The 66084-nt window shown below is 38.4% G+C and overlaps 1 protein-coding gene across 1 annotated transcript; it reads right to left on the bottom strand.

The window, feature by feature from the left end:
* Nucleotides 1-19385: 19385 nt before the first annotated feature.
* Nucleotides 19386-61608, bottom strand: znf618 (zinc finger protein 618). The gene is made up of 15 exons (XM_085359805.1): nt 61250-61608; nt 51318-51636; nt 47014-47091; nt 46084-46128; nt 33713-33802; nt 32623-32703; nt 31809-31898; nt 31359-31448; nt 31090-31179; nt 28259-28336; nt 25135-25179; nt 24565-24642; nt 22679-22837; nt 21055-22154; nt 19386-20712 (listed from the first exon to the last, which is right to left on the bottom strand). The coding sequence occupies exons 2-15, from the start codon at nt 51607-51609 to the stop codon at nt 20164-20166; spliced, it is 2865 nt and encodes a 954-aa protein (XP_085215931.1). The 5' UTR covers nt 51610-51636; nt 61250-61608; the 3' UTR covers nt 19386-20163.
* Between the last annotated feature and the right edge of the window lie 4476 nt (nt 61609-66084).

Genomic DNA, 66084 nt, shown 5'->3' with positions numbered 1-66084 from the left:
ACACAGGAATATTTCATTCATGTATGTGTTCCACGGTGCCTTTTCAATGGGTCCCATTTAGCCAAAGGGATGACTAATAAGTAATCAATCAAGAGGGGGGTCCGGCCGATGCCCCCGCATCCCCCTTTGGACGGTAGGAGTTACTTGCAGAAATCCACAGTTGTCCGCCAAGCTCTTGTCACACCTTTTTGTTGTTTCCTTCCCTACCCGTAAAAGAGAGTAAGTAATGGCACATAGACTATTAAATTCCAAAGGAAAGTGTCAGCAAACCGACCTCTCATATTTATTACAGAAAACAAGAGGTGAGATGTCATTAAAAAAAAAAAAAAAAAAAGGAAATCCAAAACTTCCCTTTTCCTGTGTGCCTGTATAAAAAGTTGAAATGTACTATAATATCTAGTTAGTCAGAAGAGAGACACGGGGACAGAGAGCTGCACAAGTAACCATCGCGGTCCTCATTGATTGCCTGAAGCAGATACACTTGGGGGAGTCGGAGCTCGTTGTCAGCTTTAGAGGACTTCCAAAGTCTTTTAAAGAACAGGTCATGTTTCAAATGTTCAGGGGCTGTGTGTGCGCGCGTGTGTGTTTGTGTGCTTTTTTCATAGTGGGAAGTCACACAGGTAGGCAACTCTCACTGAGGGTAATTCTCTCTATGGCACATAGTGAAAGGATGATGTTTTCGCTGTTTGGAAGGCGTATATGTATCCCTCTAGTGGTTACAGTTTAAACAATCCAGCACTTCTACGAGTCCACAGCACAGGACCTCAACCAAGCACTCTGAAGTCATAAAAAACGAGTTCAGTCTGTGTCGTTCTCCCTCCACTTCCGAAGCTGAAATAGTCCTCAGTGTAAATATTATTTACATTGCAGGAGTCAAGTCATTTATTTTGTAACAAGCCAAATAATATCTGGAACTGGTAAAGAACAAAAAGTGTCGCTACTCACTGTCATCTGGGAAAGTCCTCAGTTTTAAGTGAAGGATAATGTACTTTATGAAAGGTAATTGTCCTGTACTGTCAAAGTCATGTTTCCCATTAAGGCAATTTCCAAATGAAGTAAGCACTAGATCAGAGAAGTAACGGGAGAACAATGGCAGCTTCAATCTCATATTTACTTAACTTAATTTGATAGATTATATGTTGATTCTTTTTTTTTCTTTTATTTAAAAGCCTCAGCGTAATGCTTTTAAACAAGCAAAAAAAAAAAAAGAGTCTAAAACAGCTTGTTTATGAAACCTAGCAAACTCTATTAAACTCAGGCTATGTTTATCCTATTATATTTACCACACAAGGACTATTATTTTTTTCAAAGTAACGTGAAAAGGGAAAAGAAAATGTAAGAGATTTGCAAGTTTCAGGTTGACTCACACTTAGTAGTGTTTACCGATCATCGCTTTTGATGGATGTGAATTTGAAAACCACACACTCAAAACTTTCTAAGCCTTTAAGACCGAGGACAAAGGAGTCATGAGTTTCAAGCTGCCGAGTGAAATAAAAACAGTCCTTTGGTCAGTGTTACTGTTACTCTGAGGATAGTTTGACACACAGAAAAGAGAAGGCCTTTACCTTTAGTGGCTTTCCATACAAACGGAGAGCTGGAATGTCAGCATTTCCCTCTGTTTTCCTCCAGTTGTTTGTTGTAAATGTGTGTTTAGACAGCCAAAATTTACAACCTGCCATAAAGAGAAGACAGTGTAAACACCAAATATTTGCTTTCTTTTTCATATGGCATTGTGACTTTGTGTCGCATATTTCCTTTTGTGTCTTGACCAGGTTCTCGCTGAAAAAGGTGTTTAAAAGTTGCTGTAAGTACTGTAGAGTTTTGCATGGATCTTTTTTTTGCCATTTAATTTTATTTGTTTTTCTTTTTGTAGAAGACATCAGGCAACTTTGTGACCAAACCCTGAATGTTAACACATATTCTTTATTTGCTTGTGAGCCAACTTTTCCTTGTATGTGAGATTGTATGTCTGAAACACTTTCAGACATGAGAGCTTAGGGGAGTTGTTTTTGGAATGCAGTTTATTCAACTTGTATCCATTTAGTGAGCAAAATGCAAGTTTATAGTTATGTTCAATCTACTTTTTTCATAAAATATGGGTAGTATCAGGTGCTAATACTGCAGGAAAATTGAAATGAAAACCTACTAAGGTATATCCAATTACACGATGAAAGACTTCTCCAGTCCTGTAATTACATTCTTCACTTCTTCCCTCCACAGATCAGACTGTCACTCTCTCCTTTTCTGTCTCTTCTGCTTTACTTTTGAAGGAAAACGACTGCTGAAGAAAAGATGGCATAATGTCTCCCAGTCAGCATCCTTTCAGGTTGGTACACTATGTTCAGACTGCGAGGATTTGGAGATGGTGGGGGTGAGGAGGAGGGGGGGGGGGGGGGGGTGACCTTTATGTGTGAAACATGCTCACATAAAGGTCATTCACCATTGCTGTGTTATGCAAGGAGATTGAATTGAACTGTTTTAGTATAGTCTTGCACCAACTGTCCGAACCCTCGGGGAATGAACGAATCGTCGTGCTCAAAGTTCAAATCGTGTGCCTTCTTGCCCCATTTGTCAGTAATGGAGCATCATAATAGCTTTTCTTTTCAAAAACAGGCCGATTCCAAGTTATTCCAGGGTTTGATGGTGCAGGAAGGAAGCACAGTGCCCTGTGTTAGATAATGTCACAGTATCCTCCACCAAAATCTGAGTTAGATCATAAAGCAGCGTAACGTCAAGTTCAGAAAGTCATCAAGGTTCATGTGAGTGGACAAAAGAAAAGAAATAAAAGTGTGTTTCATATACATATAAAGTGGTCAAAATGGATAACTGATATATTTTAAGCTTAACAAAGTTGAAAAGTTGTAACTGTAACAGTCTATTTTTTTATCATTTGTTTTCTTAGTGCAGCACATCGTATAATCATGGCGTATAAGGGCGAAGACAATCCCAGCATAAAGACATAGGCCAAGAAAAGCTTTTGTAGTAAGGATAAGAGACATCAGGATTACTTGGCTTCAATATCTAAATAACCCTCCACCACTCACTTGTAACCATGAGAGATTACATGAGTGAGGTCTCGACACAAATGGACAATAAGTCAGTTTTCAATAGAAATATCTGCATGTGCGCGACAGCCATTTAAATGTTGTTTTCACTACAGTCACAAGAATACTGAAACTTTAGCCTTTGCTTCTCGTCCTCCATTGGTGATGCGACCATTGCTGTCCTCCCATCTCTTCCGCATAAAGAAAAGTGGTTGCAGTTCTGGACAATAATCCCGTATTTCCTGCTACACATAGTACGTGACCATGGAGAAATGCGAGTTCAACAGGAGGGGAAAAAAACACATTGTCCTATAATCCATTAATGCATCCGGCTTAATCTGTTACTGTGGCTGTTCTAAAGCGCAAACCTAAATGCTTTTGCCTCATTTTTGTGGATGATCTGTAGAATGCAATGATATACACTTGAGTGTCAACAGTGTTAACACATAAAAGAATAATACAGATTAGGTTTGTAGTAAATATGAGGGGGTGGGGACAATTCTGAAAGGTTGAGAGATGTGAAAAGAAAAGCTCCACTGACAACAGGATTTCATAATAGTGCCAGAACCTGGTGAGGTGGTTTCTTTTTCTAAATATAATGCTGCTACAGAATACCCATTAAAGCCTTTAAGAGTTTAATCCAGTGATACACACAAACACATAACAGGCCAGATATTCAGTCAGCGATTGCATGAAAACTGGCACGCACACATTTTCAGGTTAAAAAAGAAAAGAAAGAAACAGAAACAGTTCTGATTTGTTACTTTTAGAAAGAATATTGCAAAGACAACAGACAATGTAAATAATCACATAAATCACTTTTAATCTCTTTTAATGCTTTTGACAACTGTAAGTTATATGTACGCACGGACAGCAAGTTTAGCTGGACACCGGGAATATTATATATGGACACAAAAATTAAAGACTGAGAGCATGTTGATGGTCAAAAAAAAAAAAAAAATCAGAATATGGGCATACTCATGGGAAATGTTATTCATAGTGAGGACAGGTCAGATTACTGCTTTGTATGATACATAAAATCAATACACTGGAATACTTTGTGGATGAAGAGTGAAATGTCAATAATTGTGTGTTTAAATCACATCAGTTGAGGTCAGCAAATCAAACCGTCCCATGTCACATCACAGGTCACTATACATGACAGTGTATAGTCAAAACAATAACTCAGGCACATGATTGGGAGCTTGTTTTATATCTTTAATTTAATGATAGCTTCTGGGAGTACTTGCATCCCTCTCCTGTGACACATTACATCCTCGCTAGCCTCCCATTCTGCTCCTATGTCCTGCCTTATCGAAGTGAAAGATAATTTATTAGTCATAGCTTCCAGGTATAGAGCAACAGAAAGTGGCAGGAAGACAGGATGTGACCATAGACTGTATATAAAACAATTTAACGACGTCAGAGTGTGAAAAGCAAAGTCAGTGTAGAAAAGCCTTAAACCACCATTCTTTTAAATGGCCAGGAGAGGACGACTTGTCAGCTGCAAAAATGAGCCCAGTTACATCAAAGTTCATGAAAACATGAGTGTAACATGAGCTCTAGACACAATAATAGATATCTTAATATAGGGTGTTCATTTAGTAAACTAGGATCAAACTTAGAGTAGATGAAACGTAAAGGAAGGAATGCTTAAGGGAAAGCTACTTTGTAGCTAGTAAATTTTTAATCTATTCATATATACATAAAGAAATTTCTACATATAAATTGGATGAGTGTGTTGGCAAAGGAAAGGAATTTTAGTATTTGAAAGAATATTTTTTTCCATGGAATGGAATTTAACTCCCCAAAATGTAAATACAAACTTACTGGCTGATCTGTATTACACAGCAAATCATAATATTTTTTAGATAACTGATTTTAAAATGGTCCAAAATGGCTACAACAGCACACTCACGGTGAGGAGGTCCAGTCTAGTAACTAAAATGTAACTAGTGAATTCTGTCAATCAACATGGTCACACCCCTAGCTCAGTTATTCAGGTACATGAAATATGGTGTGAAGCGGGAAATAATCCATACAGTCTAAAAACATTTTGTACCAGGCTATAAATTTGCTTTATAATGCTCTAAAGCTGATCATTTTAACATAGGCGTCTATGGAGCCAGCCTCAAATAGCACCTAGAGGAATTGCAGTTTATGCCGCTTCCACATTACTGGCTTACCTTTTCAACTCTGGTTGTTGCCCCCTGGTCTGAATAATATGGCTTAAACTTATTGAAGATTGAACTGTGGCTTTATAGATGGATATTTTGACCCTCTTGAGACGGAAGCAATTTTTTAAAAGTTGTATAATACCTGGAAAAATTGTTTAACGGGATTTTTAAGCAAATGCAGAATTGTACTGAACACTTTTATAGCCTCCATACATAAATGTGCACTAGCAGTGTGTTCCTCATTTTCACATCCTGGATTTTAGCCACTGTTGTGAGCTGTGTGGTAAACAATAACCCATTATAGGTCCCCGATGGCAACCAAGGCTTGCCCTTGGTTTAACTCTACTGCTTGTGGGGGAAAAATTATATGTGCAGGGGTGCAGAGTACGGCACAGTCAGCACACCATCGCTTACCACTACTACTGCCCCTCCGTCTAGACTTTAGAGCACGTCCATATGGAGATGATTAAAAAGCTCATTAGCCTGCCTACTTGAAATACAGTTTCAGTGACGCTTGTCCATAAAAACACAAAGCAGACCGGTTTCTGCAGCGGTATTAACCAGGTTGAGGCATCAAGTCCCCCGGACTGACAACAATTTGGCACAAACCCCCTGTTCACCAAATGATGACTGAAACTGAATGCATTCCAAGAAAGAAATAAGGAAAGAAATTATTTCTTGGAAGACTTCTAGAACTATTTGCTTGAGGTAGTCTGAGCCATCTGGGTGAGGAAGACTGGAAAAATGTCTGGTAAGGTGAATGGGATATGGCCCATTAGAAGAAAAATGGCTTGGTCTTATTAAAAACATTTAGGGCGACCGAAGACTTGCTTTAAAGGCAAGCAGAGATTTGTGGAGAGTGCAAAAACTAAATCCGTGCAACACCCATTCCCTGTTTCTCACAAGTGAATTTGAAGCATGAGATTTAAAAGATTCGCTGGACCAAAAGTCAGATGCTCTGTGCTTTGCAAGAAAAGGGAGGTGCGTATGCATTCATGGCCACTCGTGTTGTAGCGCACGTTGTAGAAATTTGTTTTTAACACTGTACCATCAAGAAGGTGTTCCAACAGGCTTGGATCAGGCTGATCAGGAAACCTCATGTAACGACATCTTGCATTGTGAACATGTACATTTGTGTATCAGGTGAACAGAAATAAATTAAATGCTATTCTGTATCTACATTGTTGTGTAGACTGGCACTTAATAGCTGCAAGAACAGTTGTAAAAATATTGAAAAATTAGATATAACTTTTTTTTTTTTTACACAAATAATACTGTTAATATTCCACTTCAGCATTCTGAAAACACACAATAACTGTGTGCACTTGCAGATTGACTACATACAACTGTTTTGCAGTACCCTAGTGCTCTGCAATCAGAAAAGTCAACACAACTGGGATATTTGCATGAGCTGTACATGCAAGAGTGACTAAGACTGAAGCCTGTCACAAAATGGACGAGTTCTACTAAAGAATGAACAAAGTCAATATTCTTTCAAGTATCCTCTGTGAGCATTTTACAAGTTTCAAGTTTCACAGCTATGAAAGTTTTCGCTTTAGTAATAGAACCAAGCTTCATTGCTAAACATCTTTGAGGTTTTGTGCTTCATTGGCGGGGCAATATTTGCACTAACATGAACAATAAATGGAATAACTTTGTTCACAATGTTCAGAAAGCACAGAGGTGCATGGAGAGGTCCCAGTAGAGTCATGGCCTTGTGCATGTAGCACTCTGTGGTTTATCTGAATGACTGTCTTTGAAAGGACTGTGGCTGAATGGAAATAGCTTCATTGAGAGCCTGGAAGCATGTTAAATACAAAGCTTGAACATGAACAAATATTTTGTGTGTCAGTGTAAATGGGCGAACACCAGTTAATTTCACATTTACATGGAAAACAGTATACATCCTGCTCTTTGTTTGAATGGCAACTTTTCAAAGCGTTCTTGACTTGCATCAGGTGTTTTTGGTTGGTCGGTTTGTGCGGTGAAACCGAGTTAGCACGTTTTAAAGGTGTAGACATTAACAAGGAGGCAAAAGAGCAGGAAACAAAATAAGCAGGACTTTGTAAAGAACATACTTTATGGTCTTATGTGTAATTTGTAATTAGTGTGCTTTGTTGCAAACATCACTGATGTAATGCAAGTACTGGTCCACTAAGAAAGGAAACTTAATGTGTTTAACAAAATGTGCTCAGTACAATGCAAAAAGTCTGTAAGCAGAAAAACACGCTGCAGAATAAGTCAGCAGCGCATAATGCTACATCGAGATGAGCAAACAATAGGCACGTGCTGATTTGGAGTCAACAATGCAACACTGCACCTTAATGTGTCTGGGCCAAACAATGCAAAAGCCGATTATGCAAATTGGGGTTATCGAGGGCACCACAATGTAACAATGGCACCAAGTTGATTGGGCTGTGCGCGTGCACACTACCCATTCCCCATGGGTTTATTTTTTTCCCCATAGATGCCCTTCCTAAAACCCCCTACCCTGTGGTCTCTTTTGTGAGGCCTCATTAGAGACCGCTGTCAATTGGAAGGACAAGGGTCATGGCACAGGATCAGATTGATCGATACCCCCCAGCATGATCAATCAAGTTGTCTTTTGGTTTCCACCAATAGGATACCAGCTTCTACCAAAACAAAGGGGAGAGAGGGGAAAAAGAATGCCAGAAAGAATTAGGAGCATTAAGAATAGGCAGAATGTAAACAAGCCTGCCTGGCTGAACAGAATCCAGAAGCCTCCTTTTTTCCCCCTCAATTTAGAATGACATTGTCGAGGACAATGTCATTAATGAGTGGCGCTACTCATTGATGAGTGGCCTGCGTCATCGTGATGCACCTGTAATGCCCTTGGGTCTTTCTGTGTTTGCTCTAGATTTGCAACACTTTGTTGGAGATTTAGATCAGTAACTGCACAGTGATCCATTTCCTATGAAATAACAATCGCGCGCACACAGACAATGGCTGTCTTCATCTTCTTTAGTGGTCATTTTTTGAGCTAATATTAGGTTAATAGTGGTACACATTTGTCTTTAATCATTACTATGGAAAAATTCCACTTTTTTTCTACTTCCATTTAATTATAAATCACCTCATTTCACATTTCTAAATTACAAGTCGCAAGCAAGCTTTTAGCATTTGCAGAGTTAAGAAAATTGAAATGATCCATTAGCTTTGATTATCAAACAGTCTTAACAAATGGGCCAGGTTTTTTTAAGGATCCTTTCAAATTAAAATTGCCCAGTGTGTATTTTCAGTAGAGTGCTGCTTACGAGCCAAGGAATTATTCGCCCTAAGGAATAATTCCAGCCACCAAGGAGTTACAAATCATGGAAATGCGATGATGGAATATAGAAAGGAAAGGTGATTAGTGCCAAATCATCAAAAACATACTTTCTTTACCTCATTTCCCGAGCAACACTTTGCATGACATTAGCTGGCCAAGAGCCAGACATAAAGGGCGTGCCGTAATGGGCGATTCTGAGGTGAAAGATTCTTTTAAAGCTAGCAGCTATACAACACAGTCATGACATGCAGCATCAAAATGGATTTGGGTTTGCGCGAACAGACTACAGCTTAAAAACAAGAAAAACAAAAGAAGTCTTGAGTCACATGTCGTTTCTTTATATTTTACTGGGAAATGAGATTTAGGTAAGCAGATGCAGTGATTTATTGAAATGTGTTTAAACATACATGGAAATAGACTACATGGGGTAAAAACAAAGATTATACAACTCTAAAAACATTTTTTTTTTAAAATACCCCACAATTTTCAACATAGCCTGAACTCTGTTTGGGAAGCTTTCTTCAGGAATACAGTACAGCGTTCCTGATTTTTATTTTATTTCATATATATTTTCCTTCCAGACTTAATTGTATTTTTTTTAAGTGCTCTTGAGCAATATTTCTCCGGGCTCTTTGAAGGTCCTAAAGTTTTTCTTTGTCTTTTTGCCTTTTTTCCCACTCATTTTCAGTCCAGTCCTTGTACCTGACCATTTTTAGAGAAATATTTCTTTGTTCGTTTAATCACTTAATTCTGACCTATAAATCACTTAAACATAGAAAAGGCACTGAACTCAAGACATGAACCAGTGTTGTGTCCACACATAATGGAAATCTGAGAAAGCAACCAATTTAAATTGTATCTTTAGACCCTTTGGTATTGGTAGCCTGCCACAGAAAAACACAATGTTCCAATTTCTTTAGGTGAATCTACAAAAAACGCCCAAGATAACAGTTCACTGGGCTCAAAATAGTATTTTTGCACCAACAAGATGATTCCCAAAGAGCTATTTCCTGAAAACGTTGTCATATCTCACCATGGTATGTAGTGTGTCATTAAAAAAAGCGGAGAAAACTGGACAAGTCGAGGGCAAAAAGGGAAGGAGGACGGAAATACTATTCCATGTTTGGATATATTTTGATATTGCTAGGGATGATGCAATGATCGGGGACCATTCTTAATTTCGTTGTACCTGTGACAATGACAATAAAGTTTCTGATTCTGATAGATACATACTGAAGATATCAAATATATGAAGCAAGATATATGTAGCAAAAAAACTGATAAATAATTCTAAATGTGTCTTATATTTTAGATTCCTGGAAGTAGCCACTCTTTGCTTTGTGTACAGCACTGCAAACCCCTGACCTTCTCAATGAATTTCATGATGTGGTCACCTGAAATGGTTTTCACTTCACAGGTGAGCCTAGTCAGGGTTCATTTGCGGAATTTTTTTGCCTTCTTAATGGGGTTGGGACCATCAGTTGTGTTGTGCAGAAGTCAGGTTGACAGTCTCATTCGACAACTGTTAGAATTCATATTATGGCAAGGACCACTCAGTTAAATAAAGAGAAACGACAGTACGCCATTACTTCAAGAACTTTGAATGTGTCCCAAAGTGCAGTCACAAAACCCAAAAAGCATTACGAAGAAACTGGCTCACATGAGAACCGACCCAGGAAGAGTCATCTCTGCTGCTGAGGATAAAGTCATCTGAGTCACCAGCCTCAGAAATCGCAAAGTTAACAGCACCACAGATTAGAGCCCACATCAATGCCACACAGTTCCAGTAGCAGACACATCTCTACATCAACTGTTCAGAGGGGACTGCGCAAATCAGGCCTTTAGGTAAAGGTAAACGGATGGTCTCTACCCACCATGAAGCATGGAGGAGGAGGTGTGATGGTGTGGAGGTTCTTTGCTGGTGACACCGTTGGAGATTTATTCAAAACTCAAGGCACACCGAACCAGCATGGCTATCACAGCATCCTGCAGCGAGATGCCGTCCCATCTGGTTTGTGTTTCGTTGGACCAAAAATCATTTAATGAGGTGTGTCCAAACTTTTGACTGGTAGTGTAGTACACGTTTTGCCAAGAAGCTCTGCTTTTATCTCATCATTCCACTTGCTAATTTTTCACAGTGGTTATATTTGCAGTACCCTTCTTTTAGAAATATCATTCACTCTTTTTTTCTTATAGCGGACACATAAAGATTTTAGCAAGTTGTTCTGCATACAATTCCTGCTGTTACCCATGATCCTCTTGTGTTGGATTACGAACATTCAGGTCTTAAAAAGTTGTTCTCCAGGCTTTACAGGCTTCATGAATTTCTCTGATGCTTTTTATGAAGTTGCTGCAATTTCGGCACACTTCACACAAACCAGTCTTTCTTGAGAGGAGCAGGTTTTACCAATAACCACCCTGTATGCATTTATTTATAGGGATGGGTACCTCTTCAGCCCACACTTCCAGTCTCATCTCATTGATTGGAGCACCTCAAGAGGTAGTTTTTAGACCACAGAGGTTCACATAGGTTTACTTCCAGCCTAGACTGTGAAAGTTTAATCAAAGTGTTCAATGAAAGGCATAGAAAGTACAATTTATTTCTCCATTATTAGTTTAGTGAGACTGTGTCTGACTGTCATTGTGATTCAGATGACGCTCACTAGTTTCACCTCACTACTGTGACAATACTGCAAATTGCAAATGGATCTGAACACCAGACAGAATGATCTTGATCAACTCCGTTTCGATTCCCATTTCCTCCTGATTCAGCTGCTGATTACTGTTTCAGCAGTTTCATTTTTAAGACGTTTAAATGGCGCAGCAGACAGAGGAATTACAAACCGAAGGTGTGAGAATAAGACATAGTAAGCCAAGGCAGAAGAGTCCATTTTCCCCCCCGACTTCTCACATTTTGTAATAACTCTCAGACGATATAATATCTTATTTCAATATACTGCTACTTGTCAAACCTGAGGAGCTCTTGGTGAAGATATACAAGATCATTAATAACAGCATGTGAAGACCAGTGTGAGAAATCCTGAATATAAAAGTTCAGCAAAAGGGTAATGATGTCTTTACTCAAGACAAATAGGGCGGATTCACTGATCCCCAAAATATATGGTCTTCATTAAAAGGGTCTAAAATTCAGATTAGATAATTGTCTGCCTCTTGTCATTGTCTACAGCTCTCTGAGCCTGCATGGAGAGGCTGGAAGTGCTCCCCGAGATCATGAAAACCATTAATAAATAATAATGGTGAGATCAGGGAGACATCACTGGAGGGCTAAATCTATTCCTTAGAGCAAATTTAACCTTGACCTTCTTATCCCAGTGACCAAGCTTCCCTTCCTCAAGCCAAAGGTCAAGAATCATATTTTCAGCCTAATGTGTCCCTTCAAAGCAGACTCGGATCTAAAATATTGAAATGCTACCATTTCTACTGTTATAGGCAGGGAAAGGCCTTATTGTCAGACTCTTTTTGTGCTCCTTCAGAAATAATATTATCTACTCCAACAACGCACCGCAGACACATGCAAGGAACACAGACACTCCTTGATGTTTATCATGTGTGCCAGTAAAGGCATCTAGTTTTCAGTATTTATACCATATTATATCTCACATGGCTTTGGGGAGGGCACAGATGCTCTGAGAGCATCGTGAGAAACCACATCATCCTTTGGACAACTACAGGAAGACTGGGAGCTTGTATATGCCGTGCGTGCCTGTGTGCACATGTGTGCCTGCACAGGTGTGCAGAGGGAGTGAAGCAGGCAGGCGAGCGGACAGGCGCACTGGGTGCCTGTGAGGTCAGGGGCTAGGTGGAGTGTTAGCGGGAACGACACCTGACAGCAACTCGGTGGATGTGCCCTGGCAGTTCTGTACATTCATGTCACTACTGATAAAAGTCAGCACCTGCTGAGCAGGAGAAACTACAGTGGTGGTGCCACCGGGTCCTCCATACAGGACAAGGAGAGGAGGATGAGAACACTTCCTTCCGCCTGTCCTTCCCTGTCCCTCCAGCGCTCACTGAGCAGACGAGTTGCGACAGCTGTGATAGGTATTGGTTGGGCAGGGGTGAAGATGCCAACCTTGTCAGTGCCAGAGGTTGGGAGCAAAGCTACATGCACCACCTGATTCGGACTGGGAAAATGAAACCTGGATGCTTCTCTTGTTGTTGTGTAACAGCCAAGGGCAAAAGGAAGTCTACAGAACTTTCTCTGTTACTAGAAATGTTGCTGGATGGCTGCGTGTGTGTTACCGCCTAAAGTACAGTTATCAACTTAATGAGCTCGTTTTTTTTAAGGGGCTGTGAGAAGAAGTTCAAATAAAAACGGGCCCAAAAAAGTCAAAGCAGTGAAGGTGGTAAACGTAAGTGGGATATAATGATGTTAATTGTTTTCCTGGAGTCAGGGGATTTTTTTAAGGTTCTCTGGAATCCTCTCACTGTCCAAAATTGCTCACATAGAAGGTTCCAAATTGCCCATATTTAGCAATATAAATATCAGCTAAAACTTTATAATACCCACTGTAAATAACCAGGTAGGTGAATAGTTGATTACATTTTAATCTTTCTTATTTAACAGTGCAATAGTAATTATTCTGTAATGCACATGTGATGACCACAGTGAGACCGACTCTCAAATGGTCATATTTATGATGCCTAAACCTAACTGCTAGAAAAAGCAATCAAAGTAAACAAAGGGAACAGGGCACAAACCACAGTCTCTAGGTTCACAGTCTTTAGTGACACCTGCCAGCAATCAGAACTTTATAGGAGCCTGCTACATCTAATATCCAAAGAATGTTTACAGATGCACTACCCAGCATTAAGCAGCATTATGCAGTCATACAGCACTTTCATTCCACTTTGGGTGGAAAAAAGTAGTTAATTTAACAAAAAGTGCATGTCTTTGGGAGGAATTAGGGTAGGTGGAGGAAACTGCCACAGACGCGGCGAGCATTCACACACTCCAACAACAGACAGGCCTTAGCTGACCAACCAGGTGTTTTGAATCAGGAACCTTTTCGCTGTGAGGTGACAGTGCTAACCGCTGCACCACTGTGCTCTCAGTCGGTTATTTAGTGCTTGTTAACAGTGCTGGGAAAACTCACAGTTTAATGCAAAGTCAGTTAAACTTCAAGGGATACCAGTGGGCCAAGTTAGGATAATCTACACCTATGACAATCCTGCCTTAGTGCAAATCAAATCGACAACAGGTGCACAAAAGAGGTGACAAGAAGACCATCCTCAACAGGGAATGGTTTTGCCCATGGTGGCCACTGCGCTCTCCTTATCACTCCACTACTGATTTTTCTCTACTTTTGCTTTTTTGTCAGTGTCCTTGTCACTGCTGGTAGCTTGAGATGGTACATTAAGCCTATTGAGGTTTCAGAGGTAAACGAGTTTCTCCACAATGGCACATCTGTGCGTGCTGTCACAGGAATGTTTGCTGTATCTTCCAGCAGTATCACAACTATGGAAGAAAACACCAGGAGATGAGCCATTATATAGGAGAGACTACTTAAGTTTACCTAGTTCTCCATTAATTAATGGTTATTACCATTCCAGTTTTAACATGACAACCTGCAACATAGATGCAATATAACAAATGCTAACCTTAACCTTTGAAGGAAATAATGGTTGCTGCAACAGAGCAGTAAGTGAGTGGCTCAAGAGTGCGTAAGTAGAGATATTGCTTACCTCTTTAAACTTGAATGAAACAAGTAAGCAAGTTTAAAAGAAACATAACTTTTTCTCTCATTATTTCAGTATGTAGAATATATACACACCTATATAAAACCAGGCAAATGGGCATTTGGGCATCGTGCGTAGAAATGTGCAGCTCTTCTGAAATCGTAGGAAATGAAATGCAGTTTTAGCAAATGTTTGACTTTTGGTTCAAATGCATGGCCATTCCTGAGCCCTGTGTTTGTAGTTCAATTCAACTGAATGTTATAGCACCAAATCACAACAGTCAGATCGAGATGCTTTATATCGTAAAGATCCTACAATAATATGCTGTGCCCAGGGCTAAGTTTTTAATGTTTGTTCATGTTTGTAACATTAAATGCTGGTTTGCACTGTATTGTTCATTATTTAATTCAAACACTCTGCAGTTGATAAAAAGCCACATTCTGCCACCTAGTGTTCACATTCAGGGGGACAGGGGGAAAGACCCCTTTACATTCATCTGCTGCCACATTTGTCATATTCACATTACAACGTTTAAATTCACAATTTTAGAACTTGGCAGCAGTGAATAAACAAGTCGTTTTCTCTCTATATGACTTTTGTGCGTGCGTGCTGACCGCAGAGCAGCCCCCACGCACTCCTCCTTACTTCAGAAAGAGCTGATCTGCAACTTCTCTGTAACCCAGAACAAAACGGAAGCAATTGTCCAGTGGGCGGGTTGTTTTCTACATTTTTCTTCTCCAAATGACTGAAAATGAGGGGCCGGCTATAGAGCAATTGGTGCCGTAAGCAAAAACAAACTTTGCAAGTCAAAGTAGTAATAGCTTGTGGAAAAATATCACCTTCAGCAGAGGGGTGTTGAAGAGAGGAGGTTAGGTTGCAGAGAGTGTGTGTGTGTGTGTGTGTGTGTGTGTGTGTGAGTGAGTGTGAGGGGGTTGGTGAGGCACTGGAGGAAGAGTGGGGGAGGCCAACTTGGATGCATGTGCTGCAAATTAGGCAGGCAGCCCCTCATGTTGGTAGCAGCGGAGGAGGCAAGAGCGCGGGAGTTTCTGCATGGCTGCAGACTGCTGCTTGCACCTTGGGGGATGACTGACCCGGGTGCGAAAAGAGGGAAGCCAACACAGAAGGCTATGACGAACACTTGCTTGCCAGTGGCCCCCCCACCCCCTCTCTCTTTAGCCCTATACGCAGCCCCTGGGGAACCCTTGCACGCAGTTAAGCAGCCTCTGCATATCCACTCCCCATGTGAGTCTTCAGTCGCTCTTTTCTTTAAACAAGACCTCCTTTCCCCTCTACATGTGTTTGAGGCCTGCCGTCCCCTCCTCCCCTCCCTCGGCCACCGGGAAAAGACTGTGCTTCATTTCGTTCTGGATGGGAGTCTACATTTGTTCTGAAAATAAGCAGGCAGCCTCATTTTGCAGGAATATGCACAAACGTCTTCAAGGTTTCACGCCTGATAAACACAGAAGCAGAGTTCTATTTCACTGCAACACTTGAATACACACTTCCACAAGAAGTACAAACAATACTATCCAGGTAATCTCTCTCCAGTCACACTCACACGCAGATAAATAAAATTTCTGCACCACGGTTTGACACAGATTTGGAGTTTATTCACACATAACATACTACAGTGGGTAATGTATTCAAGAAACATTGAACAGCGCTGTCATATGACACAGGAAAAAACAAAAACAAAAACAACGAAAAAGACACCGAACCCTTTCTTTGCCATTATATAAAAATAGTGTTGCTACAAAAGTATAAATTAGGTTTACTAATAAGACAACTCAGATCTGACTCTACACAGGAAAATGCTGCCAAAGTGCGATAAAAAGACAAAATGAAGAGAATCAAAACATACTTTTTTTGCGTTTTAGCAGAGTATAAAAAGGAAGAAATACCTGTAAAATAGGATGAAAGCAACACTAATTTCTTAACCTGAATTGATAATACAGACTATAATCCATAGTTAAAACAGAACAGATCTCCATGTTAGCATTCTTATACCACATTTTAACAACCAAACTTTTATTATCTGAATAAGTTAAAATCCTGAAACAAAATAAAACTTACAGCTGATTTCAGTTTTCTAGTAACAGTATCTAAGTTGAGTTTTCTATTATATCAAAACCTTGCTACTGTAGAAAAAGAGGTATAATGTTATTGGTGCTCCCTACTTTATCTCTGAAATGAAGGTGCCCCCTTGTGGCATAAAAACAGCAGTTCTCTTGTATTTACATACTACATCCTCTGAAAATGGATGATGTCAACCCATTAACACCAGTCCACAATCGGCACAGCTACTCCCACCTTGAAAGGTTAGAATTCAGTCCGGGGTGTCTTAAACATCAACTGAGAGCCAATATGATTCATTTCCATCTGATGACAGACACTGGCTTATAATGTTATATATCAGAACTCTTATTAAAAGCATGCATATCTTAGATATACTCGTTTAATCAACAAAAGAACGCTATTTCTACAGAAAATTAAGTTGACATCATTACGTCAACAATGGCATTTTGTCCCAGAGCATATCCTATTGAAAATACTTATTTAAAAACTCTAAGAAAAAAATCCCTTCATCATTCAGTTGAGGATAACTTGAAACCACAAATCATTGTACAGTATTTTGACTATGTCTTTGACGAGCCTAAATTTTTGTATGAACATCTGATTCCCAATCTTTAAATTACAACACTACCTTCTGAGTACTGAGGTAAAACATTGGATTGGTAATTAAAAAATTAAATACAATTTACAGCAATTTTTCTTCTTCTTCCTCTTCTTTTTTTGATTTTTTTTTACCAAAATATATAAATATATATATTTAAAAAAACACATTAGATATATTAAGAAAACCATTATGGGGAAAAAAAGCATTTATGAAATACTAAATCAAAGCTTGGAGGTAAGGAGGGCTACAGTCTATTAAAAAACATCTTGTGTAGTTATGAACAGTTTGTAATGCAGAGCCTTTGACCTTTAATTGACATAAGGGTTTTAAAGTTTTAATGCCACTAAAACAAAGATGACAAATGTTATGACATAAGTAAAAAGGGCATTCTGGTGTAATAAAAGAATCCGATGTCCAACCATAATCTGATAACTGCTCCCTCTCTTTTCTTGCGTGTCGTTTTCTGTCATTCTTCACAAACTAAAAGGTTACAGTCACATTAACCTTATATTTAACTGTAAACTGTCCTTCACCAACCCTCGAAAAAAGGACGTGATCTTTAGGTTCAAATGCGGATGATTAGCATCGATCGCTACGAGGATGACGGGGCAGCCTTTCAGTCAATAAGCACGATATGCAGAAGCATCAGAGTAGTGACATCAGTTCCAAATACAGTGTGTCAGTGTTTCTATTGGCCGGAAAAATGAACCGATTCAAGGTCAAAAGTGACACTGAAACAGGAAAAGAATGTTTGAATGGACCTGTCGTACACAAGCAGCAGCTGAAATGAACGAGACAATACTGAGAGGGAACACATGTATGTCTGTACCTGAAGTTGCCCGAGGGCTTAAAGTTGGGCAAAGTTTGTTTTTTACTCTTAATCGTGTAATAAAGTGATATTTAGGTTGGCTGTTAGCATTTAAGGGGCAGGTGATGTAGCCCGAGGCCCTAAAACAATATAAAATCAGCCAAATGACAATTTTCAAAACGAGTCTCTGATATCTACCACTGAGTCATTTCAGTGTACGTTTATACAGTGGATACTTGTTACATGTGGATACTGTGCTACTGTAAAGATTATTACTGACCTCGTGGGAATGAAAAAGATGAAAGCATACATGCTCAGTTAATCTGACATTTTGACAACAAGCACTTTAAAAGTACAGTGGTTGTCCATGAGTCGTCTGAGCACTGGGACACTGCTTTGTTTCCCTTTCTATGCAAATAAAAGAAAAAGTAAATACAATGTCTACAAGCCATTGAAAGGATGAGTGAAAAGAAGGCCATTAAACAGTAATATAAAGGCATGATGTTGGCTCTGACTGTAGGGTTTAAGGTGATTGCATGAAAGAGACTTAAGGCCCAAAAAACAGAGATAACAAACCAGTACTCGACTAATTAGTACCAGAAGCAACAAACAAGATTTACAGTATAGCTTCCATTCATCCAAGTCATTTTAGGAGGTAAAAGCTCAAGTGTATGTATACTAGGATCCATAAAAAAATAAATAACTTGACATATGCATGCGTTGACTTTAGTAAATGCACAAGCAGAATGTGTCCTGTAAAAAATAAACCCTCAGTGTTTCTTCTCTTGTTTGTTGCGATTGGCACTAACTGTATTTGGGGTGGAACGTTTCACAAAAGTCACGGTTCAGTACATACCTCGGCATTGAGGTCACAGTTTGGTTTCTTTTCGGTACAGTGAGGAAAAGTGGCGGTGCCTTCTTGGATATGGTCATTCCTGAGAAAATCCCATTGATTTTACAAACAAATAACTGAAAGAGTTTATCCTTGATAATTAACTGTAGGAGTGTGATGAGAACAGTCGGAAAAACTATGGCCTGTGGATAAAGCTTATTGCCTTAAAACGGGAAACGTGTAGCTCACAAAAGGAAGACAGCATGTATATACGAAATTATAAATGCGAAGCGCATAAGTCCCTACTGACAAGTCTTTTCAGACTGAGCTTAAAAAAAAAATAGATTTATAGGCGCAAACAAAGATTTATGCAAGTATCAATTAGCATTTTGCCTCCAAGCGACAGCCTTTCATCTGAGGGAAATGCAAAGGTAAAATGTCTTCAGTGTAAAAACAACTTACGCAATTCTTAATCGGCTACAGAGCTGAGTGATGTAGCCGTACTGGAAACTAACAATGAGATAGTCAAAAGGGTCACATAATGCTGTCACTGCTCGATATAATGTACGGATTAATCACGTTTTTGTAACTGCCTGTTAGGATATGGTACAGCTGATTGAAATCGAACCACAAACAGATTCTAATGTGATGTTTTCCTCTGTGTAGATGTATGAAAATCACTTGTAAAGAAATGTCCACCAAAGATAACGTTTATCATTTCGTCTCTTCTGTGCAAGTCAGTGAGTTTGACTTTTATATCTAGCAGCATAAGACTTGTATCTAGAATGAAAACGTTGGATCACTTTTCTTTACCATTGGTAACATAAAAAAAGAAAAGCATCACACTTGTTTTGTCTGTGTTTTTCTGCTACTTTTTACTTTTTTAAATGAAAAAGTTGCATGCACTGCATGCGAATCATCTGCAGCTACATTTTAGGACACTGATGCAACCATCAAAGTCAACTGCAATGATTAAGCTCTCAGTTACCTGCCCGTGGCTGAATGTGCTGAAAAATAAACATTTCTATGACTTGTGATAATAAATGATAAACCTAGTACACCTATTTGTCAGAGGTGCAATGGCAGTGAAGATCCACCGCTTGATTTTTTTTGTCATACACCAATGAATATTACTTTAGAGATTGTAAATACCTGGTCAACTTTGACAGTCAATTTTCAGAGGTCTATGACAGGAGCTTCAAGCAATGAATTCTTTACCTGAAAATGTTGTCATCCAGTGAGAATAACAGCATTGTAGCCTTGTAGTAGTTTAGTTAATAGGCTGGAGTAAATCAAATCACTGGCTGTGACAAGACTAAACTCATCCTGCTTATGTGTGCATCCCAAACCGAGGGCAGAGTACCAAACAGGACAATCTTTTGAGAGTTACTGTTCCACCCCTACATTTTGGCCACAGTACTTAACAACTCCATAAAAAATATGTAATACACCGTATTGTTTTATGGGTGTTTGCAACCTTAACAATGTGACTTTATCTTTAAATATTTGTCTCGAGAAGTATTTAATGTCCATACACATTTATGTTTACAGTTAGGCTAAACCTAAAATATATAAATAATAGTCTTGAGTCATTGGTTGGAGGTGAAGGTTTGGTTGATTAGGTTAGTTAGGTTTTCTTCTAGCCCATGTTAGAGTGAAGGAAAATTAGTTTGTTCATTTCCTCAGCAGTTACCTGCTGCCTCCTCTTCATAGCCAAGCTCTGCTCACACACAGTCACGCACTCTCTGCGTATGCCCACAGCAGGCACTGCAAGTAGCCACAGTGCCAGGCGAGCGAGCCTGGGGAACTTCTCGCCCACTGTTGAGCTCCAATACTGGAAGAGATCAGGTGCACCTTGGAGGAGAGGCTCAGCCAGGTATTGAAAAATCTCTTGTCTAACTTGGCTTTGGCTGTCATCGTTACCAGACACGGTGCAAGATGAGGAGGACCCGCGTGAGGGGCCACCATTGTTTCCACTTCCCTCTACTCGGCTTATTTTAGGAGTGGGGGGGCCATCGGCGTCCCGCTCGTCACCACCTGAACCTCCACCACCAGTGATACCACCATCCCTAGTTTCAGCAGCCATTTCGCACGCACGAGAGATTATGTCTTCATGCTGGTAGGCTGGCACTGAACGCAGCTTGAGCTGTGGGTCCAGGACCATAGCAACCTGGTGAGCTCGTTCAACCTGGCAAAAAGGTAAAATGATACTGTCAGTACTTACTCATAGAAAATACTCCCTTTATCTTGTTGTTGTTAAACACTGTGTATTGTACAACCGTGGTCCCCAACCCCCGGGCCTCGGACCAGTACCGGTCCGTGAGAGTTGAGGTTGTGGCGCAAAAAAGGTTGGGGACCGCTGTTGTACAATCGAGATGCAAATATCAGGTGAAATGAATTTTATAAAATAAAAACTTGAATTGCTACACAGAACAAGCCAGTTCTAATGTAACTTATTTAAATTAAGATAAAAGAAACATTCATTTAGCAATACAGAAGTTATTAAGTGTAAGGAATACCAGTTTAATACCTTGAAGTTTTCCTTGAGTGCTTCTAGGAAATAGTGGCAGAGTTTGCTAGCTGTGCCGGTTCCAGCCTCTCCAGCTTTGGATGTGAAGAACTTCTCCAAGCGCAGGTAGACGGGCAGCACCTGCTGTAAAGTTGGTCTCCTCTGGCTGCTCAGCTCCAGAGCTGCCAGGCGCAGAGGTGCCAGCAGACAAGCCAGGGTGCCTAGCAGATGCTTGTTGAGACCTTGGAGGAGCGGGGCTGTGGCCTTACTGCGGCCATAAGCCTCACAAATCTGTTCAAAGTGGGCATGGACCTGCAGGAGAGCTTCGGCCATACGATCCCAACAAGGAGGGGTGGGGCATTGTGCAGGGTTGCCCTGTGGACCTTCCTCAGTTGTGCTTGTGGATGTGTTGGTACACTGTTCATCACGGAGAATGAGTGTGGTAGAGGAGGAGATATCTCTGCATGTGGAGAGAAGCTCAGCCAGCTCATGAAGCCCTCGAGCCTGGAGGCTTCGCTTCCCAAGAACGGCCTGAACAACCGCACCGAGTGAGCATCCTGCGCAGCGCAAACATATCCGCCCCCGGCCCCCGCCTCCCAGTGGTGACCCTCCAAATCCTGCCGCCCACACTCTGGGCTCAGAGACATACACAGTGCGGATGTCTGACATCACAAACTCAGAAAGCACGTTCTGCACCCAGTGATGAACCTGTTCTGGCCCTTCCCTCAGCTCAGCCTCCCTTACACCAAGCACGTAACGCTTTAGTCTCGAGCCCTCCACCTGGTAGGCTGTTAGAACGTAGCAAGCGTCTGGGCCAGATGTCTGGGAGTGGCAGGTGACGGCGATGCCAAGCGAAGCATTTGAGCCTAGAGCACACGTGACCTTGACTTTTACTTGGTTGTACATGCGGGGCAGCTGCCGCAGTGCCAAGGCACTCATGTTGCCAAGAGCATCACGGGTTGAGTAGGCACCATGACGAGCACCCGTATCCACTAGGGTCTGTGCCAACTTCAGGAAGTCCTTGCTGTTGAGCACATTTAGCATGCTCAGATCTGAACACATTACCCGTAATAGGCGTTCAGCCACCTGCTGGCGCTCCTTCTCAGGTAGTCCATTATTCTCTGCCAGGACAGACAGCAGATGGATGGTTAGGAAAGCAGAACAAATGATAAGAAAGACAATTAGTGTTTATGTTTCTTTGGATATTCTGGCAGAAACATTAAAATAAGAAAAAGGATATAAAAACAATCAGAGAGGGATTATGACATAGTGTGAAGTCATTGCAATCAAAGGGGAAAGCTACACAGAGCAGACACCACTGCTGCCTTTATTAATCAGAGACATAGATGGCTTCTATGTTAATGTTCCTAGTAGGCTTATTTAATAAACCAATGACATGATGAGAGCTACAGCACGAATGCAACATTACTGTACTTTCAAAGAGCTGTTGGCATAGTGCTTTAGTGCTACACAGAAAACAATCCAAATGTCCAAAATGTTTTATTTCTGTTTATTTTTACTTATTCAGTAGCGATAAAGGCAGAAAATGTTGTGAAAGAGACAGGTATGCAAGAAAATTGCCCAGTGGGATATTACATATGGGAAGCCTCTTAACCACCAGGCTTAATGAAGGTGCGGTACTTACGGGTGAGAGCATGGTTTCTCTGGGAGATACTTTGAGGCTGGATTTGTAGTTTAACTGAGGAATGGGCCTGAGCCTGAGAGCCTCTCCACAGCTGCTCCTGAGGACCCGATACTGAAGAGGTTTTGGGAGAGTCCCCTTTGGTGTGGTTCTCATTATCAGCTGTTGACAGAGAGATGGAAGAGCTGGCTGAGTTGTTAATGGAAAAAAGCACAAGTTAATTGTATTGAGTGGAAGAAAATGTAAAGATTAAAACCATGACACAAAACAACTGTCTTTAAAAGAACCAATAACTTGGCCTCCCTGTGGTTGACAAATTGCACCTTAAAAATAAATACCACAAGTTAAAGAATTATTTTCCTAGTTGTTTCTCATTATAAGATCACACAGCGTTCCATCTATGGTAATTAATTTGCCAAAGTCAATCTCGGCAATATTAAAAAAAAAAAAAAACCTCAAATCCAACTGATATATAATTTGTTTCACAGCTGAATCTGACTAATAATCATACAATTCCAGCTGAAGACAGGGAACATGATTCATACTTAACAGGATAACTACTTACAGTTGAACACTTTCAACATTAAATATTAAATAAAAAGGCTCAAAGACAGATACTTTCTTGCTTTCCTGGTTTGCATCTTTATTTATTTTTGTGTTAGTAAGTTTTGCAAGAATATTTGGCTTAATTGCTTAAAAACTGATTTTCTTCAGAACTGGAAAAAAAAAATCAGCATTGACATTTTATGATTAACTGACAACATAAAAGCAGAGCAGAGAATGCAACTTTATTCTGTGCAGTCCTGGGACACGAAGCACACCCCATGATTCAGTAGCTTACAGAACCACTTTTAGCAGAAAGAACTTGAAGTCATCCTTTTCTGCATGACTTTATGTCTCTCACATCGCTGTGAAGAACCTCTGGCCCACTCTTTTTTGCAATATTGCTTTACTTCATTGAGGTTTGCAGGCATTTATCTTAAGGTCCCCCTACAACATTTCAGTTGGGTTAAGGTCTGGACTTTTTTTCAGCCGATCTGTTGCTGCTCTGATTGGTCTGTCAGTATACTGTTCTGCTGCATCATGTTGCAGTTCACAGTTAACTTTATCACACCACAAGCACACGCACAAGTCCTGTAGCTGCAAAACAAGCCAAAATGATACAGGTATATCTGTATCTACCACAGTGTTCGATTGAGGTGTTTGTGCAGATAAGGCGTGTCTGTTTTTTTTGCCAAATGTGGTTCACTTGTGCATTACGGCCAAACATCTCCTCTTTCTTCTCATCTGTCCCAAGGACATTGTGTTTTTGTGGCTTGTTTAGATGCAAATGTCTCGACCTAAGCTGTGCTGTCATGCTCTTCTTAGAGAGAAGAGGCTGTTTTCTGGCAAACCTTCCAAACAAGCCCTACTTATTCAGTCCTTTTCGAATTGTCCTGTCATAAACTTTAACATTTAACATGATAACTGAGGCCTTTATGTAAAGTCTGAGATGTAGCTTTTGGGTTAAACCTTTTCGGATTTACCCCTGGAAAGTTTGTAGATGCAGTAAAGGTGTTTCTTGCAGGACTGCACAGAGTCTAGAGAAAACTCTCTTTTCACATGGACAGACAGACAGACAGACAGACACACACACACACACACACAGTGACAAATGATGCATCAAATCTTTGCAACACTATTTCCAGCAAACTCAGATCCAGATCTGCAACAACCCTCATTATTGGCAGATATAGAAATATTATGTACAGTAACACGGAATACTAATTAAACAGTGGTGATATGTGATGAATGGCAGTTTTGAATGTATTGCAGCCACTGACACTGCGTTCACGTTACGTACTTTTTCTGCTGTCGTGCTTTACATGCATTTGTAGTCGTGGACTCACCAGCATGGGACTGCATGTGCTCCAGCAGGTTGTTGTAGAACTGGAACTGGATGCCACAGGCACCACAAGTGTACGGTTCTAAAAAAATCACAAGGCCCAGAAGAGTGTTGACTCTTTGTCAGAGGCAAAAATTAAAATATGGTCTGTCCCTGACGTGCACTGGATTTCTGCAAAATACAGCAGCTCCGAAACTCAGGCACGCCAGTATGTGGTAAAAGTGACTCCTTTTGAAAAAGCATTTATGAAATCTATGATTTTTTTATAGAGATATTTAATACTTAACAATAACAGTGAGCCTAATACGGTAAAATGTTGCTGCCCATAGGAGGCAATGCTAAGTTGTCAGATGTCAGTAAGACTAACAATGGGCATCTTGGTCAGACACTTTCTTGTTATAGTCAAGCCAAAAGAAGAAAAATATATCACCACAATTACATAAAGAAAGATTTTCACTAAATAACAACAGATTTTTAAAAAAAATCAAGGAAAACAGAGAAAATGGCAAAATAAGCAAGGTGCGTGCTTACATGCATATATTTGTTTAAGGCAGAGAGGTGTGGTTAGACTTACTCTGTGCTGTAGAGAAAGAGGTGGCCACCAGAGGGCTTGGCGTTCCTGTTAACAGGAGGACAGGAGGGGGAGGAATTTAAAACTACAGAGACAGTGGACCACCATCACTCATTTCCCTTCCTCATTTTATCACCGCATTAATATAACTTCATTTATTGTTTATTTTATTTTTATGCATTCATATTGTGTTTACTTTGAATATAATGGAACACAACAGAAAAATAAAGCAATTTACTAAACCTTGGAAAGATAGATAATATTGTATTGATTCTTTAAAAAGCAACTAAAGTGCTCCATGTCCACACCTAAACATTAAAAACATACCAGATTTACATATAGCCCTTATGTTCTTTGACATAATCTTCTTGTTTATGGATATACCACTCAAAATGCTCCTCCCACACTTATGGTACATGTCAACTGAGTGTTTTTATAAGTGAGGAATTGCTTTGCAAGCCACCAGACTGAGACAAAATAGAATAGACTGACAGGTGCCGTCCCTCTTTTCCAGCCTCGTCCAGCTGTGCAAACACTGAGCAAACGCCTGATTGGATGAAACTAACATGGCAGCTTGTTTGCCATGAAGTATTCTCTTCATAAATAAAAACAGTCCAACATATAGGAAAAAGATGTAAGGTGAGAAAGAAACTGATTGCTTAAACTGATTTTAGATTGACAATGGCTACTTTAATGCTTCTCAAGAGTTTTTAGAGCTGCTGTCTCTCACTGGAATGCTTGTATTTGCATAAAGTAGCTTAATTTAACTTAAGCAAATCATGAGTAAGCAACTCAATTTCCTGTCACTCAACACGCAACTCTGCACTGTCAGACAGCACTGCTTTCCTGTGGACATTAAGAGCATCAAGCACCACTTTTGATAACCACTGAAACTCATCCACAGTATCAAAATAACAGCCCTTCTTTTTATCTTAGAGAAGAAAAAGAAGTTTAAGGGTCCCAAATCTGAAACAGGATCAGTGAAGGATAACAATTACATTGGTAAATAATGAAAAATGTCTGCATTTTCACTGAGTTGGTACATGTTGACATGTGCCACGGTTCAGGTCATTTGTGCTTTATGTTCTTCTGACTTCTCAAGATTTTACAGGGTTATTCCATCTCAAATTAAGGTGGGCCTACTGCTCAACCATCCCCAATTTGCAGTGATTGCTGTGAAATTTTAGCTATACTTTTCAAGATCCATCTGCCTACCTATCTATCTTTTCTATCGGTCAACCACTTTCAGGCGATTTTTTCACAAATTGAAATCTGAGGCAATGTTTGAACATGATTAACTCAAAAACTATTACAGATAAAAGCCCAAAATCTGTCCCAAATTATAAATCTTGATTCATTTCTTTGGTGAGAAGTATCAGGGAAAATTTCTCCTTTTATCTTCAAGAGTTTTTGACGTGTACATATTCAAGCATTGCCTCAGATTTCAACGTGTGAAAAAAAAAAAAAAAAAAAAGTCTAAAAATATGTTGAGGGACCATTTTGCAAAAAGAAGAAGAAAAAAAAATCTTGGGAGATTATTTGTTATATGAATCTATATGTGTTTATGTGTTACATAAAATATGTGTTTCCAAACTTTGGACCATAAAGTTTGTAGGAAAACAGAAGGTCGAGCAGAAAATGTTTTAAAACTTAGCTGCTCTGAGTTGGAACGACCCTTCAGTCTGCCCCTGGGGGATGAATTCACAGTGCACAATTCAGTGAATGTTGTAGGAAACAACAGGCTGTTTCTTGGAGGCACAGTTGATGTGATGCATCTTATTTGTGCTTGAATCATAAAGGCTCATTCACTAAAGATTTCTGTTACGGCTCTAATCCAAATATAAAGTTAACACAGTTTAACACAAAAACCTGTATTTCTTTTTCTTCACAAGACCTTGATGTGGTCACCAATATAAGTGTAATCCAGGACCCAGTGTTGATAACAGGGCAGGGCAATATGGCCAAAAATATTTATCATGATATTTTTGAAAATTTGCAATAACGATGTAACCGACAATATAATTGACAAAATACTTTACAACTCCACAACTTTATTAGTGCAAAAAACCCCATCAATGTATTTTCACTTAAACAAGCAGCTTTTTTTAAGTGCATTAAAGTTATATAAAAATTTAACAGTGTAAATACAAATTCCTTGCTGACAGTTTAACTAAAAGGCATTTCCAGTGGAAATTGGCCGACATATCCTCAGCATAACCATGTATAATATCCACAAAACTTAAAAAGAGGTTATACATACGCATACGCTAATATTACGTTGAAGCACAGTACGTATCACTCCGCGAAGCTCCTGACTACGGTAGCTAAAATGCTCCGACACTCCATCAAGTGGTGCGGCTTCGTAGCTTAGCAAAGTCGTACTAAAACATTTTTGAGCGGTTTGGTAATAACAACGGCTCGCTTGCATGCTCTACCAAAAAATGTGCTTTGGTGTGTATCTGATGGACGAAAGCCAAACCAGTTCCACACCACTGATGTTGCACCATTTTTACAAACCAGTTCTGGTTCATCTGTTTCATTCAACGACCCGCCTTCTCATTCTCCGTCGCCACCGTGCTTTTTCCGCCAAGTGCGTATGTAAACAAAGGCACTACGCATGCGCGTTTTACCCATATTCTATCGTGATATTTCATTTTCTTATCATTGCCTAACATTATAACGGTATTACCGTGAAGGGTATGATATGGCCCAGCCCTAGTTGATAAACATGACATCACATGGAATTTTGTGTCAGGAATGTGACCACTTGTACTTTTTGTATTCGCATTACCATGCATTGCTCCTTTTGTGCACAACAAAACAGTGTAAGAACATTTTGATAACACCTCATATGAACCCAAACACAACAGGATGAAGTTAATGCTCTACAATTTAAGCTAGTATATGCAGTTAGATGAAACAAACCTCTCCATCTACATCTTCAGCCCAGGCAAGGGTAGCAAAGCAATGTTTGCAGAAATGGTTTCTATTCTTCCATTAATTCATATACCTGAACTGTAGCATTACTAAAAATATTGTTTTTATTGTTTGAACAAAAATAATACATTTCCACCCCCCAAAAAAACCCACCAACAACAACAAAAAAAACCCAGTGACTTGTGCTCACCGCTCGAGTTCTGTGAACTGTTTGTGTCAACCAGACTGGACTGAATTGCACTTTCCAATTTCCGCCTGAATGGGCTGTCTGTATGTGAGAAAACAGGAAAAACGATGAGTGACATGGTCAGGCCAACGACTGTGGATAACATTTTTAATTTAAACTGAATCCGCACAACAGTTAGAGAGGGGAAGCAAAGTTAATGACGTGCAATTTACACTTGATTTTAGTTTGCAGCATGCAAATCAATCACGCTAACAGCCTTGAAAATGATCCAAACGTTCAAATGATATTTAAATATGGGTTTAATTCCTCCTCTTCATTCCATCTTTTTGACCCACTTTTAAGCTCTGTGTGTGTGTGTGTGTGTGTGTGTGTGTGTGTGTGTGTGTGTGCCATGCTTTAAATAGTTCTTTATGGCACACTGCTTCTTAGCAGAATTACTTTTTTTTTGTTAGGGGAGGAGATTTGGGGGGGCCTTTAGAAAATAAAAATTAATGTGTAATTTCTTGTGTTCAGCAGCTAATATTTAGGTGCTTTAGGCAATTAAAAAAAAAAAGATGACATCAAATTTATTATTTAAATTGTTCACCCAACCATTCAGCAAAGATTCATTTCCTGCAAAGATATCACATATGCAACAGTAACCTTACACACAATTAGCAGAAACTAACAATTCCAACAATAGTGCAGTTTTTTTTAAATCCTCAGCCAATCACAGAGCACTTAGGTTCTACATTGCCAAATCTAGAAATTATGTGTAAATGTGAATGTCCACTGGTGAACAAAAACATTATTACTTCCCAGCCTAATATGCTCCTTGTGTTTTTTGTGCAGTCAACATAGCATCAAGCACCCAGAGCATGACCTCCCCAAGCTCTGAAGGTTCCCTGTGGTATCTGGGACTGATTTGTCAGCAGCAGTCTTTTAATTGGAAGTTGTAAACCAGAGATGCCAAGCATCACACCCAAACAGCCTCTTCATGGTTTCTTCCTCCTCAGTGATCAGTGACTAGGTTCTTATCACTGCTGACATGAGACGTATTTTTTCAGAGGCAATTTAGACGAGTCTTTGGGTCATCAAAATTATGGAGGACCACAAGAGCCACACGCATCAAAATAAAGAATTCTGTGCTTAAATAATGAATTGTAGAATAAATTCAGCATTTGTAAATTCATTTTTGCATTCCACATTAAAAAACCTGTTTTTCAAAATGTTTTTTTAAAAACCTCATTTCAAAATAATTTTTTAAAATTCCACATTAAATTAGCATGAGTACTGCAAAGTTTTGTAGTACTAAAAAATAAATTAATTAATTTAAAAAAAAAAAAAAAAAAAAAAATCACACAAGCATCACACATCTGACATATTCCAGTTCCATTTTGTGCAGTACACTGTTGAAATTATAAACTATACATTCTAGTTATTCACTTATCAGTGATTCTTGAGTAAATGGATGTCACTGATAAATCTGTGGTGATTCACCTGCAAGTGTTTTTAACAAACTTTGTTTTTTGTAGAATTCATCAGCAGCTGTGGAGAGATGCATTCAAATATCTTCTGGTTCCACTTTTCCTAACCTGGAAGCTGAGGATGGCTTAATCCTGACAAGGACACAAACCTCAGCGCTTATCATAGATGTTCCTCCGTGCAGCCATTCCGGAGAGAGAGCAACGACCACTGATTAAGATCAGCAAGAAATCTGTTCCTTTCTGGCAACTTGGGAAACTTCTAATAAGAAAGTTTGCATTCTTAGAACAATGCTGGGTCATGTGTGATGTGTTATCATATGAGGACATTACATTTGTCTTAATTCTGCTCTATTAAGTGTTTTGATCATTGATCAAATATGGCAGCTTTGTGTTGTGCTGCAAGTTAAAACCGACTGTCCTCATGAGCACAGCATCTAACAACTCTCCTTAAAGTCAATTGAATTCAACTGGGCACAATGGTTTTCAGTGGGTGAAACATTCATCACTCATCTGTTACACCGGAGAAGTCACTTGGATGAGTGATAAAACAATTTTCCACAGAAACATCCAGAGCAAGTAACCTTTTGGGCATATGCTTGCCTGTAATTCATTCATCAAGAGATTTTTTTTTAAATGTATACATTTGTTTTCAGTTGTTGTTTCTCTTGGCTTAATTTCAGCCTTAGAAGCATCTCTCAGAAGAAACCCACTGTAAACTTTTTGCCAATAATTTGACAAAAAGATTGTTGAGCCAGGTGGTGGTTTAAGACCAAAACTGAACTCAAACAGTAAATTCACACAGTGAAGTAAAGTTACTAAAGTTTTGTACCCCCCCCCCCCCTCCATTTTATTTCTTGCAGATTTTTATTTTATTTATTAATTTTTTTTTATATTCATACAAATGTGTACAAGTTACAGACTTCCTCAGTAAATTTGCACTCTTTCAGAGTCATTTGAATTGTGTGTTAAAGGAGAAAGAGATTAGCAGGTAAAGTAGAGGATGCAGAGTCCATTTTAATTACCGTTTCAAATTATGTTTTAAAAAACATTTTGAAAATCAGCTTTTTAATGTGGAATTCAAAAATTAATTTACAAATGCAGAATTAATTCTACAATTCATTATTTAAGCACAAAAATGTTCAACATATGACAGTTATTATGAACATTATCAGCTTCAAATGTTACAGTGTGGCCCACTAGTGTATGTGATCTGTAAATAGTACTTCGACAAAAAAGGCAGATTTGATGGTCAAATTTCAGTATGTGTGTTTGTGTCCAAGGTAAAAAAAAAAGGTTCAAGGGTTATAAGGCATGCGACTTTTCCTATATAAATGAAAAAAGTAAAAAAAAAAAAAAATTTATGCTTACTTTTTATCTTTCCAGTTTGGCTGTGGCCAAATTTACTCATATCCATGCTACCACATTCCTGTACCCGTGATGTCTTCAAATCAAATGAACCTACATGAAAAAGGAGCATCTTGGATTGCATTCATTGCACAACTTTAGAAACAAAATACATGACACTGTCCATACAACAAGGTTTAGAGCTGCATATGAGATTTCATACTGTACAAAAATAAAATGAAGAAATGACTCATTATCATAATAAATAAAGCACAGAAAACAAATGAACTCACCCATTGGCGTGTGAAGAGCAACATGTTCCTGGTACGGGTTGAAATACTTGTACTGCTTCCCACAGAATTCACAAACATAGCTCCCAGTTTCTGGAAACAAGAAAACACATAAACAAACCTTTGTCCTCTTCTGTATCCACGATGGTTATAATAAGAAGGAGTAAAGATTAAATCTGTTGGATTAGTTGTCTTCAGTTAAGATGAAGAATAGCGTTTTTGCACATGCCTTACTTCACTAGAGAGAAGCAGAAAACAAGAAGTCGATATCGAGTGGAAAGAGGAAGAAGCAGTGACTCTGACTGGATGTTGTTTGTTTTGTTTTTTTTACAGTTTACATTTAGCAGTACATAATAGTGATTAGAAACACAGGGGTTTCCCTGTTTTGTGCATGGAGGTTCACACTATCACCCATAAAAGTCATTAATGCAGTGATAAGTGCAGGATTCCCACCTGCAAACACTGCCAATAGTGTTTTAAGGGGCACGTGCTGCTGTCTGCTGAACCCGCTGTCTCTGTAGAGGTGGGTGAGTGCTTTTTCCCCTGCGAAAAAGGACTTATGGACTTATGTTTGGAAACCTTACCAGTCTTTACTTAACGTATATCCTTGGTGTTATTTACACTGAGTATCACAATGTCTTAACGCCTTTTCACTATACGGTGTTCAATACTTTTAACTGGACAGAAGACTGAAACTGTAAGGCCCTAAAACATCACCGAATTTTAACTTAAAGAAAACTTTCTGGAAAATCTTTCTATATACTTCTTCTGCAGCGAAACACAAAAGCCAAGCTACCTTAAAATGAATTTTGTAATCTCATTCTGCTGTGGTATGTCTTCATTTTGAAATCATACTCTGTACAGACATCTGCAGCGATATTATTGCATTTGTCCTGATGGTTCAGTACACAACCCTCAGCTCAGTATTAAAATTCCCTGGTTTAATGCGATTCCTCCGTGTTGAAGTAAACAAAGAAATAAAATATTTTTCAAAATTTTCAGATTTTGAAAAGTTAACTGTGCACAACTTCCACTTATTTTAAAATATAATTTTTATTTACTTTATGCTTGTGCACAAGGAGTTTAAAGCCTTTTTTTGACTGACTGCAGCATTTTATTATCCCAACTCTAACAATAAGAATAACTGCCTATCACGCACTTTTTTGTCTGCTAAACTTAAATCAAACTAAACCAATCAATGAATATACCAAACTGTGAATTTTGTGTACAGATATCTGTGTACCTCAAGTACACCAAACAGTCTTACTTGGTCCAATTTTCTGATAGGGTTCAACTGGCTCCTCTTCTTTAAGGCCATCCACAGGTAGCACCACCTGTTCGTATGGATCTGAGAGAAGAAAAGGAAGATGACCAAGCCGATTATCTTCTCACAATACTCGTCACAAAACTTGAGCTCTTTCAGATATGTAATACTACAATAATCACATGAGTTCAATTCCTGCCTGCATCTCATCTTTTACCCAGTATATCCACTATCCCTCCTCGGTACATGGTCGAACCATCTCAGCCTCACCTCTCTAACTTTGTTTCAACTGCTCAACCTAAACCGTTCTTAAACTCTGCTATTTCTTGGCCTCCTCTCTTCTTGTCAGGTTCACAGTATCCGAACCATACATCATAACAGGTCTCACTACCATCTTGTAAATCATTCCTTTCACTCTTGCTGCTATCCTTCTGTCACAAATCTGACACACTGACACTCGTCTCTCACTCAGGTCCCTGAGGTCATGTGATCAGGGCTTGCTGGTTGTCCATCCAGGCTGAAAACGAAAGGTGACAGAGCTTTTGTAACTTTGGCCCCCAGACTCTGGAATTCTCCCTTTGAGCTTGAGATCCGTGGACTCCGTGGTCTCTTTTGAAAAAAACTAAAAAGTCATATTTTTAAACTTGCTTTTGGTTAATTTTTGTTTTTATGATTTAGCTTCTGTGAAGATCTTTGTGATTTTTATCTTGAAAGGTGCTATACAAGTAAAATTTTACTTAGGTAACTCTTTCCACAGAGTTCACCCAGCCTGCACTCTCCTCTTCACCTCTGCTCCTTGTATCCTCACCTTTCCTCCTGCCTTGCGCTCATTTACACACATGTATTCTGCCATGCCTCTGCTGACTTTCATTCTTCTAAAAGTTTAAGGGCCCATTAATTCACTTGACTTGCAGACCACATTTAGACACTGGCCATCCCTTCTGTTTTTTGGAGTCCTTGAATAAAATGCTTTATTTTATTTTATTTTTTTCCTCCATATAAACAATCTAGCCCCCTTTGTTTAGATTTTGCAGTTGCTGCAGAAAGTACAGATTTTTCCACGAGGAATGATTGAAAATTGTGCAAAACTTACCATCAACTGCATGCAGATCACGATGCTCCTGAAAGCAGCTATAGTATTTATACTTCTTTCCACAGATGTCACAGGAGTAACGGAAGCTACCTGTAGATAAAAGGAACAAGCCAACAATGAACAACACTGACAGTACAAACAGTGTTTAATTTATTACCAAATTCAGGTAACGCTAGCTAGACAAAAAAAAAAAAAAAAAAAAAACGCTCGGGAAAACTAAATAATATCAACACACGTATGGACTGTGTAAAGTTCTGAGATCAAGAGAGAGAAATGGCTTAAACTGAACATTGGACCAAGCACGTACACGGCATATATTTTAGCCAACTGAAATGCACCGCACAGCGATTTAACACACATGTAATTCCAAAGTGTGTTGTTGCTTTCAACTGAAGGTCAGGGGTCCTATTTTTCTGTTTTCTTTCTTTTTTTTGTCTATTTGCACCACAAACAAGGTTAAATTAACAAAAATGTTTAAAGTACAAAGGATAAGATAGGACTCCAGTGCATCCAAACAGGGAGGGAAGAATTCCAGGTATAAAGCTCTGAGAAAAGGGGTCATTCCATGCCCACAACAATTCACAAGTTTTCTCAGTTCATGTCATTGATAACCTTAGAAAAATGTTATTTCATTGAGGCTTTAAAAAACAAACAAACAAAAAAAACAACCTTGACCTTTAAGTGGAACGATCAGAGGTTAATAATGAGCTTAATATTTTTATGACAACATTAATATCAAAAGCTAAAAATAAAAGCAAAATAACCCCACAAAGAAAATAGAAAGCTGCATTTAAATTAAAGTAACATATATATTGTTAGTTAACAGCAAGTTCACACAATTAAAAGAAGATCTCTTTTTAATCGAAATGTACGCGTCTGTGACTATGTACATACTATTATGTATTGTTCAAAAGTGTTTAAATGTGCAATATAATGTTACTTTAGTCTTACTTTGTTATTTTTACTTTTGTTGATGTAGGATTCACTGACATTTCTTTCCAAGTGTATAAAGGGCGTGAAAGGGCATCAGAGATGAAGATTGCTTCTTCTGCTCTTGTTAATTTTGTTGTGGGGTAAAACATTGTTCAGCCAGGTGGCTGTTGACAAGTGAGAACTGAAGTGCCTCTACACACTGCAGTCAACTGCTGTCTGAAGGCAATCTGTTGCATAAAAAGCACAGCACAAAGACTTGTAAGACAAAAATCTATTTTCCAGTTCTTTCAGGTTTAGTCTCTCTCTGTAATAACATGTCTGACGTTGTCCCTGCAAAAGGCCCCTCATCACACACCCATGTGAAATGTTTTATTATTTAGCAGCAGAGTGACAACTTCTAAATTTTCTCCAGCCTGTTCTCAAGGGGCACTTAATCCAATCAGCTGCATTCTTAGCTGAATTCCTGAGGCACTTCAAGGATGTAATAGACAGAAGGGCTGTTAATAAATTCTGAATTTCACTATATAATCAAGTTTAAAAAGAAAAAAAGGGGGGGGGGAAACCACATTCAAATGTGGAAAAAAATAAAGCTGCAGTACTGGCAGGTGTCTCACAAACTACATAAAACACAAAGTTGAATTTCCGAAAAGGTGTGCAGCGTCTGCGACTCTTAATATAGCACTATGGCACATAGTGAGTGTTTGTGGGGGTACAAAATGAGAAAAGTAGACCGGTGTAGGACCTTCTGCTTCCGATTTCAGACACATAGCTGGCAGTGCAAGTAGAGAGAAGATTTAACCTACATAAATTAGTGAATATACATGGATGAATAATCGGCTGAACTGAAGGTAAACCGCAAGGCGTACCATTTACCTTTTGCATTTTGCTTGTTCTTTTCTTTAAGCTAAAGTAAGTAAGCTAAATAAAAGCAGGCTGATTCATGTTTGATGTCACACCTACACCTACACCTTTAAAAAAAAAAAAAAAAAAAAAAAAAATTCCAAAGGTTGAGGCTCAGCACGCACTATACCCTGAAGGAAACCCTGAAAGCATCACGGATCAATTTTCATTGATTAAATTCAATTAAAACTACTACTAATACTAATGATAATAAGAATATTAGTGACAATAATAAAAACCACAGGCTCAAACCATTTTAAGTAAAACCTGAAAATGACTTTTGGCATTGTTTGACAGCTCAGGTACATACTGTGCAAAATATGTTAAAAGTAAGCGTTATGTAAGCAAAGCAAATGGCCATTTAAAAGTGGACAAAGAATAGCTAACAGGTGATTAAAAAGATTTTTTTATTTTACAGTAATAACAGTAATTATTAGCATGAGTAATTGCATTTATAATACTGCCTGGCTGCAGTGCTGTGTATATTACATCAATTCTCCCACTAATTAAAATAAATTTTCATAAATCAGTGAATTCCTGGTGTTTGTCAGTATAATCAAAGCTTCTGTTAAATCAGTGGTCCATGCACACTGGACTGAATCAACAACATTATGGACAAGTCTCAGTAAGGATAGTTAGAAAACAACCCCAAAATAAGACTAGACTTTACTAAAAATGTCAAACCAAATGTGCAGTGCAAGGCCCATTTTACATATCAAGCAAAAACAAACAAACAAACAAACAAGCATTCTAAATATACTGTAAAAAATAAAATTACAATTTTCACAGTGGTATAACATGGTTAGAAGTTTGTGTACTGCTTACTGTATTTTAGTCTTTTAGCTTTTGGACCAATTGAAATTGTAAATAGAATCTAAAATGTTTGAAAAACATGAATCTTAATGCACCAATTAATGTGCAAAATGTTTAATTCTATGTTATATTTCACAGGACCTTTGGTGATTTAGCTATGACCCTTCTTCGTGGATTAGCATACTCTTAAATAAACTACATCAGTCTGTTGATGCAGTGGTGATGCTTTAATAATAATAATAATAATAATAATAATAATAATAATAATAATAATCTGGCTCAACTTTTTCCATATCCTAAATGAATTGTAAACTCTTAAGACACTGTACTGACAAAATAAATGCATACAAGCAAACATTTAGAGGTAATTAAGTGGAAATATTTACAAACAAACTGCTTTGCAAAAGTCTTGAGCCACCACTCACTCCTTAATATATTGCTTGGAAAATAATAGAAATAGGTGTAGCAGGTTACTGAAACATGTAAAAATACATGGAAATACAGGAGGGCAAAAATAGAGTTTGTACTCTATTCGTTTTCCTCTATAAACACGCTTGAAAGTCTCTATATGGTATTATTCCCCAACACAATCTGAACTTCACTTAGGGAAACCTTGTCATTTCTTTAAGTAGTCTCAAGGAATATATCTTCAGGCTTTTTGAAAGACATTGAAAGCTTTTCTTTGGACATTGGCTGCTTTTTGTTCCATTCTCTGTCAAGATGATCCCAAATTGCTTCAATAATGTTGTGTTCTGGGCACTGAGGAGGCCAATCTATGACTGATAGAGTTCTTCTGTGTGTTTTTCCATCTAGGTATGCTTTTATTGCACTGGCATTATTGTGAGGTGATGAATGAAACCACGGCCAATCAGATGCTTTCCAGATCGTATTGCATGGTGGATCAAAATCTGATGCTGTGTACAAAATCCTATTAATTGACAAGAGCCCAACACCACTGGCTGAAATGGCCCTCCTTTATATAATTAGCGGAGCATTTATAGCCTTTGTTTTTCATAGGACAGTACACCGTGACAGGAAGATAAGAGAGACTGAAGGGGAATGATAGGAAAGGGTATGGGCCAGACCTGAACCTGGACCCCTGCCACCGATTTTCAGTTCTGATTTCCAGTTCTTGTGTAATTTGGCAAACTTCAGCCTTTTCTTGCTATTTCCCATCCTTAGGACTGACCTCTTGATTTTGTGAACAAAGATTATAAGATTTTTAACATACATCATGGCCAAAAGAACCAAAAATCTCCTTTCTCAAATAATAAGTTTCTTGCAGAACGGCTTTATCTGGCAAAGGCAGAAGCAGGATAACGTCCACCATACTCTGCATGAGCACAACAAACTGCAAGCAGTACGAGAGAGCATTTAAGTGAACTGGAAATTTTTATAGAAAGCAATACAAAAATACCTTCACTAAAAAGTATCCATCTCTGCTAAACAATCCAAAGGCAAAATTAATAATAAATGGAGACATAACAAAAGTTTTCAGCTTTCAGTTTTCAGCCTGCAGAGGGACTAGACAAAGTTGTGCAATAGGCCCTTTACAGTCTGTCTGCTGGTTTTGAAATCACTTGGAAAGATTTCAGGAAACAACTTTGGGATCATTCACAAGTCTTTAACAACATCATATCCATTTAGGAACTAAGTCAGGGATTGACCCACGATAGTAATATTCGATCCTGTAATAATAAAATTAACAGAATAATAAAGTAATACTTCAATCAAGGACACTAACTTTCTTGATTTACAGATGACATCTTAATCTTTTTGCCAAATCCAGAAATATCAACTCCAAACTTGTTGGTGTTTTTGGATACCTTTAGTTCCATCTCAGGCTACAAGCTGAATACTCCAAAAACCTATAAAACTAGCTGGAGCATAAGTTGGAGTCCACTCAAGAAACTGAATTTCATACCTCGTGACATATTTATGAGTTAATATTAACTGTAAAAGAACAATTGGTATGCCATAATGTTGAGCCTCTTGAGCAAAACAATTGGGAATGACAATAGGAGGTGGAATTTAATCCCATTATTAAGTTTTAAATCCCAAGCTGAGGCAGGAACATGAACATCTTGACCAGGTTATTCTTCCTATCACAAACACTCAAACAAATTGAAATTCAATAAATGGGACAAATTAGGATCACAGTACATCTGGCAGGGGAGGAAAAGATTTTCAACCCTTATCCTGGCAAAGAACAAGGGATGCTTTACATTATCCTGCTTACGATACTATTACACTTTGATACAATTCAGGAATTTATTTTACTACAAAACGATGGAAGGAAAATGAAGAGCACTTTTCTGAGTATATTCTAATTCAATGATGACTGGATGATAAAAGATTCATCCAAAACCTAATGGACCTGGGTAATAAATGGACAAATTTATCTCTGAAAACAGCTAAATATTATCACCAAGTGTAGTTTGCTTGAAGGGATAAATATTGTGTTTAAACAATATTGATTTTGCCTATTAAGTTAGATGCACACTATTATCAGTGGGCTGTTAAGGCCCCCCTCTTCATATTACACCTTTAAAAAAATGAATTAAAAAGAGATTTGGCTCCTATAAAGCTCCTTAAAAGCAAAATATAAAGAAATGAGAGGTGATTCGAGACTTTGCACAGTATATTAGATTATAAAATCTATTTTGAAAATACAGGTGCGAGTGAACATTTGTTTGTTTGTTTTTACTGGAATTAATGGGTTGTGTCTATCTGAAAATTTGTCCCATGGCTCCAGTAAAGACAAGCAAAAAAAAGATGCAGGATGACTGATGCTCAAAACAAATCTGTGAAACCACAGTTCTAGCATTAAAAGGTACAGAATCAGTACAGTATCACTAATAATCAGAGCTGCAACAGCCTTCCTCTATGTTAAAGACCATGAAAAAATGAGAAGCACATTGCTAGTGATCAACCATGGGCTTTTTTTCTTAGACATTAACTGCTGAGGTCATTACTTTAAAAAGATTAATCTTGCTATTTTATGACAAAGAACATGAAAAAAAGCCTGAAGAATATTTAGAGCATACTTTTCAGCTGAAACCGAGATAAATTTGTTCAGCTCAGATGGGGTCCAGCACGTCTGCTGTGAAAACAGGAGAATGCAAAGTCTCAACAGTGAAGCACAGTGCTGGAAGTGTGAAGGCGTTGGGCACATGACATTTATAAATGGCAACATCAGTGCTTATAGACATATTAAAATACTGACTGACTAACTGACTCCTGGCCAGAGGTTACATCAGCGGAATATTTTCTATCACTGACCGTGACATTCGCCTTAGAAGCAAAAGATCACCGGTTCGATCTCATGAGGAGACACAAATTCCTTTGAGATTGCATCAGGAAAGGCAACCAGTGTAAATTGTTAAATGAAACATGCAGAGCTACCTGTTGTAGCAATCCCTTGCTACAACAGGTATAGCCATAGGGGATAACTGAAAGTAAACTTGTTAATTGGCACTATATTAATAAAACTGAACTGAGTTTTAATGATGACAAAGATGAAAATATCTGATGGCTGTATGTCCTTTTGATAAATTAGAACACTGATAGTGGATCCACCACAAAATAAGTAAGCAATGTTAAGAACTGGTCTATTTTTTTTCATAATATTGAATACACAGAATCCCCCATCAACATGTTGGACTGCATCTGCAACCATTAGAGAATTACAGCTGCTCCATGTTGCACAGTGTCCATGCTACTGGTTTTCCTCTCAATGAGGTGAGTGCTCATAGGACTTTTTATGAATTCTGGTCATTTCCCAAGAGAAAGGTTCCCCTAACTATCAAACCTTTGAGATAATAGTGGTTAATTCCAGTGTCCAGTGCAGCAGCAGAGTACAGTACAGAACACTTCTGGGGTGGGAAAAGTAGAACAGCACAAACCCTCAAGCAGCTGGATCCAAGGTCTCTGGTGGTATACCTCTCAAAAACTCTGTTCAACACTGGTATCCTTCATGCCAAGGAGGATAAAGTTTCATCAAAAATTAAAGGTTAATGAACACTCACTACTCCATTAGCTATACCTTTTCAACTGCTCATTAGCACAAAACTCTGTTCAGCTATTTAGATAGGTAAACATAGTCTGTTGAAGTTCAAACTATCAGAATGGGGAAGAAAGGTAATTTAAATCATTTTGATGTGGTACAGTTATTGGTGCTAGAATGGCTGATTTGACTTTTCAGAAACTGCTGATCTGTTAGGATTTTCCCGCTCAACCATCAAGAGTTTACAGAGGGAAACGATCCAGAAAGCAGCAGTTCTCTCAGTGAATTTGCGGGGGAAAGGTTAGAGGTCAAATGTCATGTTCATATAATATTTTCTATATGTTGACAATACACACCAAACTTGTAAGTATCATAGTTTCTAAGATAAGGCTTTTTGTCAATTTTCAATCAGTTGATGTAGAAGAACTTGGGTGAAGAAAGACAAATTTTAAAATTTAATGTTAACATGAGCCCACTCCACACTCAATTTTTATCAGAATCAATTCATGTTTACAGACAGAATCACACTCTCACTCTCTCACACACACACGCTACCAATAACATATCTCATATTTCACATATCTCAAACTGGTTTCTTGAACATGAGTCCACTGTACTCAATGGCCTTCACAGTCACCAGATCTAAATCTAATAGAGGTCCTCTGATGTGGTGGAACGTTAGTTTCTTATCTTGGATCTGTAGCTCTAGAAATCTGCAGCAACTGTGTGATGCTATAATGACAATGTCGCTGAATCTGTGTCAAGAATTAAGGCACTTCTGTAAAAGGGTGTCCGAACCTGTACAAGCAATGTGTACCTAATGAAATGGCTGCGGAACGTATGAAGTATTGGGGGGAAGAAAATAACAGATGCAAATCTCGCTTGCTACTGTGGATTGCATATTTTTAATATAGTAAATCCCAGCGGTTTTTCTAACAGTAAATACATTTCTGTTGAAATTAGAAGTAATGCAGTTATGAAAAAGTGATATGGAATCATGTGGAATTTAAGACATGTTGTACAAGGAGAACTCGGTTATATTCAAGAGTATTCACACTTTGAATTTATTGCAAGCAATGTGTTGTGCAAGCAATGGCAACAAAAGATAGTTGTGTAACCATAACACGGTGAAGAATTTACTAGGAATTTATTGTTATTTGTTACATGACTGGGTATAGAAATAGCACCACACCAATATAAGCAGAAGACTCCCTTTCCTTATTTCTACTCTTTGAAATAGTGTTGTCAAACCAGCAAGTTAAGAAAGTCTCTTTATGTTAAATTGAAAATAATTTGGGAATTTCTCCAGTTATGGTACATAATGTCAATAAAATATTTAGAGAATCTTAAAAAAAAAAAAAAAAAAAGGGAAAGAAATAGCAAAACACACATTCTGCAGTGCAATTTACTACATGGGTTCATGGGTTTGCACTCTAATCACTGTTGGTTTTTGCATTCACAAATCCACTGAGAAGGCAACAGTATTTCTGGATCTTGTTAATCCAGAAATACTGTTGCCTTCTCTTTTTTAGAAGTAGGCAACGCACACCAACAGCAAAAAGGCCACCCTATCATTATTTTTCACATAGTGCTTGAATCAAAATGACCCCATTTAAAAATAGAGTATATTATTATTTTTTGATTAAGATGCTAAAGTTATAGTTATTATAGTCATGTACTTATATTCATGAGCAGAAAAAAAAATTGTGGTTGAGCGTTATGCTTGATTAATTCCTGACTTCTCAGAGAATTCCAGTGTGCCAGCTTAAATTTAGGGAGTAAAAACATGAATTCAGTTTGAAATTCCTCACTGCTGCTCAAAATAGTACAAACATCAAGAATTCACTGAAAAAGGAAAGAGTCCGCATTTAAGCACTGTGATGCTGGATGGTCTTTAAGACAAACAGGGCGAGACAAAGTGTTCTCACAGTGCAGTCAAGTATTCTTTGGAGTTGATTACAGAGACTGATACTTACAAAATGTTCCAAGGAAGAGGCAGAAAATGAAAGCTGACTGAAGCAGATCTCAGGGCTCTCTAGATTTAAAGTACTACAAACAGAAGGACGGACACTGATGATCTTTAGCCAGAGATAAATGCTTCTAGACCAGAGTCTGAGAAGGTCTCAAGAATGAACACTGGTAGAGTACTGAACGAATAAGTGTTAAAGCAGGGGTGTCAAACTCGTTATACATTGCAGGCCACATACAGCCCACTTTAATCTTAAGTGGGCCAGACCAGTGAAACTCTACTTTCTGTCAGTGTAAATAAGTTAAATATGTAACTGTTTTTCTACACGACGAAAAAAAAGCTGCTGTGACAAAGAAAGAAACCTGTCAGCACAACTGTTCTACCTGTATTGTCCAGACTTTGTAGTTTTTTGTTTATTTGTTTGTTTGTTTTGTTTTTGTTTGTTTTTTTTGGGGGGGGGGGGGGGGGGGGTGAGAGGGGGTTTAAACTGTAGTCATAAAAAAAAAAAAAAAAAAAGAACAACAACAACAACAGAAAAATCTATTGAAAGTGAAAGATAGAAACTTCTGGGGGGGGTTTCTGTGTAATAAGTAAGTGAATAAGGCAGAAAATGTAGATTTTTGATGGGAAACTGGTTTCCAAGTACACAGAGCAAGAGAACTATACAGGAAGTGTGATTTCATCATGCAAGCAAGACAGTGAAGTTAATTCTAAATGTGTTTTTGTGCTGCTGGCTCGCTGAATTTTGGTCACAGTGACAAAAGTGACTGCAGTTTTGGAATCTGTGAGACACTGTCTCCGTGTTGTCGGATGAACAGAGGGATCCGTGCTTTGTGTTAACATCTTTTTGCAGAATCTGTTTACCTGCTCTTTAATCGTTTACCGTTTTATGTGTTGGACATTGTTGAAATGGTTTTGGAGGCTTCCAGCTGAGATTTCAACGTTTCTGTGGACACCACACGTGCCTACATTTAAATAACAGATCTGACAGTAGATCCTATAAAACCAGATGTTCTTGCTTGCCTCCAGTACCAGGGGCATTGGGGTTCAACAGGTTAATTGTTTATTTCTTAATTACTTTGTCTAGTATAAATGGCCATAGGGGAGGTTTCTATCAGTAGAATAAGCTGTTAAAGTTGTGAAAATACAGTTAAAAGTCCAAAAACTATGCTTGTGCTTGTTTGTGGTAAGCAGTGAATCAAACAAGTTAATGATTATAAATGGCTTCAAGCACACATTCAGGTATCAATGTGTATCAGTGAAATGAGGCCAGATGGTGCTCAGTTTACATTTTTGCTCATTTCGTCACCTTTTCTCCAACATGCTTGCATTTAAATCCAGCTCCCCCATCTCTCTGTGTACCTGGCCTGTACCAGTTTACTTGCTGTCTTCGGAACATCTGCCTCTCATTCTTCTTTCACATAATGGTATGATCTCAATCTGTGTTTGCACATGATTGGCTGCATGGTGTGCCCATTAAAATAAAGTCCCACCCCTCCCTGCCTGAAGACTCAGCTCACACATATCGACAGGCCATTAATTGACATATATAATGATCTTGCGGGCCAGATATAATTGTATCGTGGGCTGGATGTGGCTCGCAGGCTGTACATTTGACACCCCTGTCTTAAAGGGAAGAATACCTTCTAAGAAACCATTATGTGAAATCTGCAAATACTCAGAAACATCTGCCAGAGAGCACAAACACCGGACTCTAAATGACTGGAGGACAGAAGGTATTCTGGACCGGCGAGTCCAAATTTGACTCTCTACAGACTGTTAATGTCTGCACAGAGTCTGAGAACTTTATCATGCTAGATGCATAGCACCCGCAGTGAGATTCCATTATAATATGTGGCTCCATCTTGATATTTCTGGCAAATTACTGCAAGTCAGCAGCCATGAATTACAAGGTCTACACAAAATCTTGATGCATCATGGAATCCCATCTGGACTAAAAGTTATTTGTCATAGGTTCATTTCATTAACAAAAAAAACTCCAGCATAGGTCAAAACTGTGCAAAGACTATCTGACCAATTAAAGGGAATTTGAAGTTCTCGACGACCAGACTAAAATCTATAGAACAGATTTGGAATTTAGTAAATTCTAAGAGATTTCACAAGCATTTCATCCAAAGCAAATATCTGGGAAAAGCTAGAAACTATTTGGAAGTCAATAAAATAAAATAAAAAAAGAGAATGAACATAAAAACAATACCAAGATGCAATGCAAGAATTCAACAAGGCCAAAGGAGGCATTATATTTTATATTAAGCATAATAAAGTTTTTTTCATTATGTGAACATGGACTGTTTAGTTGTTTTAATTTATTGTTTGTCTAATACATAAAAACATAATTTTTAGCTTAACACAATTTTTTACACTGATTTCTAAAATATTTCCGTTTTCCTGTCTGTATGATTTTTTTTTGATCACTTATCGGTCCCCAATTTTGGAAATAAAGATAATATTTTAATTATTTCCAAATCATCATCAATCTTTTTTTTTTTTTAATTTATTTACAAATTTTTGGAAATTGGATTTTATTTTTATGATTCATAGCACAAGCCTGCATTTTTGGGAATTAGAGTATTTAAAACCATCTTATTAAAACTAGACCTTGTAAGTTATTTTAGGGTCTCTTCAGTATCTGAGGCAACACCCCCCCCCACCACCAAACTCTGCATGTTGTTGTTTTTTAAGCACAGGGTGGCTTTTGGCTGAACACCATTTAATCAGAACTATGCAAAGTTTGTTCTAGCAATTTTCCTGAAATACTCTTAAACATCAACAACTCCTCCACAGTCCTACAGCCTGTGTTGTCTTTTGCTTATTAAAATACTCTTGTGCAAACATTTGTTCAATACAGGGCATTTTTGCAAAGTACACTTACAGGAAATCCAGACTTCTAAGCTGGCCTGGTTTTGTTTTCCACAAACTGCTGTGAATTTGTTGTTAAATAGACTTTAAGTCATATTCACATAATATGTGAATCTATTTTCCTATTCTAAGGGAACCACTCTGTATGTATCATTAAACATCATTTATTTTTACCATCGGCTCCTGCCAATTTCTTTTGGGGCCACCAACACTGCTCATAGAAAGAAATCTATATTTAAAAATACACTTTTAAATTGATATGCCAGTCATTATCAAGTATAAAAGTCTAAATCTGCGGCATCAACCAAAATGCTTTACAGCATGTTTCATCCTCTTAAGAATTTAATCTAATAGCAACTCCTTTGCCTAGCAGCCTCACTGGCCTACTTATTAACAGTGTCACAGACCTTGTAGTTCCACTGTGTTCATACTCTTCATACAGCTTTAAAAAAAAAAAAAAAAACTTATGATCTATGTGCATAAAGACTGTTCTCTTTTTTCCTCTCTGCCATATTTATACCTTACCTCTAAAGTGATGTGCACGTTCATGTAATGAATGCCGAGTGTGTGTAGGAAGATTTATAAATAACTCAAGTATTACTCTGAGGTATGAGTATTTTTAGCCCTAATCAAACTTTTTCTGTGATGTTGGAACGCCTAGTAAACTCAGGTCCCGGTGGCTGTTATATACCGCCACTCGAAGAGTAAAACCATACTGCCTTCAGGCTAGTCCTCAGTTTTACATTTTCATGCTTCTCTGCTAAATGGAAGTGGTGGTGTCAGAAAATGAGGGTCAAAAACATCTTAGGCAGCCCTATCGAGAAAAAAAAAAAAAAGTGTGGCAAGCAGGTGGTGCAGAAGTATACTCACTGTTGGGTGTTTGGGGTAGACCATCGCCAACCATGGCCTCTGATTCTACAAACAGACAAACACATCAATTAAAATAAATAAATAAAATAAAATAAATAAATAAAAAAAATAAAATTGCAGCTCTATGAAAAAAATGCTGCTAATGTGTGCTCTGTGCTTCCAACCTGGGCTCCAATTTATATATCTACAGCCTCAAAGACATGGAAATCTCAAGACTGACGCCAATATTTGGTGATTGAAAAGCTGCATATATCAGAGTTTAAAAATAATCTTGTTTTATTGTCAGAACAAGTTGTGAATTACTTGCACACCCTCTGCCCAACTCTGCTCAGATTAGCCTGGTTGTTGTGCTGATTTGTGTGCCAACAGCGTAAAATACAGAATTTTTTGAAATCGACACCAAAACCAAAAAACTTAATATATTGGAGAATTTTTTAGACAAATTTTAGACCCTTAAATTTGTTATTTGCAGTTAGTTGAGTCCTTAATAACACAAAAATGGAGTTTAAAAAAAATAATTGTAATTTAGTATCTCGCGGCTTAGATGAGCTGACTGGAACATCAGAAACAAGAACAAACACGTTTTCCCAACAAGGAAGTTGAAGAGTACCTTCTGGTGGACAAACTATGCAACATCAACAGTCATATCATAGCTGAGGGACATTTCTTCCATCTTTTCTTTACAGACTTCATTTTCATTTATTGGGCAATATAATATATCACCATATTAGCCCCGCCAATACGCTGGTCAGGCTCTAAAAATAACTGACTTGCACAATCAGATTTAAAACAATTCCCAGTCAAAGCAGGGCATGCACGCCTCTTTGAATACTTTTCAGACTATATTCTTAAAAGCAAAAGTGCAGCAATCAGTTATTTGTTTTTACATAAAGGACCAAATACATTTTTTAATAAATAGCAGCTTCTTACCTCTGTGCGCCCTGACATGTGTCTGAAAGCAGTTGTAATACTTGTACTTTTTCCCACATACCCCACATACATATGAACCTGCAGGAAAATTCAGAACAGAGTGTCAGAAAAAAATAACATGATTCCTATCAGGGTCACATATATAGGCTTACAAGAAAAAAAGGTCAGAACCACATGGGATTTCCCAGGATTTCTGAATTGAAATACAGTCTGGCCCTCATCCAAGTAATATTTATAGAATAACTAATAACACATTAACAATTGTAGTTTTCATGTCTGTATTAAAACACATTGAAAATGACCTACAGTCCAAGTAGGACAAAATTAATCCCCCTTTCCTGTACCAATAACCTCTGTAGAAGCTACTTACAATTGGGTTTTCTACAAATGGAGGGAGTGGAGTAGAAAGAGGTTTAAAAAAAAAAAAGAAAAAGAAAAGAAAAATGAGGAAGACACCTAGAGATATAGCTACACGTTACTAAAATCTTTGTTCACATGTCACTGGACTTATGAATATTACTAGTGGAAGGACAACCTCAAAGGGAAACACTGCGTCACATCTCAACCTACCAAAAGGACTCAGAAAGTCCACAACACTTTTGAGACATGTGCTGTAAACAGATGAGCCAGAAGTTTCATTTGTGTGTTTCAAGGTTTGTGGCTGCTCCAAAACCTCTAGGTCTGGAAGCCCTGAAGTCATTAGGGGAACAATAAATTTAAGATTCAAGAAAGAGAAAAGTAGTTCATAATCCCCTGTTTGAAAAGGCTGAGCAACAAAACAAGACAACGAACAGGTAAATCTAGGAGTGAATAGCCAAAAAGGACAAAAATGACTTGGCTAGTCCAAAGTCCTGACCTTGATTTATGGGATGACCTGTAGAGGACAGTTCAATTAGGGCACTTCAGAAATACCAATGTAGTGAAACCATTTTGCAAGGCAGACTGTCCAAAAACCCTCTGAACTCTGCAACTCTGATAAGCACCAGCAACTAAAGGGGGTTATACAGGGAGTGCAGAATTATTAGGCAAATGAGTATTTTGTCCACATCATCCTCTTCATGCATGTTGTCTTACTCCAAGCTGTATAGGCTCGAAAGCCTACTACCAATTAAGCATATTAGGTGATGTGCATCTCTGTAATGAGAAGGGGTGTGGTCTAATGACATCAACACCCTATATCAGGTGTGCATAATTATTAGGCAACTTCCTTTTCTTTGGCAAAATGGGTCAAAAGAAGGACTTGACAGGCTCAGAAAAGTCAAAAATAGTGAGATATCTTGCAGAGGGATGCAGCAGTCTCAAAATTGCAAAGCTTCTGAAGCGTGATCATCGAACAATCAAGCGTTTCATTCAAAATAGTCAACAGGGTCGCAAGAAGCGTGTGGAAAAACCAAGGCGCCAAATAACTGCCCATGAACTGAGAAAAGTCAAGCGTGCAGCTGCCAAGATGCCACTTGCCACCAGTTTGGCCATATTTCAGAGCTGCAACATCACTGGAGTGCCCAAAAGCACAATGTGTGCAATACTCAGAGACATGGCCAAGGTAAGAAAGGCTGAAAGACGACCACCACTGAACAAGACACACAAGCTGAAACGTCAAGACTGGGCCAAGAAATATCTCAAGACTGGTTTTTCTAAGGTTTTATGGACTGATGAAATGAGAGTGAGTCTTGATGGGCCAGATGGATGGGCCCGTGGCTGGATTGGTAAAGGGCAGAGAGCTCCAGTCCGACTCAGACGCCAGCAAGGTGGAGGTGGAGTACTGGTTTGGGCTGGTATCATCAAAGATGAGCTTGTGGGGCCTTTTCGGGTTGAGGATGGAGTCAAGCTCAACTCCCAGTCCTACTGCCAGTTTCTGGAAGACACCTTCTTCAAGCAGTGGTACAGGAAGAAGTCTGCATCCTTCAAGAAAAACATGATTTTCATGCAGGACAATGCTCCATCACACGCGTCCAAGTACTCCACAGCGTGGCTGGCAAGAAAGGGTATAAAAGAAGAGAAACTAATGACATGGCCTCCTTGTTCACCTGATCTGAACCCCATTGAGAACCTGTGGTCCATCATCAAATGTGAGATTTACAAGGAGGGAAAACAGTACACCTCTCTGAACAGTGTCTGGGAGGCTGTGGTTGCTGCTGCACGCAATGTTGATGGTGAACAGATCACAACACTGACAGAATCCATGGATGGCAGGCTTTTGAGTGTCCTTGCAAAGAAAGGTGGCTATATTGGTCGCTGATTTGTTTTTGTTTTGTTTTTGAATGTCAGAAATGTATATTTGTGAATGTGGAGATGTTATATTGGTTTCACTGGTAAAAATAAATAATTGAAATGGGTATATATTTGTTTTTTGTTAAGTTGCCTAATAATTATGCACAGTAATAGTCACCTGCACACACAGATATCCCCCTAAAATAGCTAAAAGTAAAAACAAACTAAAAACTACTTCCAGAAACATTCAGCTTTGATATTAATGAGTTTTTTGGGTTCATTGAGAACATGGTTGTTGTTCAATAATAACATTATTCCTCAAAAATACTACTTGCCTAATAATTCTGCACTCCCTGTATGAGTTACTAAATTCATTCATTTCCAGCTTGTGAATGATCACCAATGTGTTTAATAAACACATATGAAAATACAACTGTGTGTGTTACGTGTTTAGTCAGATTGTCTTGTCTAATAACTGATTTAAATAAAGATCGGATCAAATTTTATAAGTAATCAATGTGGAAATCTTTTTCTTGTAATTCTACGTGACCCTGTAGTTACACAAACACAGTGACTAGTTCGGGACCCCTCTGCCCACCACTGGTAGACCAATCAGCAAGTGGTTGCTGTCTTTTGATGTGAAATCAACTACATAAGCCTCTAGTTCCACTGGTCTAGAAACTGGTAGGTGGTTGGGAAGTCTTAAAACACCTGGCAAGTGGTTGCTAGAGTTTTGCGGGCAGTCTCTAGATAAAATTGGCCACAGAGTAGTACATGGTGCTGCACTGAAAACCTAACAATTGGTCGCTAGCAGATTATTGGGGTTGCATGGGAGTGGCCGTGGAAAGCAATGACTTACTTGCATAAACATGCCAACTACTCGTGGACTTGTTATGAAACTGTGAAAAGCATGACGCAAACCAGAAACAGAATGTCCACCTCTCAAGTACAAATTGTGCCTTATAACTGTAACAAACTGTAACAAATACATTTCAAAAAGTACAAATATACATTTTCCCTAGCAACCACAAGTTGCCAGGGAGTTCCTGATAGGATGGCCTGTGTGACTGAGGTCTAACGTATGGTAGTCTTCTCCACCACCTAATATTTTCTTTTGCCTCCTTTTTTCCTTCTTAAATATTACCCTAAAACTCCAAACTAATTTTAACATTCTCTGAATTTAGATTTATCATACATAACATTTAGTGTGGTCTTTTACCTCTTTCTGCTGCCTATATAGGAATACAAATTTCAGCAAAGACTGATATTAGGGCTAGCCATCTTTAATTTCTACCCATTTATTTGCTTTATCAAAAATTCTCCATCATGCTCAGGTGCACCCTGAAAGTGTGATTATGTTTCAATTAAATGTTTGACAGTCACAACATCTGTACATGCCAACTAACCATGCATTTTATCCCTCGGCTAAAGGTGGAGATTTATTTTCAGTGCCATTTGTCTGTTAGCAAGAATACACAAAAACATCAGGATGAAGAGAAAAAAAAAACTTTAACTCAAAAGTGAATTTATACATCTCTAGTTTGTTGTGTCACTGAATTCTAACGTCTTATTTTGAAATCCTTAATATTCTTCTAAAGAAGTTGCCAGTTGTTGTAATAATCACAACCATCATCATGTGATTATTTCCAGTTTACAAATGTTTACAAAAGAATGAAGGGCAAACCTAAACAAAACTCAGACTACCTCTTTTTGTTGTCTTGTAGAATTTCCCTTGTACATGTATAGCTGTTGTACTTCCCTTGTACAATAGGTATGCATTTAAAGTGGTGTTATCAGAGCAGTTATGGCACTTGCTACCTTTACCACCTCAATATATGGAGGTCAAAGAAATTTGACTTACTTATATGAACATCTACAACACCAGTCAATGTTTTCTTAGGGGCCATTCGTGAATAACCTTGACTAACCAGTAAAGGGTTTATAAAATGTCAGACAGATGTTGATTTTTTTTTTTTTAAGAATGTCATTTTTTGCTGTTTTCAACAGCCACGAAGTAACGTCAGGGTCATGAGACACCAGATATGACTGCTGTCACCAAATGCACAGACATGTCCATATGTACATTCACACACCTATGCACGAGTCTGTGCTCTTCGTTGGAGGAGGAGTACCAAGGGCAAACATACCCTCGGACTGAGCTCGACGGGATCCACCGCCACTTGCTCCCCCATTTCCTCCAATGACAACACAGATCTCAGCAGGATTGGGATCACTGACTTTCCCGTTGCTCGTCTCTGACGTCCCAGGCTCCTTCTTTACGGTGACAGGTGGTGAACTAGTAGTCTTCTTCGCTGGGGCATCTGTGGCTGCGCTCCCACCCTCTGCCTGCTCCTTTCCAGGATTGGGTGACTCTTGTGCACTCATGACTCCACCTCCTCTGAGCCTGTTTTCCTGTATGAGGAACAGAAACAGAGAGACAAAGAATTTACTGCCCCAAAGGAATATACACGCCTTATTGTGGTATGACCTTAAGCCCAATATATAGTATCAAAGCGTGGCACCAGCTCAGCCAGGTTCAGCTTAAATGTGTTGTTTTCAAGAAACCATGGCAACATACTCAATATAAAACAAAAGCTGACTGGATGTCAGATTTTATTTGATTAAGCGTAGAAGAAAAATCTGCCCAAAATAAATCACATTTGGCAAATACACAACTCAAAAAAAGACCCGAACTATGAAAACCACTCATCTTCTAAAAACAGTCAAGAGCTGCATTAACTCCAGGGTATAGGAGACATTACAGATAATATTTCAGTGGCAGTGAAATTTTAAGAATGGAAAACACAGTCCATTTTAACACAAAGTGGCTTAACTGATCATAAGTGACCTTTGAAGGCATAAATTCTGCAGCCTTGTGGCACTGAAATGCTCTAATTTCAAAAATATCTAAATTGCACAACTTGCCACTTCAGCACATCGCCATAAAAGGCCTTGTCAAGAGAATGTGCTCCAAATGCAACCAAGCAAAACAGAGTTATGCCAGGATGAGTGATATTATGGAAAGAGGGAAAATTGGTCTTCTAATAATAGCACACCGATGCAGCAACAACAAGCCTTTTCATAGATGAAATACACCTTTCTTTGGAAATGACACACTACTGACAAGCTTCAGCAAACAGACCTATGAACTGGCAAGAAAACATCTGAGGTTTGCAGTTCAGATAGTAAACCATCAACCATCATTTAATTAATAAATGAGTAAATAATCAGTCCCATTATCAAACTATAAGATTACCCTTGAGCTTACTTGTTCTATCAATATCCTACAATCCTTTTATAAAACAAGCTGTATTTGTAAATATAGCTTTTTGGTTTAACTATTTAAAGGCTTGTTAGGGGCCGATAATACAGGTCAACAACAAAGAATTTTATTATATTATGGTTAGTTTTCATTTTTGTCAGCGGTGAGGTTCTGCAACTTTCAGGAATCGTAGTAAACCCATTTTACACATTTCTTTCAGATTTTTCCAAGTCTTACTATTAAACTGGGAAGATTGCTGTCACTCAGTTGGGAATAGTTCAGTTTCTTGTAAAGTGGGGCTCTATAGGGCTCTGATCTACAGTACAGTTAATATGTTACCTACAATAGACAGCAATAGGAACGCCCCCACGACGACAGGAGCACCCACTGACACAGAAAGTAAAGCCATGTAATGCCGTGGACAAAATCAGCAGCAAAACGCACATTAGCCAAGTGTAAGCCATATATAGAGCATTTGTAGACTAAATACTGGTTAATTTACCACTTCATTAATTTATTCTGTATGTTAAAATTCAAAAGTCTACACCAAAAATACATTAATTCACAATAAGCAAGAGTTTTAAAAAAATGATATATGCCTATCGGTACAGACTAGCAGCATTGAAAAGAACAATTTCTGTCTTTGCAAGTTGTTGCCTATACTGTACACAGACTGCATATAAAACAAGGACGTGATCTAACAAGCCAGGTCATTAGAGCTGGTGACTCACAGCAAATTATTAGAACCTCTATAGGAAGCCGAAAGGCTGACCTTATGGGATCTGGTGTTATCTTTGCTACTTAAGTGTGTCGTGTCATCCCATCAAAAAATTTAAGCTTTCAAAAAACAGCTGTGGACACACTATATGAAAGGAATTTATTTGTCAACACTCCCAACTGCTAAAGGGACTGTGGCAATAAACAACAAAAACCAAGAGCCACATGAAAGTCAATGTGTAGAGGAAGTCACAATGGGACCTTCCAAAGTCTGGTGCTCCTCTTTGTTAGTGAACCGTGTGGTGTGATGTCAAGAGCTACAGAACTTTCTAAGGCATTTATACAAAGCAAATTCGTGGGTGCATTCAAATCTGCCAAAGGATTTAATTTACTAATGCCTCTGTGAGAAACTTCAAACAACTCAAATTTTTCCAAGACTGGCCAGTAAAATGTATTCAGTCCACCAGCACATATATTAATGTCTATATTAATTCTACAAGCATAAGAAACTCAGAACATTCAGAAGAGCCAAGCTGTGTGTGAATTTCTAAAGTGGCTGACCACTGTAGTTTCATTCAAAATATGAGATACAACAGCAGAAGCTGCTAAAAATATTGTTCTGACTCAAAGGTTTCAGAAGGTGTTGCATATAGGACTGCATAGCTAAAGAGCAGTCGGGAGACATCATGTGAACCACAAAAAGCACCTATAAGAGGCATGCGATTCCAAGAACTGGTCCCCATGTGATTCCCAGAACTGATCCCCAGAGCATTGAAAGAAGGTGGCCGAATCAGACGAATTACATTTTCACCATTTAGACATTTTGGTGTTTGAGTGACATTAATCTGAGGAACTACAGGAAGAAGGTAAACCAGAAGAGGTAGTGTCATGTCAATGTTACTTTGACACATACCGTCTGAATTCAGAACAGCCTAATTGCTCAGGCCTCGCTTATCATGACTATGATCATTCTCACACAGCAAAACACGTCCAGGAACTATTCTAGGATGACAAAGAGTGGTGGTTTTTGACTTTGACCCAAAGTTCCCAGATCTCAAAGGGACTGACTCTCAAAGTGAAATGTGAGGTATGCTAATTTATGGAAAACCCAACTAACAAATAGAGGAAATAAGATCTGCTGTTCTACAGAACACCTTCAGAGGTCTGGGTAAAATCTATGCATCGAAAGCACAGAAATCAGAGCAGCTTAGGTGGGAAACCTACGGATTATTAGGAAGGATGATTTGTTTAGAAGTAATGTACAGACAGACGAATCAAACACAGTTTTACAATAACACGAAACATGTTTGGGACAGACAAAAAACAGCTGGTTCTGTACAGCGACTGTACAGCATAATAGTGAAAATATTATGGTTTGGAAATGCTTTCCTGTTTTGGGACAGGGCAACATGCAGTCATTAATTCAAGTATGGACTACACCTTAAAAGAAAAGTGAGGCCATCTGTGCAAGGGTTAAAGATGAAACAGAAGTGAACCTAACAAGAGGATAATGATCCATAGCATACTAGAAAAGCACAGAGGAAGAGGTCAGAAAGAAAAAAAAAAAGGACATGCTATGGTATGACCAAATCAAAGCAATCGCTCTTTACATTGCATGGAAATTTGAAATGGGCAGTAACTAAAATATTTTTAGCAAGTGGATGTCAGGGACCAGTGGAAAGTCAGGACAATTACTTACATTGAGGGCACAATAGTAGCTTCTTAAGCCACAGAAGCATGACACTGACATCTATATTTTCGTTAACTATAAGTTTATTTCCCTGACATGATGTTTTGTCGGTGGGCAGATTGCAGGGATGCTAATGACAGGGCACTGGGTATTTAGCTGTCTTGTATCTTCCCTGCTGTACTGTTGGCATCACATTTGATACATGAGCTTTAGAACTTCCTACATCATCAGTACAGTGTCTTTCCCCCGGAAAAATCAAAATAAATTGCACAACGCATCTTTATGCAATAAATTGGAAAAACAAAATGCAAATATGACACTCATATATGCAAATTAATATTTAATTAATGTAACAAATATATGCCAGAAGGTTCAACAAACACTCCATTTTCAAAGAAATATAATTTTCTGGCAATTATTTAATGAATTTGTCTTTAAAGGGAAATAAGTTCTTTATTTTAAGTAATAAGAGAAAAATGTTTAGCCTTTCTTTGAAAAACTTCATTGGCTGGATAAAGTTAAAACCTACACAAATGGTGGTGACAGAATTTATTTTCTGTTCAGTTTATATTCTTCCAAGTCACAACATATGTATTTAACATCAACTGCCTTTCACCATGTGCTTGGCCACAGTGGAGAGGAAAAATACCCTTTTAACATGAAGGTCCCACATTTTACACTATCAGGACAAAAACCAAGCCTTCAAATCCACAAAGTCCAGAAAACAGTACAGTAGAGTTACAGTAGCATCTGAAATGGAAGATGTGGAGAATCACAAGGACTCCTCCTGAAGCTGAAGACCAGTCAAAGTGATAGCTAGAAAAGGTCATTTTTACACAGCTTCAAACATCATCTGCAGAGATGGGATAACCTTCAGGAAGGACGACCATGTCAGCAGCACATCAATCACAGCTATACGGTGAGGTAAAGCCACCCAGAAATAAAATGGTCTATGACAGCCCAGTTTGCCAAATGGCATTTAAAAGAAGCACGAGAGGAAGATACAATTACTGCCTGGTGGCTGTATCCCTCTGACAACAAGTCAAAGTGTGTTTTCCAACCATGTCCAGACTTGACAACTGACCTTTTAGATATAAAGATTTATCTCATTATTTTATCGCATTAGGCATTAATGTGAAATTTTGTCGGCACTAATGTATGAATTCTTCACTTCTGTTCTAAGATCAGTGATACTGATCTTTTTTGGCCATTAAATTGTAAATCAGTCATTCCTTGAGTCCAAGTAGGCATTTGGACCAGATGAAATGAAATTCCTTTTAGACATTATTTCTACTGTCTATTCACAAGAATGGAATGGATGTGACACGAAAGTAACCTTGACCTCTAGCTACCAAAATTTCATCAAGTCATCCTTTAGTTCAAGTGACTGTTTCTGCCCAGTTTGAAGAAACTGATCCTCAAGATTGTGTGTCCACAAGAATGAGACGGACAGAAAACCTAAAAACTAAATGATTCTGGTGAGCACAAAAATAAATGTTGGGAAAGAAATTCAAACTCTTGGATGAATTCAGAATAGGTCTCTTTCAAGTAACCCTATCAAAGGCCAGATTCACACAAACTTCTCTCCTCCGACTGTGTGAAAATGGAGAGACGCAGTGAAGAAAACTAAATGCTGCCAGACAGGCTACTGACATAACGCTATGATTTCTTCTCAGAAATATTTCAGTTTAGCTTCTATTAAATAAATCATTTTAACTTATTAAAATTCATTTTACAACACAATCAAATAGGCAACAGATGAAGAGGTTTGAAAACTACTAAATTCATTATATGAATGGAATTGTTGATTCGTCTATCCAAAGAGAGAGAGAGAAAAAACTCCCAAAATAGTCAAAATTAAGCACAAGTTAATGTACAAGTTCACATACTATCCAAACATTGGTTATGTATTTACAGCTGCAGGCCTTTCTAACAGTGGGTGGCCACATAAAATCATAGAGCTAATAGTTAACTGGCATTTAATAAAATCTCAATTGTTATTAGTTCAACCAGCTACTATTTCTGTTGCTTACTCGAGAGGGGAGCCATATTTATCATCTAGTAAACTAACTGGATACATCCCTAACTAATTACTTTTTAGATTGAGTTAGGCGGCTTTTAGGAACCCCATAACCCCTAAGCTTGATACCTACATGACTGTATCTAAAAACGAATGCCATTACAACCAGCTAAGAGGGCTGCATTTGTAGCTTTATTGTCAGGGACTTGTGGAAAACACACTTTCAAGGGAAGTCTGTTGGCACAGTTTGTTCAAAGTAAATAAACGGCTAACAACAACAAAAATCAAGTCTTGCTGATTGACATCATTTTTAATTTTATAACAAAAGTGTATTTTTTTTCTTTATTGAGTTGAATACTGACTGATAATGACTGCCTCTTGACTGAGATTGGTTTACCTTGCTGTGGTGGAAATTAAGATGTGATCAGCTAAAATAAAGATTGTGAAATTAAATGTAACCGACTTTTGTCATCTGCAATTAAATGAATCGATGGCAAGTACACATCTATTATTAGATCAATCCCTCAGTCATGCATGTAATATTTATGTGCAGCATTTTTAATGCAAACCCTGAATATATAAAATGCCTGTTGTGGCATGTTTTCTTCTAATTAAAAGTCAATATGCAAAATTAGCCATCTGGCCTTATGTTTCTGAGTTTCATCGTCTGAGGCTTCTGATATACTGTAACCTACATGGGCAGGACAAAATCTAAACTAGATGCACATCTCGTTGATGTTTCACACAGACAAAGCACCAACTAAACCAACTGAACTGAAAGGCAAATAGATCAGTTGCAGAAATGATCAAAATGCCATCTGGATGTCAAAAAATATAAAATAAAACTAAAGCACTGGTCCAACAGACAGGTTAAGTAAAAATTGATGTACTGTTTTGTGATTCAGCTTTAGCATTATGATTTGCCTCAGATTTCTTTTTAAAATGTCAATGAATAGAGATTAACCATACTACATTCATCTAGGCTACAAAAAACAAGGTTAGGCACAGAAGGAAAACATCTCTAGGACATACCTCTGTTCAGAATTCACTACTTAGATGAGGTACTTAAAATAATTGGCCTATATTTGGGCAGTACAGTATCTGCCTCTGCACAGCAATGTAGCAAATCAATCACTGTGCTTGGTTAAAGCAAACAAATCTTGTGCTTCAAAACTGGGGAGATTTTCTTTGAAATATACCTTGCCCTTTTTTTAGCAAAAATCATTCTGCTCTGCATGTTAAGCAGACTGGAAGAGAGATTCCAAATATAAAATACAAATTTGTTTAAGGCCTATGAAAATGTTTCCACTCTGCAGGGATTAAAAATAGGAATCAGCTAAAATGGGGAATGGAGGGGGGTGGGGGGGGGGGGGGGGGGGGTCACTTCAATCACTGCTTTGACTGCCATGTTTGCATTATCCAGAGTAGACTCAGTGACCAAGAGCAAGGGTTGACCAAAAACCTGTTTCACACTAAAGGCTTTGCTTCCCTCGATTCTTTAATCAAAAGCAGAGTTTTCTGTCCTCTGTAATAAATGTCTTCCAAGATGGTGTATGACCAATGTTTTGAAAAAGCAATAATGCAGAGAAATGGATAACTCCCCCCCCCTTACACATACACACACAGGATGCTCTGGAAAAAGAAACTGTGTCGTCTAGTAAAATTCCATCAGCATACACTAAAGAAAGAAAAAAAACCCATAAAAACCTTTTCAATCTATATGTTAATGCCACGAATTAAAATTTAATAACATGAGATATTGAAAAGCAGACTTGAATTATACAAAAATAAATCCTGAAAGATCAGGCCCCTAAAATGAGAAATTCAGGGCTGCATCCGGACTGCTGCTAAACCCTTGTAGGCTGGCAGATTAAATTTTTGATGAAAATCAAAATTACACTGCACACTGACGCAGGCGCAGCAAACCTGGCACTATTGTGATTTATGGATTCATTAAACCCACCAGAGTTTCACCCCTCCCCTTTTCACTCAAAGAAATGAGATTTGCTGTGCTGAAAATTTGTATTTTGAGAAAAGCTACTCAGGCTCGGCTCTACCTTCAGAAATGGTCAAGGAAGGAAGAAAAAAAGAGAGCGAGAGAGAGAGAGAGAGCTTCTGTGTATATAACCACTGCACGTAAACAGGCCTAATTTTCATTGCTGCAGCAATTGAACATCCCTATGCATTATTCATGAAACCAATAAGGTTCATTTTTACAAAGGAAGAGGCAGGAAAAATATGTGCAGAATGCACAGAATTTTTTTAATGCAGCACTCCAACCCCTGAAAAGCCAATCCCTGGAGACTAATTTAACTGAAGCCATTTTCAGACATTTTCAACATGCCACTAAGAAAACAGGAGAACATAAGGTGTTCTTAAAAATAGACGTGTGGCTTTGTTTGGTTTTTTAGATGCATCTGCAAGGAAAGAAATGGACATCAAAGAGAGACTCAGAGTAGCACTGCTTGCCCTTTGAATGGATAGTGAAACCTCTGTACCAAGTTAATGACAATCAGAGCAGCAAGTATACTTCAAACCCTGTAACCCACAGGCTGCGATATGATCCCTCACCATCTTGTGTTCATCAGAGCCTGAAGAGACAAGTTTCACCCCTCCATCCAAACTATTCGGCCTCAATGAAACGAAGCTTTTGTTCATCAAAAGTACTGACAGACCTGCATTCCTCCTACCTTAAAATGAGAACACTCCTAGAATCCAATCCTCAAAACATTTTTTCCCCTTTTTTGCAACAGTGCACCATTATTCTTGAGTATTTTATAGCTTATTACTTGGTCCTTTAGGTATTCTGCAAATAAAACATTGGCATCACTGAAGAAAGACAGCGATCCAACCCTATTAAACTCATGACACTGGTTGCCCCTCTTCAATTCTGTGCCTTAACTGGAACTCCTGCATTTTGATTAGACTTTTGCAGCAAAAGGTCAGAATTTACACCCAGATTTTGCATACCACCCATACAATTTCCGCCAGCTTGCTGAATCGAATGAATGCAGATTTGAAGGTCAGCATTAAAATTACCCACAGCAAAATGGCCTCTGCAGTTTCCCTTACATTAAAAGGAAAAAAAAAAGCAAGCCACGCAGGATGGGAAACTGTTTGGCGTCTGCAGGATTAATATAAACAGTAGAGGCATTGGTTGTGATTGTTTTTCCTGCCCTCAAATTATGCTGACATGCTCTTTTCTTCTTCCAGTGCTGTTCAGTTCACTATGGATAGCTATTTTTCCCCTCACTCACACATTTCTAGTCTTTAGAAATAGTAGTACAAATTGTACCTCATTATTAAATCACACTTGCAAGGAACTAAAAAACACAAATAAAAATAAACCAAAGGAAATAGCAGAAGTAGAGTTGGTGGGTACTTGTGTGCAAAATTTCTTAAATGGCAACTTGAATGCAAGAAAAGACAGCACAGCAGGGAAAAAAAGTATTTAAAAAGGACTGTTTTGCAGAAATTAAACACTAAACGCGTTGCCCGTTTCATCTTAATGTGACTCAATCACACACTAATCCCTTCTGTTGATTTCAAGAGCGTGTAATCGCTCGCCTCCGTTTGGATAAACTAACACACAATTCAATAAACAACACTCACATCTAGTCTCGTTACAATTTCTAATTTCCCAAAATGACTGCCTACAGGTGGCGCCAACAGCACCCGGTTTCCAACCCCCCTCCTCCTCCCATCTTCCAAAAAAATAGGAATAAAAAAAAAGTCGAAATGTATTTTGACATGACGACACTTTGGCGTTTTATCTTCATTATCTAACGGCGAACAGCGAGACGTCAAATGCGACACAAAAGTAACGCCGGCGTTAAGCAGTGCCAGGGAAGCAACTCTGAAGCTCTGCTCAAATTTGCAGGAAAAAATTCACAAAACATGGCTGCAGGAGGTTTTTGTGTTTCAGATTGTTCCTCCCCTCATCGTCCTTCATGTTGCCACTATCGCCCGGTTCCCCCCCTTCGCTCTACCCGAATAAACTGTGTTTTAAACATGGGTGGCGTACACATATATGCGAGCGAACTGGGTGTACACACGGCTAAGCAGCAGTTCAACAGAAACTTCATTGCTAAAATTTAGTCCTCCCCCCCAAAAAGGGGGAAAAAAAGAAAAAAAAAAACATCAACAGATTAGGTCTATTTCTGATGGCTTCACAGCTTGCACCCGGTTTAATGCCAGGCAGCTATCGTTTGCTAATGTGGAGGGAGCCGAAACTTAACACTCGCTACTGAAATTTCTAAAAAAAAAAAAGAAAAAAAATTACATTTCTGAATTAACTGAGGATTTAAAAAAAATAGAAAACAGCGGTTTGACATACCTCCAAAAACGATGTAGCTCATGCGAAACAGGCTGGCGCTCCAGAAATCTTCCCTCCCCGACCAGAGGTGACTGCACAACTGCTTCCTCAAAAAAAAAATTGTGAATTAGTTATGAGAAATTCAAAATGATAAAAAAAAAAATCACCTCCGCGTTTTTCTCCCCCCTCCGCGATTCGCTGCGTTACATTTTAGTAAAGTGTAATGGCGTAATGAGTCGTGAATTTGCCGAGCTTTGGTCGGTCCGTGCAAGCTCTCGGTTTCTGCCTTGCACAGGGGGGTTTGTGTTGCGGTTCCTCCTGTGGAAATTTTCGTCCGCCATATACAAGGGCAGATTCCGAAATTGCAGTACCGGCCTGTATATTAGCCCACATGAAAAAAAAGTGAAAAAAAAGAAAAGAAAAAAAAGTCTGGGAAGAAGACAGAAAAAAAATGTTGGTCGACTGTGAAGTTACACGGGGAAAAGCGACTGGAAATTACGCAGAGGAAAATATTCTCACTTCAGAATAAGTTTTATAACAGCAGACGCCTTGTGATGTTGAACTGTGTAATAATTGCTTTATTTGCAGAATTATCTTACAATTATTTATGTGTCTATAACCTAACTTAACTTAACTATAACTCACATAAATGATCCAATTTCCAGATGCTTGAATTAATATTAATCGATAGAAAAGTTGGAGCTATTCATTGCACGTCTTTCCCCCTCCCTTTTCTTAAAGCTATAAAGATGCTGATTGTTTAACGCACGCAGTTAAGCAAAAAAATAAATAAAAAATCAAAGTCAGTATTGACAAACAATCACAGCAAGGGTCAGTAATTTTCACCAAATCCTCCACGTTTGCTGCAGTGTCTCAGCAAGGTTTGTTTAGAGTATTTGTAAAGAGAAAGCTTTTGGTTGGCCAACATTTTTTTGTTCTCAAAACCTTGCTCTGAGAATTATTCTTTTTTTTTTCCTTTTTAAATTGTTTAGTTTTGTTTCCAGAAACAAAGTATTTGGCCCAAGAACCGGTCTATGCTGTCAACTCATGGTAGTTTAATACATTTGTCATGTAGATATGTGCTGTAAACGTGGGGTTGAGTTTTTAGAACTAGATAAGAATTCAAAATACACAGTACTAGCCTCGGTGTTATACTACTGCTACTACTACTACTACAACTAATAATAATAATAATAATAATAATAATAATAATAATAATAATAACACGTTCAAACCATTTTAAGGAATAACTGAATGTTTCTTTTTGGTCAAGTTTGACAGAAGATAAATACTATACAAAATATGTTATCTATTATTATCCATTATTAATGAATCTGCCTATGTGGGGTTGTTTGTTTTCTACAGTGATATAATTGATCAAGAAGGTGACTTATTATTTAAATGTAAACCCAAAAGTCAGATTCTAAAAGATATAATTAAACATATGATGAAAAAAGTTGTTGTTGTTTTTTAAAGAAAATAAACCTGCTGATATTACAAATCCACTTGCAAAGAAGGAGATGAAAAACATCTCCCAGACAACAGTGAGGGATCAACCAGAAATATAAAGTTACTGCATTTATGTTATAAAAATCTGAAAATCTGTGTAAAAGGGGTGCAGAACTTTGCAGGAGGTTTGCAGGTGTCTGAACACCTGCCCAGGCATTCTCTTTTACAGCAATGTGGCAAACAAAAAGCAAGAGTGCTTCGGAAGTTCCAAAAGATTCATGATGGATGGATTGAAAGTGGGTTGCTGGGGCTGTGGGGGGGTGTTAAATTCTAACCATTTTGCATGTCAGCAGAAAAATCGTTTCCCTATGACTCTTGATGCAAGCGGCATCATGCTGATGCTTCTCTGCTGCAGCAGGATGCAGAAGATCAAGTGAATACACAACACAGAAAAATCCTGCAGGATGCTGGGGTCTGCAAAAGAGTTGCAACCTGAGAGAAGCTAACAGCCCTAAACATGGAGCTGCATGGTAACAGCCTCATTCAAACAAGAAATGGAGGGAAATAAATGTCAGCTTATGCCCCATGTGCAAGGTGGTGGAAGATGTGAAAAGCAGATATACAACAAAGGCTGTCAGCGCTCTCCAAAAGAGACGCCTTTCCTAAGCATCGACTTGAAGTATGTGAGTGATTATGCACCACTTACTTTGTGTTGTGTTACTGTGGTACATTTGTACTAAATCAATTTGTAGAGCCTTTTCCCTAATTACCCTAACTCTAATTATGTTCACTGATTTTATGATTTATTACTGTAAAACAACACAAGAAACTGTGAGAGTGGGTGGGGTGAGCGGGGTCCAATATGACAATTCATTTTCCTGTCCTCATGGGTGTATAGCATAATGTAATATCAATTAAAATCAGATTTGTTTTTTCAGCATGAAGATTAGACTATGTTTTCATTGCTCAACAGAGAAATTAATACCCCTTTGTATTCACAAAGTAATTACATGATGTAAGTTCACGAATCCTTCCCGGTATTTTGCTTTTCTGTCATTATTGAGATGCTGTTTTCATCATGTGCCGAGGTGTTTTGGATGCTTATTTTCTCCAGCATGTACATGGGAATGAGGGGTGTATGTGTGTGCGTGTTTTCACCAGTGATATTATTAATTATTTACAATCTACATTAAAAGCTTTGAATTTTGCCTTTCAAGAACGTTTCCCCGCTTTCTTGCAATTACTGCATTTATCATCTCTGTCCAGCAGAGGGCACCAGCATACCGACAATAGCCCCTTCCACTGCTACAATGCAGTGCCCTGTGAGTACAACATGTATGTGCACACAGTACCTGCTCACACTTTTTTTGCTCACTGTCTCCATCTGCTGATGACAGATGTTTGCTCTTTAGCATTCTGAGGATGGACATGTTTTTGTGGGCTTTCAGTCACATTTAAAGCTCATCCAAATGTAATGCATTCACATTACATTGTGTTTTTCTTCTTAGACTACAAGCCACATTTTAAACATAAAATGCAGCGCTTTATTGTTCGAGCACAAATTTAAAATCACCACTTTAACTAACATGCTTGTCTTGCCACAGCAATGCAAAGCCTCCACAGAACAGTCTCAGAGAGGGTTTGAACTCAGTACTGTGTTACTGTGAGGCAACAGCAATAACCAAACAACCACAGTGCCACCCATAAATGTGGTGCCTAGTGCACTAATTCTTGTCTGTCATTGGTCTGAAGATATTTACACTCAGCGATGCTGAAACTTCAAATATAGCAAATATCAATTTTTGTGAGTTTTCAGTTTATTTAAGAAGAAAATCTCATACCAAAAAAAACCAAAACAACAATGTGCTTCACTTTTGAAAACAATTGTGCACTGTACAGTGAATCAAAAGCTACCTGATGTTGTCACAAGAGGTTTCTCTGTTTCTAATGCTACGATGACATCATGGGCACTTGGTGAGGTCAAATGTGCAAGTCTGCCAAGACCGACTGGTGTTTCGAGAAATGGAAAACGAATGAGAGAGTTGTTCATGGAAGGAGAGGGGGGAAAAACTCTTCTATTTGCTGAAAAAACATTACAGCTCAGAAATGTGGGATAAAACCTACTATAGCAACCACTGTGTCCCAAATATTACAACACACGCTGCCATTTTTTGAGCACTCAAGGTTGGCCTGACCTCCTCCCAACCTAGTTTTTAAGGAAAAACATTCTTTGAAGTTACAGAGGAACCAACAGGTGAGAGGAGCCGACAACAACGATGCTATTTTTTCCCAGTGACCTACTTGGGTTTGAGAGCCACCAGACCTTTTGCTGCATGCTCAGGAGCTTTGCATAAATTAAGAGACAGTTCCCACAACTCTGGATACAACAATCTAGGCCTTACAAAAATTTGACAAAAATAACATGCACAGGGAGAACAACTTAGAGAAAATGTGCTTTGGTGCCACAGAAAGGACCGGAGAGATACGCAGAAGCTCAGAAAACTGCTGCTGTTTTGGTGCAGAACACAAACAGAATTTAAGAAAATACCTTTTAATTAACGGTTCCCTACCACAGCCATGGTCACTTTTCTCTTATGATTATATTTACATACACAATATACCAAACCTAAGAAGCAAACATTTAATTTGTAAAAATCAGTTGCCCAAACAACATCATCCATATATCTTCATGACTGCTTACCCATTCAGAGGTAAAGAGATGCTGGAGCCTCTCCCAGCTGTAACCAGGTGAAAGGTGTGGTATACCCTAGACATGTGTCTATTACAAACACATACCTGTCTAGACATTTAACTTTCCTATTCATTTCTCCAACTTGAACAGTCAGTAGCACCTTAAGTTGGACTGAAAAACGCCCAAATTGATGAAAAAACTGGAAAAACACACCTACCCATTTGGTTTTGGGGGGGTTTCAACCTCATGTTCTGAATTATTGACCTTTGAGATATGTTTGACATTTATTATTTTCTATCAATCACTGGTTTGTTTGTTGTTATGTGTTGTTATGTGTTGGCAGTTTCGTCCCATCTTATTTACCGTATATAGTTTAGTTTCAATTCCTGAGTTTCAGTTTAGTCTCTCGTTTGTGCTTCCGCCATGATTAATTCTTGGTCTCTGTGTCCGGTGTTGTCACGTTTTTGGTATTTCCTGTTTTATTTTGTTGCTCTCTTGTCTTGTGCGCTTGGTATTTAGTTTTCCTTCCCCTGTCTCATTGTCTTTGTTAATGTCAGGTATGTTTCCCAGGTGTCTCCTCTCTGCCCCAGTCACCTTCTCTGTCTATTTATAGTTGCTGTCTTCCCTTTAGTCTTCATCAGAGAGTCTCTGTGTGATTCTTTGGTCTGGTTGTTCTAGTTTGTGGCTCCATTTTGGACTCTGTGTGTAGTTTCTT

The sequence above is a fragment of the Diplotaxodon limnothrissa genome, linkage group LG7 (genome assembly GCF_057381915.1).
Source record: "Diplotaxodon limnothrissa isolate DT_005_m linkage group LG7, D_limnothrissa_male_GT1.1, whole genome shotgun sequence".
NCBI classification, from domain to species: domain Eukaryota; kingdom Metazoa; phylum Chordata; class Actinopteri; order Cichliformes; family Cichlidae; genus Diplotaxodon; species Diplotaxodon limnothrissa.
Note: the sequence above shows the minus strand (reverse complement) of the source record. Positions and strands in the feature narration are given on the sequence as shown.

Excerpts from the sequence above, each read along its gene's own strand:
- znf618 (XM_085359805.1), bottom strand. The coding sequence starts at position 51,609 with ATGAGTGCACAAGAGTCACCCAATCCTGGAAAGGAGCAGGCAGAGGGT. Across the intron at positions 28,337-31,089 it reads CCAAACTGGAAAGATAAAAA|ACAGCCCATTCAGGCGGAAA; the intron begins GTAAGCATAAAT and ends TCTCACATACAG. Across the intron at positions 22,155-22,678 it reads GAGAAACCATGCTCTCACCC|AGAATAATGGACTACCTGAG; the intron begins GTAAGTACCGCA and ends CTGTCCTGGCAG.